The sequence below is a fragment of the Ascidiella aspersa genome, chromosome 5 (assembly GCF_963924565.1).
Source record: "Ascidiella aspersa chromosome 5, kaAscAspe10.2, whole genome shotgun sequence".
NCBI classification, from domain to species: Eukaryota; Metazoa; Chordata; class Ascidiacea; order Phlebobranchia; family Ascidiidae; genus Ascidiella; species Ascidiella aspersa.
In genome coordinates this window covers 7013182-7078670 of record NC_139451.1, presented here as the reverse complement: position 1 = coordinate 7078670, position 65489 = coordinate 7013182, and the positions used below count along the sequence as shown (strand labels likewise).

Genomic DNA, 65489 nt, shown 5'->3' with positions numbered 1-65489 from the left:
ACGGGATTTCATACCTTAAAATGTCATTTTTGTTCGTCACTAACTGGACCAAGGTTTCTGAAAAGAAGTTCAAGTAAGATAGCTGAAAACGCGCTTTGAGATAACCCTTCAACACCCATCCCATCAAATAAATGCAATCCAAGCGCGTAACTCTACCTTTTTACTATGTGCATCATTTGGAATTCTACTAATATTTTGGTTCATCAACATATCTATTTTGCCTAGCTTAGCAGTGAAAACTTTTGTAGCTAAATGCTAAACATTGAACTCCACTTTTCTATTCCTCGAACAAGAAAATTTTATAAAGTTTGTGATATCAGCCACTTAGTTCACTTATAGGCTTATATTCTCTACTAGAGTAATGCAAAAACGAAAACGATAACTAACAATATTACTGATTAAATTCTGCCATTGAACATTTATCCATTTTAATTTTTCCCCTGTAGTGTTACAGAGTATTTATTAACACAATTTTGCACTCAGCTTTGACATCTTTGACATAGAAATTAACTATTTAATTGCAAAAAACGTTGATAAAATATATTTCCCATACTATTTTCTAGAGATGTCAATAAACCGTAAAGAATATTAGTGCGTGAATCACAACGAAGTTAGATTATGTCACAGTGCGCAAAGCGCCTATATTAATATTACAGCAATACATTGAAAAAATGAACTGCGAATGTTTCAAAAACCAGATGAAAATGAGGGCATTTTTAGAATCAGCGCCAAAAACACTGAAAGCCATTCTGTCGCATATTCGTTTAAAATTTGTCTTTGACCAGTGATTGCCTGCTTAACAGTGAATGACATCTAACGCTCGTAATACCAAGCATGACGAAAACAAAGAAAGAAAAAAATAAAAACGTGAGCAACAATACAATCGAAATAACAAAGTCAAAAAATTAGACAGATTATCTGTGGCCCATATGTCATTTATCATTGGCTTATCTCAGGTAGGGCCCTGTGTTGATAAAACCATCATATGCCATACATTGCAAGTTGGGCCCTTGTATGGCCATTCCTTTATATTAGAAATGTAATCTTGTCCTCCATACCACCTAGTTAACATGTAGAAAAAAAAGTTTTTTCACAAAATATTCTTGAAATTTTCAAATATAATGTTCTATGTTTAAGAAATGACCGAGGAGTGCACTGGAGCATCGATCGACAGTTCAACTTTAAAATGATAAAAAAAAAATTATTTAGTATATATAATTTTTCTAGTGTGTTTAATAATCATACCACAGTTTCATGACTTTTATATTTTTTGTGTTTAAATTTATCGTAGCCGTTTTTATATTCGAAATGTTTAATAATTACTCATGCGTAACCACGTGGTCGTTTGATTTTTGAAGTGCGGTGAAAAAAAATTCCGGATCCTAGACGAAACCTGTCGTAAAATTCAGAACTTTTTTGACATTGAATAAACGTAGTTGCTTTATTTAATTTGTGTATATTCAAATGCCAAGACGAGAATATAAGCCATATTCCAAACTCTCGAGACAACAAAAATGGAGGAGAAGGAGAAAGCATAAAATATTAGTTGAAAATTTGCAAATGACTAACACTTTGCAATCGTCAAACCATAGTGATTCTGAAGAAGAATTTAATAGTTATGAGTATAATTACGAAAATATGATTTCAAGTATTGCGAGTAATTCCCCACATTTACTGGAATCATTTTCACCTGAGTATGATGAGGATTCCCATTTAGCTTGTTCAAGGCAAGTTATGCAGCATACAGCTAGAAACGCTTTGTATAATTCTTTACAGGCATGGACTCTCTCTGAACACAATGTTCCGAAGAGGGCAATTTCGAATTTACTGAAACGACTCCAAACATTTCATGATGATTTGCTTGTTTCATTTTCCACTTTATTGCCACAACCAAAGTTAAACTTTTATAAAATGAATGAAGGAACTTATGTACACTTCCCTAATTGGTTAGATGGATTAAAAAAAATATTGATCTCAATGGATGACACAGAAGACCATGAGCTTACTTATTACTTGGTTATTAACATTGATGGGCTTCCATTATTTAAATCATCCCCAGACTATAAGCTGTATCCTATTTTAGTCAAGGTGTATTTGACAGAAATGAACTGCCTTTGTGCTGGAATTTATTGCACAGACAAGTCTACTGACAGAGAACTCCCATTGCTCGATATTTATCTTAAGAATTTTCTCAGTGATCTTGACACCCTCTTTCAACATCCGATTGTGAATAATACTACTACTTATAAATTGGGCAATAATGGAATTTATGTATGTGATGCTCCTGCTCGTGCAAGCCTTAAACTGATTAAGTCTCATTCAGGCTATTACAGCTGTGAGAGATGTACAGTGAAAGGGGAATATCATTGCCACCGAGTTTGTTTTCCGAAAATAGATTGTACATCTCGAACCGATGAGGATTTCAAGGCACAAAACGATAAAACACATCACACTGGAGTATCAATTTTAGCAAAAAGAAATGTCTACATGGTGTCCAATTTTGTATTAGATTACATGCATTTGGCTTGCTTAGGGGTAATGAGACGTTTGTTGTTGTGGTGGAAAGGTGTCCGACAACAATTACAGGCAAAATTGTCTCTAAATGCGTTAAAATTTATATCTTTAAAAATATTACATTACCAGAAATATATACCTAAAGAGTTTAACAGAAAATTGCGCCCTCTTAAGGATATTTTACAATGGAAGGCAATGGAATTTCGTTTGCTTATGCTTTATGTTGGACCTGTTGTGCTAAAAAGCAAAACTGCTTTATGTAATACGAAATATTTGCATTTTTTAAAGTTATGCTGTGCATTTAGAATTCTACTTTAAACTAGTTCTTCAACTGCAAAATTGCAAATGTCATCCGATTGTTTGTATAGATTTGTTAGAGACTCTACTTTATTGTATGGAAAAGCTGTTGTAAGTTATAATGTGCACTCGCTTATTCATATTACCTATGATTGTATTAGATATGGTAATTTGGGTAATGTGTCCTGTTTTCCATTTGAAAGTTATCTTGGCATGTTAAAGAATCATATAAAATCAGGGTTTCGACCATTACAGCAGTGTGCATGGTTTGCTTATCACAGAAACATTCATGTTCAAAATTTTGATAGGAATTTTGAAGTGTTGCCTTTAAAAAAAACAAGAGTTGCATGCAGCATAATTGAGCAATTATTTAAAAATCAAACAGTTTCAATTGTAAAAGAAATTTTTTTATCCAATAAGTGTGTCATTAAACCAAATATACTTGTGCCGATTCAACAATTTTTCTGAACAGTGTATTTTACAAAGTTTTTGATATTGTCAAACAAGGAGCTGTTTTGTTTTTCATTGTTCGAAAATTCCTAAAGATGGAACCTTTTTTTGAAGAGCCGATATGCTCTACAGAAGTTGGAATTTGGAAAGTTTCAGTCCTTGATGCTGAATATAGTGTTGTGCATATTGAAAATGATGTTAAAAAGTCTGTTATTTTGCCATATGAAGATGTTTTTATTGTGTGTCTTATGCTTCACTAATGTATATTTATGTGCATTTAGAAATATATAGCTTAATAATAAATTTCAAAGCCAAAAAGGTCGAGTAGATCGACAGCATCTTGATTAAGACGTTTCGATACGAACTTGTATCATCTTCATTACAGATCCGTGCATAGTGTACCCTAGAAATATATAGCTAATTAAGAATGAAGAGGTTTTTGTGTGTTAAATTTCAAGATGGTACAACTGATATTGTACCTCGATCATGGATGCTGAGCCTCGAGAGTTGTAAGTGGCCTCCTTTATCAGCGAACGTGCAACAGCTTGCATTGCAAGAAAGTGACCCAGAAAAAAATTGGACAATTAGTTCATGTACTGTTGTATGCCAATCAAGTAAGTTTTATTTTTATGTGAAGTTAATTTACAGAGCAATTAAGCAAATTAACTTCATTTTTTAAGGTAAATACAAAAAGTGTGAAGATAGAGCATATAAATCATGCCTATTAAGTGATACTTCTGGTGATGAAGATTGGAATCCACCACCACTTGTCAGAACAGATAGTGATAGCATTTACATTCAGAATGTAAAAATTCTCCAAGCCAGAAAAGGTTTGTTTCTTGTAATATATTTTATAGAATAGGTTTCAGACCATTTTTATTATGCAGGAAGAGTTCCAACAGTATAGATTACCGAACAAAAGGGCCAAATCAATCCACAGCAGATCATGAGGTTTTACTTCTTGAAATACGCAAGGGTTATTCATTTATTCGAAAGGAGTTTAGTACACTAAATGAAAAAATGGACAAATTATCAGACCTAAACCAATCCATTAGCACTGGATCCTCAAGTGATCGATGGGAAATCAACAAGCAAACAGTACAGATGAATTAAATGAAAACCTAAAGAATACCATTGTCATTTCGGCGAAATAATTTTTGGTATTTTTTTTTTTTAATTTTTCAATCCGTTTACCACCAAATTGTTTATTGCCAATCTAAGAACTAAAAAAAAACATATTCAAGAAAATTTAATAGCGAGTTTAATAAACGCTTATCAGTAAACCTATACACCGATATTTTTATAAGTATTCGACATAGGAAGATTCACTCATATTTTATTGCAGTTTGTATTTCAAATAAACAAAAAACTAAAATAAAAAGTATACACTGCTTGCAAAGAGCTATATCTCACTTTCTAAACATTTATTGATACAACATCAATGTAACCAATAACCATAAATTTTATTTTTTTCATTAGACAAGAAAGAAGACGTAACAATAGCAACAATCAACAAAGGAAACGAACAACGAGGCAATAGTTTAAAGGTACAGTATTGAACATTCACACAAAGAAAGGTTCTTAAACAAATGTTGTAAATAAACTAAATCAATTCCTGATATATTTTCCTGAAAATTTATTATGTGAATTTGAACATTTTACAGTTTAATTATCATGCGATAATCGAAACTTGACAGGCTATAACTTTTTTCCTTTCCCACGATTTTCCTAAAAATTACAGTTAAACTACCCAATACAACACTTAATAACATAACGTTAGTCACTAACTTTTTCGAAGACCTCCCAACGAAAAAAATGCTATATTCGTCGTGCAAAACCTCAGAGAGGAAGCATTGTTTTAGAACAGGGGTGACGAACACGTGGCCCGCAAAAGCATTTTGTGTGGCCCGCGAAGCATTCGGGTCAGTCTTAAAGTTTCTTTGACCCGCTTCTACTCTTTGCGATGCCATATCAAAAGCTGATAGCCAAATTAAATAACGCGTATATCAGCGGTTCTTAACCGGGGGGCGCGCCCCGCTGGCCAAGCAATTCTTCAGGGTGCGCGAGCTTTACTTGATTATTTAATTTTCTTCCGTGATTTTAATGGTCTCGTTTAGGTTAGGCACCTACAGATGTACAAACTCTGTTTTTTCCCAACTTTACCTTTGAAACTGCCCAAAATTGTCGCGCTACGCGCGTAATTTCAATTATCTAATTTTTTTCTTTTTGAGTACAAATTCTCTTTGAGTACCATTGCATGTTTTCTGTCTATATCATTGAAGAAATAACGGCCCTATTTAATTTCAGTTTTGCTAACTAATAGATAACTGATTAAAGCTCCCTTTCGAACTATTTTTGTTCCATATTTTATATATGATAACGGGCTAGCAACAGGGACTCTTTTTTGCGCAAATCTATAACGTTCTTTGTAATATTGCCGTTGTATTGTGTGTCGTAACATCTTTTAAAAAACGAGAACGTAATGTTTAATTTTTGCGCTAGACTTTTTGCGCTCCACATCACTGACTTACAACTTGTGGAGTCAATTTCCTCACAACACGTTTTTCAAAATCAGCCCGATAAAAATCAATGTGTAGAGCACAGCAATTTGTTGTGTGCCCAATGCTTAAAGCCTCCTAAATTGCAATTTAGCCAATTCAAGGAAATCAAACCCAATTTTTTCGTGCTTCGCGCGACCAGCAATACGCTTAACTATTTTCATATTGTCTCAGTGATATAAAAAATGCCGAATTGCTTTTCGTAGGGGGCATAGAAACAAAAGGAGGACGCGGCTAAAAAAAGGTTAAGAACCACTGGCGTATATCATGCAGGGATCGTAGAGTTGTGTAAATCCATACAGTAACCATCAATTCAGGATTCAACTGTTTATTCATTGTTGTGTCATAAAATATACTAATAATAATGAAATTTAACACCATGAGCCTGTTGCTGCTTCAGTACATTGCAGTAGTAACTAGTTAGGTGTAAGCTTAGCTTGCCATTAAACATTTTTTTATGATTTTAACAGGTTTTATAGCATGAGTTAAAAGCTGTGTGGCCCGCTTACTCAGCGGTAACTGACAAAGTGGCCCGCGACAGCAAATAGGTTCGTCACCCCTGTTTTAGAAGATAAGGCAATTCACAATCATTTCAAGAAAGTGATTTCAATCACCCTTTGGAATGAAACTGATCAAATCCCGGGGATTCAGACTGTGGTTTGCCTCATTGGCCGTCTTTCAACGAAATGAAGTACAATTTGTCGTAAAAAACGCATTTTAGCGAAGTGCGTGTATACTATGTTTAGCGCCTAATAAAAATTTATCCTCACCCAAGAATTTGATGAAAATTAGTGTATGGCAAGCAAACACACATTCTAAATGACATTAAGCCTGGTCACTAATTTGACCCATTCACCATTTTCCAACGAAATGACTTTTACGAAGTACAATTTATCGCAAAAAACGCATTTTAGCGAAGTTTAGCGCCCAATAAAAATTTATCCTCACCCAAGAATTTGATGAAAATTGCTGTATGGCAAGCCACTACATTCTAAATGACATTAAGCTTGGTCACTAATTTGACCCATTCACCGTTTACCAACGAAATGACTTTTGCGAAGTACAATTTATCGTAATAAACGCATTTTAGCGAAGTGCGATTAGCAAAGTTTAGCGCCCAATAAAAATTTATCCTCACCCAAGAATTCGATGAAAATCGCTGTATGGCAAGCCAGTACATTCTAAATCACATTAAGCTTGGTCACTAATTTGACCCATTCACCGTTTTCCAACGAAATGACTTTCACGAAGTACAATTTATCGCAATAAACGCATTTTAGCGAAGTGCGATTAGCAAAGTTTTGCGCCCAATAAAAATTTATCCTCACCCAAGAATTTGATGAAAATTGCTGTATGGCAAGCCACTACATTCTAAATGACATTAAGCTGGGTCACTAATTTGACCCATTCACCGTTTTCCAACGAAATGACTTTTTACCAAGTACAATATATCGTAAAAAACGCATTTTAGCGCAGTGCAATTAGCGAAGTTTAGCGCCCAATGAAAATTTATCCGCACCCAAGAATTTGATGAAAATTGCTGTATGGCAAGCCGGGGCATTCTAAATCACATTAAGCTGGGTCGCTAATTTGACCCATTCACCGTTTTCCAACGAAATGACTTTTTACCAAGTACAATATATCGTAAAAAACGCATTTTAGCGAAGTGCGTGTATCTATGTTTAGCGCCTAATAAAAATTTATCCTCACCCAAGAATTTGATGAAAATTAGTGTATGGCAAGCAAACACACATTCTAAATGACATTTAGCCTGGTCACTAATTTGACCCATTCACCATTTTCCAACGAAATGACTTTTTACGAAGTACAATTTATCGCAAAAAACGCATTTTAGCGAAGTTTAGCGCCCAATAAAAATTTATCCTCACCCAAGAATTTGATGAAAATTGCTGTATGGCAAGCCACTACATTCTAAATGACATTAAGCTTGGTCACTAATTTGACCCATTCACCGTTTACCAACGAAATGACTTTTGCGAAGTACAATTTATCGTAATAAACGCATTTTAGCGAAGTGCGATTAGCAAAGTTTAGCGCCCAATAAAAATTTATCCTCACCCAAGAATTCGATGAAAATCGCTGTATGGCAAGCCAGTACATTCTAAATCACATTAAGCTTGGTCACTAATTTGACCCATTCACCGTTTTCCAACGAAATGACTTTCACGAAGTACAATTTATCGCAATAAACGCATTTTAGCGAAGTGCGATTAGCAAAGTTTTGCGCCCAATAAAAATTTATCCTCACCCAAGAATGACATTAAGCTGGGTCACTAATTTGACCCATTCACCGTTTTCCAACGAAATGACTTTTTACCAAGTACAATATATCGTAAAAAACGCATTTTAGCGCAGTGCAATTAGCAAAGTTTAGCGCCCAATGAAAATTTATCCGCACCCAAGAATTTGATGAAAATTGCTGTATGGCAAGCCGGGGCATTCTAAATCACATTAAGCTGGGTCGCTAATTTGACCCATTCACCGTTTTCCAACGAAATGACTTTTTACCAAGTACAATATATCGTAAAAAACGCATTTTAGCGAAGTGCGTGTATCTATGTTTAGCGCCTAATAAAAATTTATCCTCACCCAAGAATTTGATGAAAATCGCTGTATGGCAAGCCAATACATTCTAAATGACATTAAGCTGGGTAACTAATTTGACCCATTCACCGTTTTCCAACGAAATGACTTTTACCAAGTACAATATATCGTAAAAAACGCATTTTGGCGCAGTGCGATTAGCGAAGTTTAGCGCCCAATGAAAATTTATCCCCACCCAAGAATTTGATGAAAATTGCTTGTATGGCAAGCCAGTACATTCTAAATGACATTAAGCTGGGTCACTAATTTGACCCATTCACCGTTTTCCAACGAAATGACTTTTACGAAGTACAATTTATCGTAAAAAACGCATTTTTATCTATGTTTAGCGCCTAATAAAAATTTATCCTCACCCAAGAATTTGATGAAAATCGCTGAATGGCAAGCCAGTACATACTAAATTACATCAAGCCTGGTCACTAATTTGACCCATTCACCGTTTTCCAACGAAATGACTTTTACGAAGTACAATTTATCGCAATAAACGCATTTTAGCGAAGTGCGATTAGCAAAGTTTAGCGCCCAATAAAAATTTATCCTCACCCAAGAATTTGATGAAAATTAGTGTATGGCAAGCAAACAAATTCTAAATGACATTAAGCCTGGTCACTAATTTGACCCATTCACCATTTTCCAACGAAATGATTTTTACGAAGTACAATTTATTGCAATAAACGCATTTTAGCGCAGTGCGTGTATCAAAGTTTAGCGCCCAATAAAAATTTATCCTCACCCAAGAATTCGATGAAAATCGCTGTATGGCAAGCCGGGGCATTCTAAATCACATTAAGCTTGGTCACTAATTTGACCAATCACCGTTTTCCAACGAAATAACTTTTACGAAGTACAATTTATCGCAATAAACGCATTTTAGCGAAGTGCGAATAGCAAAGTTTAGCGCCCAATAAAAATTTATCCTCACCCAAGAATTCAATGACAATCGCTGTATGGCAAGCCAGTACATTCTAAATGACATTAAGCTTGGTCACTAATTTGACCCATTTACCGTTTTCCAACGAAATGACTTTTACCAAGTACAATATATCGTAAAAAACGCATTTTAGCGCAGTGCGATTAGCAAAGTTTAGAGCCCAATAAAAATTTATCCTCACCCAATAATTTGATGAAAATTAGTGTATGGCAAGCAAACACATTCTAAATGTCATTAAGCTTGGTCATTAATTTGACCCATTTACCGTTTTCCAACGAAATAACTTTTACGAAGTACAATTTATCGCAATAAACGCATTTTAGCGAAGTGCGATTAGCAAAGTTTAGCGCCCAATAAAAATTTATCCTCACCCAAGAATTTGATGAAAATTGCTGTATGGCAAGCCACTACATTCTAAATGACATTAAGCTTGGTCACTAATTTGACCCATTCACCGTTTTCCAACGAAATGACTTTTACGAAGTACAATTTATCGTAAAAAACGCATTTTAGCCAAGTGCGTGTATCTATGTTTAGCGCCTAATAACAATTTATCCTCACCCAAGAATTTGATGAAAATCGCTGTATGGCAAGCCAGTACATTCTAAATCACACTGAGCTTGGTCACTAATTTGACCCATTCACCGTTTTCCAACGAAATAACTTTTACGAAGTACAATTTATCGCAATAAACGCATTTTAGCGAAGTGCGATTAGCAAAGTTTAGCGCCCAATAAAAATTTATCCTCACCCAATAATTTGATGAAAATTAGTGTATGGCAAGCAAACACATTCTAAATGACATTAAGCCTGGTCACTAATTTGACCCATTCACCATTTTCCAACGAAATGACTTTTACGAAGTACAATTTATTGCAATAAACGCATTTTAGCGCCCAATAAAAATTTATCCTCACCCAAGAATTTGATGAAAATCGCTGTATGGCAAGCCAATACATTCTAAATCACATTAAGCTTGGTCACTAATTTGACTCATTCACCGTTTTCCAACGAAATGACTTTTACGAATTACAATTTTTCGTAAAAAACGCATTTTGGCGAAGTGCGTGTATCTATGTTTAGCGCCTAATAAAAATTTATCCTCACCCAACAATTTGATGAAAATTAGTGTATGGCAAGCAAACACATTCTAAATGACATTAAGCCTGGTCACTAATTTGACCCATTCACCGTTTTCCAACGAAATGACTTTTACCAAGTACAATTTATCGCAAAAAACGCATTTTAGCGAAGTTTAGCGCCCAATAAAAATTTATCCTCACCCAAGAATTTGATGAAAACCGCTGTATGGCAAGCCAGTACATCCTTATGTCATTAAGGTTGGTCACTAATTTGACCCATTCATCGAAAACATTCAAACTTTTGTAGATTTAACTATTTGTATTTATATTTGTGATACCTTATTGTAACGTCATAAGATTACAAAGCCTTATGTGACGTCATAGAGGCCCAATGCACTTTGCTTAATTTTAAACGTTTGCCAAGTGATGAGTCAGCCACACCTTCAGTTAGTTATCAACGCATAACAGTGTATTGTGGCATTATGGTGAAAAATAAAGTTTGTGTTATTTAGGCATGTTATTGTACGGTATACCACAATCACGTGTATATTAAGATCATTTTTGGTTGTTTTGCAACAACTTACAAACAAGTCGAAGTAAATTTAAAAAAAAATGCTGATGTTAATACCGTAACAGATTTTGTCATTTGGTTATAAGCCTTGACATAGTGTAAAGAATTGGTATGTTGTGCATTTTTGTTAATACCTGGAATTATGTTTAATGTACACGGCAGCCGCTGAATGCAGTAGACAGTGGTAAACGTAAGCTTTAAGATGCTTTACAACAAATAATAGTTTTTCAGCGTCATTATTAAAAATAAATTTTAAGCAAACACATTGATGTAGACGTGCAGGCTATTAGTGTATTATTTGTGCACAAAGTTTGAGTTATTGATTTTGAAAAGCACGAAACAGCGACAGTACTGTTGGCCCTTTTTCTTGGGTTTTTGTGATATTCGGGTTACTGGTTCTACAAAATTTTAAAAATGTTTGAAGGGCTTGTTTAAGGTAAAACTGCTGATATACCTTTAGGCCTTTGGTAAAATGGAAATAAAGCAAAAATCATCAAACAGGCCCTATGGAAAAGTTTTAATACCGTATATGCAACTAAATACTTTTTGTTTTGTTTTGTTTTAGTCTTGATTCTAAGAATTTAAGCAATTTTGATTGTTTTCATATTTTCTATAAAACCGTTGACGTCGGCGCTTGTAAGCGTGAGTACTTACACGACAGGTCTTTATTTGACAAAGTACAGTAAGTATATCTACAGGGAAAAAGCGTTTGATTATTTTAACTTGATTCCGCTGTTGACTGTGGGACACCTTAGTGTTTAAAAGTTTCTTTAGTGTGTTTTGCAGGTCAGTAGGTGATCTTTAGACGCAAGGAGAGTGTTCGAGGGCATCGGACGAGGACGAAGAAGTACATTCCAGGTGTGAGCGGGAAGCAGACGGCCTACCTTCGCCCTTAGCCGTCCGGGCTGCCTTCGGTGCTTCTGGTGACGGACAGCAATGGCCGGAACATCGTTTATCCGCAGGTGAATGAACCTTATTTATACTTCCGCTGCATCTATTTATGTGTCCTGCGAAACTTTAAGTAGTCGATTTAAATGACCGTAGCATGTTTTTGTATGTGACGGTGTCATTGACATTTTTGACTTTGTATTACGGTATACTATAATTAAAATTACAAATTGCACTGTGCGAATGAATGTTAACCAGTGACCTACAACTAATTTTCAATATATTTTATAAGCATTGACCCACAGGCCACAGGACTGCAATTCAGCAGTTTTTGTTCTTTCTAAACCCTTTTATAAAGTCATATGTCATTTATTTTGGTACTTATTCTTGTAACATAAAATTAAATGATTTATAATAAGACAAATATTAATTTACCACTTGCTTCAGGTGCTTAGGTTGGGTGGCTTTTTATATCTTTTTGACCTTTACACGATTACAATATAGCTGTTTTATTATTATCCAGGTGGTGAAGTGCGCGAGCGAGGTGTGTTCTCTCTGTCTGCGATTTCGATCCCAGGCGGGGAGATCGACCATGGTGCGATCGAGCTGGCTGATGGGACGCGGTTCGAGAACGTGAGCTACATCGTTATTGCACTTGGCACCAACGACTTCAAGGAGGTGGTGGGACAACGACATCGGTGCCATGTGTGAGAACATCATCGATGTATGTCGGGAGTGTTACCCCGGTTCCGAGCTATGCAAAACCTTAAAGCCAGTATATAAAAAAATATTTTTATTAAAGTTTGTTATTGCTCTACATCTACACTTTAACACAATTTATAGTTTCTTTGGTCAAACCAATATTTTTTAGCCCCTTTTCAATCATATTATTTTTTAGATCGTACTCGCCGAGATCCTCCCGCAGATCGGACCTCCTGTTGCTGTCGTCGAAGCGGCCAACAGCGTTCTTTGGAACGTTGCTTGTCGTGAGAAACTTTCGTTTCTTCACTTCGACATCGGCAACGGGGAGAAGATGTGGAGTGATGATGTTCACCTCTCTGATGCTGGTCTACGGAGGTACATGGCCAACATCGAGAAGCACATAGGCGCGCTCATCCAGCCTCGTGTGGTTCAGGAGAGGAAAGCCATTCGCCGCAGCGATGTTGGTATGTTTCGAAGATATTTAGACTGTTGCCAATGGTAAAGCAAAAAATCCATGATTTAAAAATAAACTTCTTCATTGCGTTTTTGTACATAAAGAAAAAATAGTGCAAATATCCCAATTATTAGCTTAAAAGTAACTAAATCCAAATATTTAATTATTGGTAGACATTCCATCAACATCAGCTGCGTGCATCCCCGCGGTGGCACCACGGTCAAGAAGAGGGAAGTCCAAACGAGGGTTCCGGCCCCTCTACTCGCTCGGGAGTGCGCAGACTACGAGGACGACAAGACACCAGGAGCACCACACCACAGCTCGTCCGCTGCCAGGTTCTAGTAATACTTGCCTAGCAGTAGACTACCATCCAACACTTCCTCGTGTATCGTATGCTGCCAAGGTAACTCGTGGGGCCTTTCCGGCATCGGTTGTGGTTGCGGTTGGGCTCAAGGGGGGCTCAGTTGGGGCTAAACCAGGGGCTTTAAAGCCGCCCTATACTTCACCTTCTGTGAAGTCTGTTGGGCCAAAGGGGGGTTCAGATGGGGCTAAACCAGGAGCTTCAAAGCCGCCCAATACTTCACCTTCTGTGAAGTCTGTTGGGCCAAAGGGGGGTGTTCAGTTGGGGCTAAACCAGGGGCTTTAAAGCCTCCCAATACTTCACCTTCTGTGAAGTCGGTTGGGCCAAAGGGGGGTTCAGTTGGGGATAAATCAGGGGCTTCAAAGCCTCCCAATACTTCACCTTCTGTGAAGTCTGTTGGGCCAAAGGCGGGTTCAGATGGGGCTAAACCAGGGGCTTCAAAGCCGCCCAATACTTCACCTTCTGTGAAGTCTGTTGGGCCAAAGGGGGGTTCAGTTGGGGCTAAACCAGGGGCTTCAAAGCCTCCCAATACTTCACCTTCTGTGAAGTCTGTTGGGCCAAAGGGGGGTTCAGTTGGGGCTAAAACAGGGGCTTTAAAGCATCCCAATACTTCACCTTCTGTGAAGTCTGTTGGGCCAAAGGGGGGTTCAGTTGGGGCTAAACCAGGTGCTTTAAAGCCCCCCAATACTTCACCTTCTGTGAAGTCTGTTGGGCCAAAGGGGGGTTCAGATAGTGCTAAACCAGGGGCTTCAAAGCCGCCCAATACTTCACAGAAAGTCGGTTGGGCCAAAGGGGGGTTCAGTTGGGGCTAAACCAGGGGCTTTAAAGCATCCCAATACTTCACCTTCTGTGAAGTCTGTTGGGCCAAAGGGGGGTTCAGATGGGGCTAAACCAGGGGCTTCAAAGCCCCCCAATACTTCAAATGCTGTGAAGTCGGTTGGGTCAAAAACGGGTAGTTATTCAAAAGCTCGCCATTTTTTTATTGGTTCAACAGACAACTTGAAATATGTCTTAATTCGGATCAATATCTTTTTAATTCAATTGAAAAAACGGAGTCCCCTAATAATATATATTATGATCCAATTGTTTGTCAAAAAGTAATTAAAATTATCCTTTGTCGAATTTGTTCAACCTCAAAACTTTTGCTTGGAGATCTGTCACGTCATATTGTTAAAGGCAAATCCAACCAGGATCAAACTAATTGGTATATGACTTACAAAGCAAAATGTAAAATTTTAAAGCAATCAAAGTTTCAAACAATTTTGCAAAATAACTCAACCCAAGGTGTTATCGAAAGTCACTTTGGGGATATGAAGCAAAATTATTTAAGTAAAAAAAGAATGGCTAGAATTGATGATTTTGTTGTTAACTATCATGCTGCTATTAAAATCCAAGAAAAAATGTTTGCTGATTCTGCATTATTTGATTTGAAAAATCTAAAAAGCAAACAGTTGGTTAAATTGCTTGATGAATCTTCTAATTCTACTCCTGTTGTCCAATCTAAATTTAAAAAAGGTAAATCAAATCATAAAGGTTACTATTCATCGGCTAAATGCTCTAGAAAGCTTCATTACAAAAATCCAGAGACTTTTGATGTTGACTGCTCCAAGCAAAACCTAATACTAACTCCTGCCATGAAAAGTTTTACATTTTTACCTGAACAAGATAAAATTCAGAATTTATTTGAACCACTTTGAAATTTCATTTGGCGCCAATGCAACCTAAAAAAATGCATTTGCGATAAAGCTCTGGTAACTAGCAACATGCAATCAATGTCATGGTTTGACTTGTGTACCCTTTGCACAAATCCAATTGGTAAAACATATCGCGCCCTTTTGGCAACTGGATGTCATAAGACTACGTTTGGTTGGTTAACAGATAAAGTGGTGGATTGTTATGTATTAAGAACTGTTAATATGTGTAATTCTTCATTGAATTCTGAAGACTTTGGTTGTTTAGATATCATTATAGTTGGACAAATTTTAATTGGAAAAACATACAAAAATTTAAAAACGCTGTTCAAGCCAATTTTAAAAAAACATACAGAAATTCGCAATCATGTATTTTTCCCAGTATTAGTCCAGAAACATTTCAGAGTATTGTGGTTTAATAAGAATAAATGTACACTGACGTTGTATGATTCTGGTAATTTTAATTTGAAGTCTTTAGAGTCAAATATAAAAGCACATTTGACACCTGTTATTCAACAATTTTTTGAAGGTAATATTTTATTTAACATTGGAAATGGTGTAGTCCAAACCGATTTTAGTAGTTGTGGTGTTTGTGTTTGTTTTGTGGTTGACTCTATTTGCTGTGATTTCATGGACAAAAGTAAAACTAATTTTGATTCAAAAATATTTCGAAGGTGGATGTTATTGCGCTCGTACAAGATTCTGTAAGGTGTGATAAAAGAATATATGATTATATTGATTCTCGTAATAAGGATGCAATTGGAATTGGTCTCCCCAACTTTGCTAATAATTGCTGGCTTAATTCATTTTTACAGGCTGTTAAAAGTATTGTTTCAAAGACACATAATAAAAACCTTGGTAACATTACAACCAGTGAAAAATTTGCCTCATTTATTTGTCTTTTAGCGGATAAAATTTTGGATGTAGTAAAATTGAAAAGTTTGTATGAAGTGATTTGTATTGATTTACAGATAACACCTCATATACACTATGATGTTAGTGAGTTTATGTTTTTGTTTAATTTGTCTTCTATTTTAGAAATGTGTGGTTTAACTAGTTTGTTCAAGTTACAAATAAATGCAAATTGTAAAGATTGTCAACACAGGGTAACTTCAACATCATCTGACTTGTCATTGTATATGCTGCCTATGTATGAAGGTATTGTCGAAAACGCAAAGCTTAGCAGTTATGTTGAATGTGAAAATGTTAATAATTTGATCTGTTGTGATAGAAACAAATACTTGGATATTCAAGTTTTGTTATTAAAAAGTCCAGATGTGATTTGTATTAACCTCTGTAGAAATACAGGTAATGGCTACAATAAATGTTTGAGAAAAGTGATACCTGATAAATGTCTTACATTTAAATTTAACGGGGAATATGTTGGTTTCAAATTGGCGTCTATAATTGTTCACTTGGGAAGTACGGTAAATGTTGGTCATTACTTATACTTTCGATGGTAATATGGTAGTCGAATATAATGATGAAAATGTTATTTTAAGTAGTTGGCCCCAGATCATGGATACTGTTTTAAAAAACAGTATTTATTTTATAAGAAAAGTGTAAATAAAGAAAAAAATATTGCAACTCAAGACAATGACTGTTTGGAGAGGGTCCCTAGCCCTGGATCTCTTAAAACCCATGATAAATGCAATTCTTCATCTGATGAATCTTGTGTTATAAAACAAACAGTTGTTAAGTGAAGGCGACGCATTCATCCGGACCTAATAAATTATAAAACGGAAAAAGTCACTCTGTCTAGGTGTATTGAATATTCTTTGGAAAGAAATGCTTTGGATTGTTTTCAGAGGAAAATAATTTTAGATTTGGAAAAAAATTTTGTTGATGTTTGTAACCGTATTAAAGATATTATTTTAAAACCACAGTCAACTGCAGTAACAATTCCAGAATGTTGTTGACACTTGCTTTTCATAGAAGGCCGCCGTTGCTTATTTTAATTTAACTTTAACATTGGACAATAGCTATTTGAATCCTGACCAAAGAACAGTTCTGTGGAAATTTATTCAAAGCAAACTTTTAAATCATAAATTTCGGGCAACAAAATATCCAGATGGAGAATTGATTAATGAAACATTTGCCGGAATAGAATTTAAGATAGAAAAAAATGAAGAAAAATCTTATTGTGAATGTGTTAAGGCACTCAATAATTTGGATGTTAATGGATATTTTTGGAAGGTCATAAGTCATGAGTCAGTTATATTTTTTGAAATGCTTTCTAGAAACATTACTTATGTAGATGCTTCTAAAAGGTTAGGGTATCAATCAAACACATACTAGTGAAGGCTTTTCAGTGGAACAAGGCATATTATAAAACATATATATATATATATATATTATAACGTTACCTATTTTGAATGGAACAAATACATACAAATAATTGAGTTGTCCTTTACCCTAAAGACTAACCACTAAACACTCTTGTTGTTTTTTTAGATTCATTGACAAATTGTTAGTGTCATAACAATTAAACGCAACTTGTTGAACTTCTTGATGTGAATCTTGTGTTACTAGTTTTCAGTTTGATGTCCACTATTGACCAGCAACTAATTTATATAAGTGGCTAAAAGTTTTTGCAAAAAGATTGATTAAGGGTGGAATTCATAAACTCGGATCATGGATCAGGGGCGGCATTATGAACAGTTCCTCGCTCGCTAAGTTACCGAGCTCGTTTTAGCGAGCGAGAATCTCGCAAACGCATTTGGTATTACGAAAATGTGATTCAGTTTATTTAATTTTTTTATTTATTTTTAATCTTTATTGACTATATAGGTTAATTCATGCAACATATCTGGCATAAACCGTACTGTTGAACAAGTAGAGCACAAGTGGTGGGATTTAAAAAGCAGGGTGTCAACAAAGCTATGCATTATAAAATTGTTGAATTGATTGGCCAACAAGCTGTTTATGGAGTATAAAGGGTGCATCATCACTTGAAAGTGGGCAGAGTTAAGTGATTTTTTTTTGTGAAAGCAATTTTACTTTACATTGCATGACTAATATGTATTGCTATATTTTAGAAGTGCATGAAAGAAGTCCGGATCAAAAACTAGAATAACCAGTCATAATTTCTGAATCCAACTTAGATAATAGTTTGTTTGATATTTTTGAACCACAAAGTTCCTCATCGTTTTGCACAGAAAGTTCATCTTCACAACTTAAAGTAAAGCGACCTAGAAGTAATCAAGAAAATGAAAGTTTATTATTTCACATTGTTCAACAACCAATAAGTCCGGCATCATCTTGTGATGCAACAACACCGCAACAAAAATCCAAACGTCGTCGAATGAGTCAAGAAAACGAAATAGTTGTTGTACAAAAAGAAATTTTATTCCAGGTCACCAACATTGCTGTGATACAACAACAGCAGTTAGACCAAATGGTAATAGCAAACTCTTTGAAGCGTGAGAAATTACACCATAAAATTAAACGTGATGATGTTAAAATAAGTTCTAGTCAACCTTTTACAGTTGAAGACTGACTGATTGTATGTATTCGTTTTGTTTATTGTACCCTTTTTTGTTTACTCTGTATCAGGATTACTTTATTCTTATGCACACATTTTTAGTATTATTTTCTATTTCCTATTTCATTCACTGTTCACGTGATACACCACTGTTCTTTCATTATTTTTTTCAACAAAAAACACAAAATAATATTTCAGATTGTTTTATTTTAATGAAGATAAAACGACTTTAGTGAAATGTAGATATAATTGAGTCTCTAACTGTGGTGCCTTGCAAGTCAGTTTCTGTTCCTGTAGTACTATCCAACAGTGGTTCGATGTCAGCATTAATTGTAAGAGATTGAAGAAGAGGTACATTTTGCAAGCGACATATATTATGAAGAATAAAACAGCACATGGTGATTTTACTAACTTTGAGGGGTGTATAACAGTCTTCCTCCTGTATGGTCAATGATTGTCCACCTTTGTTTTAAAACACCAAAAGCCCTGCACAACAAAGTTTTAATGAAAATGATTGCTTATTACGTTATTGGCTAAATTAATTATAACAACATACTTTTCCACAATTGACCGAGTATGTTTGTGTGCCCTGTTGTACTTTTGCTCTGATGAGGTTCTCGGGTGACCAATTGGGGTCATTAACCAAGGTTTTAAAGGATAACCACTGTCACCCAAAAGAATGTCATTTTGATATTTTCCACTTTCAAAGCGTGTTCATACAAATTTGATTGCCGGAGAATAAATGAATCATGACATGAGCCAGGCCACTTGCATACCACATCCAAAAATACCATGTTTGCATCACAGCCTGTGGAGAGTAGTAAGGGTAAATAACAGTTAATCACCATAACACTTTAGTTTTTTGGTTGCAAATTATACATGCCTGGACATTAATTGAATGAAATCCCTTTCTATTGACATAAAGGTGCTCATCATCACTAGGAGCAATTATGGGAATATGTGTTCCATCAATTGCCCCTAAAACACCAGGAAAGTGAGCCATAGCATAAAATTGCTGTTTTGTTAACCTTGATGATTCATTCCCCTTCTGGCATGTTTATAAAAATATGATGTTTTGAAATTAAACTGTCCTTAAATCGGCTCAGTACAACACTAACAGTGGGTTGTGAAACATTAATATTATCTTTAGTTGAATTTTGAAAGCTGCCAGATGCGAGTAGTTTTAGTGATATTAAAACTTGTTGTTCCACAGTAAGACTTCGTCTAGGAGATGGCATAAGTCCTTTATGACTGCCTTCGGCATGCGGTATTCAGATATCAATTCTAAATCTGTCATCCCATTGGGTCTCGTCGTAATCTTTTACGTCTTTCTAAACGCCTCAAAGCAATAAATGCAGCCATTTTCAATTTCGTTCACAGATGTCACGTTTTCAGAACAGAAATTAGGCGTTACCGAGAGTGGTCTGAGCCGCTCGTTAGTTAGCGAGGAGTTTAGCGAGATTTGGTTAACGAGAAGTGGGTTCGTAATACCAAAAGTCGACTTAACGAGCTCGCTTAACTTAGCGATGTGTTCATAATGCCGCCCCAGTTTACCTTGATCCGGGATCAATATTTCAGTTTTTTGATCCGAGATGCATTTTGATCCATGATTTTGATCCGAGAAAGTAGGTGGTTCAGCCATTTAGAAAAGTCATTTTTAATAAATACCACGCTATACATCATCCACTTTGCATCCTGTGGGGCATGATTACGATTTCGCTAATATTTTTTTAATTAAAATATAATATTATAAAGCCGGATACCATAACTTTCTCCTCGGCGGTTGCGATGAACGCTGTTCTGAGTCATTGTAAAAGTACAGTATATGCTGAAAAGAAAGGTTTCGTTGCCTTCGAATTATTTTGCGTCCATAACTAGCCAACTCATTACCAGTTATAATTGCGACGATCTTTCTTTACAATCTGGCTAAGCCTAAAGATGAAATGCAAGAGAAATCACCACCAGGTCCACCATCCATTAAGGAAGAAATGACAGTCGTTGTTGAAGGAGAGGGCGGGCAGCCGGGCACATTGCTGGAGATCGCTATCGCCAGCAGATTGCGCAAAACTCATTTTCAGAAAACGTTTTTTTTTTAACAGCAAGAGTAGAAAAGACAAAAATGCTATAACTAGTACCGGTATTCAGATAAAGATTTGCGAATCAGTAATATTTTCATTTCATTTCTTTGTCTTTTTATTCGTGTTATTGTCTTTACCACTCGTGCTGTTCTTTTTTCCATTTATGTTGTTGTCTTCTGTCATTTATTTTGTCAACCAATAATTACTTTTTGTTGTGAATTAAAAATATATTATTTACGGTTGTTTTGTTGTTTTATTACACAGCTCCAATAAATATTTCCCAGAAACATTTCTGCTTGTTGGATTATTGAGGCCCCACTTGCCTTCAGGTTCTTCCACAGCTGCCACAAATGCTTGGCATCTCGCTTTTGCCGTGTTGTTATGCAATTATATCATTTTGACAATTCAATCCGAAACCATGCTCAACCGCGTTTTTACGAACGCTAGAGACCGCGTCTGTCTTTTTGTTTTCTATGCTTAATTAGGCCGATTAAACAATTTTTGCCAAAATTATTTGTTTTTATTCATTTTAAAAGCTACTAAATTACTTTATCTTTGTATTGCCGTGTGCAGACGACTTTTAGCTGTCAATATAACCTCGGCAACTACTTTTGAAACCACCCGACCGTGAAATTTAAGTTATAAAGCATCATCGCTGTAGCGAAAATGCATCACGAATCACGAAACTGATCCAGGATCAGTTGATCCGAGTTTGTGGAATAAACCCAGCTCAGGATTGTAAATCTCGGGTTTGATCCGAGTTCATGAATTCGACCCTAAGTCATATCGACAATTAGGTTGAATTTGATTAATAATTTTAAATATTTCAAGTATTAAACTTTTTTTGTAAGTTTACTTCACTTTGTAGATGAAAAACTTTGCTATTTGACTGTTTTTTTTACTTGAAATGAAAAACTTTAAAAGTTGACCAATAAACTTTAATTTCAATGTCTTGACTTGGAATTGACTACTATGGCTTTATGTGAACTAGACCTGATTTTACCGATGACTTGCACTTCGACTTTTTGTTGAAAACGACTTAACTTGGACTTTTTTGTAAATACTTGTTAACGAAACTGCAAATGTTAGTCAACATACTAAACGGTAAACCAATAGAGATTTGAACTTATATTCCTAAATACTACCAGTTATTTTTTCCCATGTTCCGATAATGCCTATGAACATGTGGTTTTTACTCTGGTTAAAAGGAAAAACCTGAACAAAGGGCAACTCCTTGACGTGGAGTTCAGGCTTAATACCAAGTTTGCCCGGCATTGTTGATTCACTTGCAAGTTGCAATATTCATTAAAATATTTCGTTGGAAAACGGTTAATGGTTCAAATTAGTGACCAAGCTTAATGTGATTTAGAATGTACTGGCTTGCCATACAGCAATTTTCATCAAATTCTTGGGTGAGGATAATTTTTTATTAGGCGCTAAACATAGACACGCACTTCGCTAAAATGCGTTTATTGCAATAAATTGTTCTTCATTTCGTTGAAAGACGGCCAATGAGGCAAACCACAGTCTGAATCCCCGCTAATCGCACTTCGCTAAAATGCGTTTATTGCGATAAATTGTACTTCGTAACAGTCATTTCGTTGGAAAATGGTGAATGGGTCAAATTAGTGACCAAGCTTAATGTGATTTAGAATGTATTTGCTTGCCATACTCTAATTTTCACCAAATTCGTGGGTGAGGATAAATTTTTATTGGGCGCTGCTAAACTTTGCTAATCGCACTTCGCTAAAATGCGTTTTTTACGATAAATTGTACTTCATTTCGTTGAAAGTCGGCCAATGAGGCAAACCACAGTCTGAATCCCCGGGATTTGATCAGTTTCATTCCAAAGGGCACTTTCTTGAAATGATTGTGAATTGCCTTATCTTCTAAAACAATGCTTCCTCTCTGAGGTTTTGCACGAAGAATATAGCATTTTTTTCGTTGAGAGGTCTTCGAAAAAGTTACTTTTTCTGCAAAAATCTGAATGGCATAAGTTATTAACTAACGTTATGTTATTAAGTGTTGTATTGGGTAGTTTAACTGTAATTTTTAGGAAAATCGTGGGAAAGGAAAAAAGTCATAGCCTGTCAAGTTTCGATTATCGCATGATAATTAAACTGTAAATGTTCAAATTCACATAATAAATTTTCAGGAAAATTGATTTAGTTTATTTACAACATTTGTTTAAGAACCTTTCTTTGTGTGAATGTTCAATACTGTACCTTTAAACTATTGCCTCGTTGTTCGTTTCCTTTGTTGCTATTGTTACGTCTTTAAAAGCCCCAAGGTATATGTCAACCTTTCTTGTCTAATGAAAAAAATAAAATTTATGGTTATTGGTTAAACTGATGTATCAATAAATGTTGAGAAAGTGAGATATAGCTCTTTGCAAGCAGTATACTTTTTATTTTAGTTTTTTTGTTTATTGGCAATGCAAACTGCAATAAAATATGAGTGAATCTTCCTATGTCGAATACTTATAAAAATGTCGGTGTTAAGGTTTACTGATAAGCGTTTATAAAACTCGCTATTAAATTTTCTTGAATATGTTTTTTTCGTTCTTAGATTGGCAATAAACAATTTGGTGGTAAACGGGTTGAAAAATTAAAAAAAAAATACCAAAAATTATTTCGCCGAAATGACAATGGTTAAAGAATAATTTTGTAAGTCTTGTATATTAGTGGCTCTGTAAGGGACTCCGGCCATAAGATTTTAAACAACATTAATCTCGGATAAAACACAATTTAGTAAAAGACCAAAATAGGTCCAATACCTAATAAGTTTTAGTAGTGTCTAAATCAGAATAATAATAATAATAATACTCAATTTCAACCCAAACACAATCTTCATCCCCACCCATTAACTGTCCCTAATCCCAAACAGAGCCAAAACGCCCCGTTCAAACTAGGGCTATGTTGGAAACCAAAGCGGCCAATGCTAGACAAGTGTCCCCCAATCGTCCTATACCCTCTCCCTACAGTGTTAGGCATTATTGTGTGCATTTAGGCCTTATTCCGATGAATTGGTTTAGGTCTTATTTAGACAATTTTAGATGTTGTTCTGTCTTCAATAAAAATACTAAACCCATAATATTTGATGATTTTAATACTAAGGATTTTGTTAATTTGTAGGTCCTATTGTGTGTTTCCTTTTTAAGTGTAAATGTTGTTTCTTTTCATAGGACCTTAAAGCTCTTGCAAGAAAGGTAGAAGTGCGATGTTTGAGAACTTTTATGACAAAGGATCTAGCAGAAAAATTTTCCTGGTCTGGGCTCGGAAATGGGAGAAAGGCTGTGAAAGTCTCATTTAAACAGCACCAACTCTATTTAATGTTTCATGGTAAGCAATGTCTATAAAATTATTCATTCTACTTAGACAAATAATGCTCTACTGGCGGAATATTTTAATTCAATTTTTACAAAAATTTCTTGACTGATTGTGTATTGTGACAAAGCTTTGCTTTTTAATGGTTAGCAAGGTTTATTAATACACTACTAATCACTTTGGTATTCCTGGCAAAGTTAGTTTTAAAGTGTTACACCTTTAAAAGAACAAATAGTTAAATTGGCTAGTTGTTTTAAAATAATTGTTAAACTACCTATCATACTGTTGCCCGCTAATAGGTGGTTGCTAAGTTAATTGTCCTACGATAACTTCCACGTACAATTATAGTAGTAGTCGGATAGTTAAATAAGAGTAGCTTAACTGTACACACACCCACATGTATACTAGCAACATATGATACCATATAACCAATTGATTTTTCTTGTAGTTCCAATAAATGGTCGTCTGTTTATACACCTTATGTCAAACTCAATTTAACAATTCACCTCTATAAAAGTTAGCTTATAATAAAGTGACTAAAAATAATTTAAAAATTGTTACGTTGCACTAGTATTTTTTTATGCAATAAGTTTTTTAAGTATTACAGACTAAAGTGAAAAAAAAAATTATTACGTTTTACTCTTGCGTTGTTTAGAATTGTTGCAGTTCACTGCCCACATGAGAGTACTAAATATGAAGAGATTTCCCTTGCAATTAAAAGAGTATTCAACGGTGTTAGGAATTGGGATGGTGGCCGACAACTTCGCGCTACTGACCAACATTGAGTGTTTATTGTGTATCAATAAAACCAACTGTGCTAAAGTGATTTTTGTGGCAAAGTGTAGAAGTTTGTGAGATAAGTAGTGTTAGAATATTACAAGAACCACACTTGATCACACAGGAATCAAGTAAGAAGTTTTATGTGTGGCGCATATATGGGCCCATGTAACATTTGAAACATATACGCCCGATATATAAGCAGGAATAACTTAATAATGTGGTACTTGGGCCATATGTTTCTAGTAGATAATCAATCATAAATGAAGTAAGGGCCCAAGATTAATTTTTGACTGGGAAACGGAGAAAACGTTAACTGCAGACTCTAGTCCAATGTTTCTTTTATTACATAAGATCAGTAAGTAGCGTTACAATAGCAATAGCAATGAGTGAATATACACTGTATAGTGACGTCGTAGATGTTAGTCGCAACTGGATAAGTCCGATACTTCATTTTATTCCAGGATTGAAACAAAATACCTCGAAACAATCCGATAAGAAATGACGTCATTACTAAAACAAGAAAAATATATAAAGTTAAAACGTATAGCAGCATTTTTTCCAGGTTATTAGGTTTAAACTTACATTAATATTAAGTTGAGTTACTAAGTATTGGATCGGCACCGATACCAGCCTAGTATCGGAAGCATCGGCCCCAACTCGATATTATCGGACATCCCTAGTCCCAAAGATATTTTCCCCAGATTATCAGACTAACATATTTGCTTTAGCGTAAAACAGTGAATTAACTCAAGTTGTAAATTATTATATAATTATTTTTATAATTAATTATTTTGTAACTTACATTTCAATGTGGAATGTAACCATGGTAACTGTGCTGGTGCATTCGAGCTTTTAAAACTTCCAAGGACGAATTGAGTGTTCAATGTTCGGGCGACGATCTCAGCTTGGGGAACTACCCTTAAGCAACACCACATACTTCAGCATACGTAGTAAGTGTGATGTAATAAACATGTATAGTGTGACGTAATAAACGTACATATCTTAACGTAATAAGCATGTATAGTGTAACGTAATAAACATGTATAGTATGGCGTAAATGTACTTATGGGCACATTTATCGTCAAGAACCTTTATTATTAACAAACGTTATCAATGTAAAACCTGTGAAAAGTGTAATTCGTCATATGAAAAAGTAAAAGTAGCACTAGCTAAATATTCTACAAAACTTTGAATAATTCATACTTGCTTCTATAGTGGTTCCTAACATTATTTTATGCCCTCACAATTATTTTAAGACTGAGCCTATAACCAACTGATGTTTTTCTCCTTTCACTATAGTTTTCGGCCTTGCGCGCGTCTAAGGCGCGACGCATCGCTCAAGCACAATCATTCAATTAGGCCAGTAGTGCGCGCCTTCCACGTTAAGAATGTAGCTTTTATCCTTTGGGGCCAATTTAATTTCTGTATAAAGCTCTTGTTTTTCGGTGCGTGGTGCAGTCGGGTATAGTAGTACATTGCGTAAGTTTATAGTACAGAACCCTTTAGCTTTAAAGCGGTGTTTTCTTAACCCATATTCCTCCAGCTTAGTCCAACTTATTCGTCCAACGTAATCCAATTTATTTATCCAACTTTTACAACTAACCTAATCCAACTTATTCATCCAACTTAAATTTATCCAGACTTCAACTTTAGCTTTCCGAACCCACTCCGAATAATGCGCAAGATGACCAAGATGGAGACTTTATAAATTTGTTTTTTAATTCCGTTAGGGATGATATGTTTTAAAGTTGTATTTCTTGACTTTGGCAATTCCAATTGCATTTTCTTTCATTTAAACTAACAAATAACTACCGTCACCTAGTGGTTATAGAGCCACAATGAGAGCTAACACCAGATGTCGTTATTTATTCGTTGCAGATTCTTGCAGGAAAGTTACTATCCGACACATTCCAGACACTCAAGGAGTGTGCACATCTAAATGGAGAAGGCGAGTATGAGCCAGTAAAACGCGCAGGAACTGCGCTGAAAAGGCCAAACTGTCTAAGTTTTAAAACTGAAAGAATGCTTAAACGAGACGAGTTATGGCAGTTATTGAAGGAGGCTGATTTTCCTATCAGTAAAGTCCTTGGAATTGCAGAAATGAAAGGAACGCAGGTGGATGTGACCTGCACAAGTCGACAAAACGTCTTAGAATTACAAAGTAAGCTGGTTGGAATATCCTACATTAAAAATGTTCGACTTTATGAGAGTGACCTTATCATGAATTGGCTGGGTTCCAATACCGTTTCAAAATGACATAATCGCAGAAACATTGAGTCAACATTATGGAGAAGTTAAAATAATGATACACAAAAAAGACAAGGTTGGATTGCTCTCGGGAATGCGTATAGCCACTATGAACAAGACAGATTTGTCGGAAAACCAAATTCCAAGCTACATAAGAGTTAATAGCTTTGAATTTTACGTAACTTATCATGGACAACAATTTACATGCAAGTATTGTGGTGACGCTGGACACAAGCAAGCGAATTGCCCCAAAAGGAAACATGATTTTCCGGAGTTACAAAGAAATAATGGCGGAAGAGTGGAGAACGAAAGTAGACCAAACCTTATCAGAACCAGTTCACCTGCGGCGCGCCAGAGTATACTGAATGTCGTTTGTTTATTGGCAATAAACATTCTTTCATTGTGCTTAAAACCCACAACTGCTTACAAAACTAATTATTATTAAAAGTATAATATTTATAATTTGTTTGGGAGGCATGGCCCCTGTGATCCCCTGGCTACGCCTTTGACAGCCACCACACATTCACTCCTTTTTTACCAATCGCTTTGAAAGTTGCGTGTTTTTTTTTTTGACCAGTCGTCTAATGCAAACCTTTTAAATCTGGAAAAGGTCTTCCTTTATTTGTGACTTCAACATTAGATTGAAAGTTTATTTTTAACACATCTCATAGCTTAGATACTGAATTTTCCTCCAATTTAGCTAAATTTTATAAAAAAAAAAACAATCCTTTACACTGCAAGCAATCAATGTGCACGTATTATGCGGGCATTCAAGCTGGAACGTCACAAACCTCACGCATAATGCAGTGCATGGAACTTTTTGGACCCGAAGAGAGGCACGGCTTGGCACTGCCTCTCGCATTTGAACTGCGTGAACGCTTGATATGACTAACTTAGGTATAGAAACGTATAATTTGCGGGAAAGGGAGTACAGCAATTCATACAAATTAAAGCACCTAAAAACGTGCAGTGTTTACTAACTTTAGGAAGTAATAAGTAATATATGTTCTGTGATAACCATCTCTTTGATATTTGGCTTTGCCAGATGGTTGGCTTTGCCAGATGTTGTTGGCAGGTGTGGCAGTGAAAAAGGGGACACTTTTCGCGAGTCTGCCAAAGTCGTTTTTCTAATTCCACCCACCGAGGAAATTCAAGATCCATGTCTCCGACCGCCAATGGTTGGTTCTCCCATAATTCCCGGTCAACTTCAGCCCTCGTTAGTCGATGCGACTTTGCAATTCGCTCCGGTCCAAGTTTTAATCGACTCCGGGCCTTCCAACAACTTTGTCAACAAAAGGTTGGCCACCAAGCTTCGTCCGAATACTTTCGGACCCCACTCCTCCATCTCCATGGCCTCCTCTCGTCTCTCTGTCAAAACAAAATGCAGCCGGATCCTCAACTTTTCAGCCTCTGCTCTCGCCAGCCTCGTAACCCAAAGCCCTAAAACGCGTCTAAGTGGATCAAGAACTTTCTCGTCGCGTACAGCCCTTGCTCAATGCAAACCGTTTTCCTGAGACGGCCGTCCGGTCCTTTCGTGATTTAAAACTGAGCTCGAAAGGGTAACTCTTTGAGCTATTCGAGACGACGTTCCCTTCGAGGTGGAAATCGATGCTTCTGACTTCGGTATCGCTGCTGTCTTATCCCAGAATTGGCGCCCTATGGCTTTTATGTCACGTACTCTTAACAAGTGTGAACGGAACTATCCTGCTATTGATAAAAAAAAGAGACCGCCATTGTCGAAGCAGTCCGCAAGTGGCTTCACTTCTTAAAGGGGCGTAGTTTTACTCTCGTCAAAAAAAAATCTGTATCCTATATGTTCGACCACACCAATCGAGGTAAACTTAAAAACGCCAAGATCACTTCGTGGAGACTCGAGTTGGGCCAATATTCTTGCGATATTCGTCAATCTTGAGGAGTTACATACGGCGATGAGACATCCGAGATACGCTCGTATGTATCACTCCATAAAAAGTAGAAACCTACCGTTCACTATCGAAGAAATCGCTAAACTCAACCACGCTTTAACCGAAGTCCTCCTGGGCAGGGACCGAATCCTATCTTCTAGTGTTAGTTGATGAGTATAGTCGATATCCTTTTGTTTTTCCTTGCAGAGACTTGAATTCCCCTCCGTCATCGAGTGCCTCTCCGTCCTCTTCTGTTTATTCGGTTTTCCCGAATATATTCACTGTGATCGTGGGACCTCTTTTCTCAGCAAAGAAACTCGTCAGTTTCTAACTACTCGGGGCATTGCAACCAGTAAATCGACGCCCTCACTGTCAGAACGGTGTTTAAATTTGAACACCAAAACGCTGTAAGCACGTTTAAAATCTAAACCCTTAAACACCTAATTTAAACACCTTCGTGAGACGAAAACAAAAGGATTTTTTCTAGGACAAAGCTGTATCGCCATGAAGCTAATATATTTTTCAAGTTTAAATTCTTTAACATATGACGAATAGTAAGTATTTTTTAGATTTTTTTTTATTTACAGGAATACTAACTGCAAAGTATAAGATGGTAAAATAAAAGACTGGGACAAGTTCAAGCGGAAAACAAAAGAGCTTCTAAAATTGCTACACAAGGTAAACAAACACTGTTCTTCTTTCTTAAGTTTTTTATTTGAATTCTGTGACTAAGTTTGTTTTTATAATTTGATTTCAAAAATTACGTTTTATGTGAAAAAAACAGATGCTAATACTGTCCAATTGAAGATCAGATTGTGCATCATTAGATCTACAAGGGAAGAATATTTATGTTTCTATTGATAACTCTGATTTCTAGGTATTTATGTGCGTTTTCTCCTTTCCTTTGTTGCCCCTCTCCGTAATTATCATTATACTTCCAGCGTCTTGTTGCATTCTTTCCCTTCCTTTATAACTCGTGTAAGTTCACTCTATACTTTGTCAGGTTTGCTGTTTGGGAACTCTTCATATTTGTCATCTATTAATAACGCTCTTTTTTGTTACAGCAACTCTATTTTGTACTTTGTTGATTAAAGCTCTAAGTAAACGTACTTGACGTGGTTTATTGTAAGTTACTACAAATATTATTGATGAATCTCATTGATTTTATACTGTTTTTTTCCTTCTTAGTATATATTTTTTATAATTTTCTGTTGAATAAAATGATTGTTTAATCAGTTGTGCATCAGCTTTCTTTGTGCGTCAGATTCTATTTGAATAAGTCTTTCAATTTCAATAAGTACTTTTACTGAGCTATATATATATAATTATTATACTGGGATGTCTCACATCCAGAGAAACACTCGCAAAGACAGAGCAAACAGATTGATGAAAGCACGACAAAACACTTTATTAGGAAATGGTTAATAAAGCATTCGACACGTGGAACCCAAAAGCCCCCAAAGGTCCGAAGCACCGCTTCTGCGAACTCAAAGAGCGTCGAAGAGGAGGGTGCGTAAACAGAGGTAATACCCGGTTGCAGAGATTGTTACAATGCAACCGGAATGAGGCAGTAAGTCAGGCGATATTTGGCGATTGGAAGTCGGACAAAGGAAATGCTGACGGTTTCCCCAACTCGGTTCCTCAGTTAAGGTTATGGAAAAGCCCGTGAGTACGGCGCGTGAAGCTCGTGACGCTTGGCCACAGTTTTTGACTGCCTTTTGTGACGGAAAAGGTTTTGCGAGGGAGCGGATGATGTGTCCCGTTCCAACATGAATGGGTGAAGGACCGATATGTGAAGCTCTCCGTAGTTAACTTTATTGGGGCTGTGCAGCTGCGCGGGAACCTGGTGTACTCACCAGTGAGAGCGAGCCGTTGGAGGGGGACCAGCGGAGTAATGTGCGAGGTATATGGGGATCGGCCCACATGCTTTCAGGTGTGCCCTAAAACGCACACCCTAAAAATCGCGCGGCATGACAGTGTACTGAAGTTAGTAGTGTAGCGAGAGGCCCGAAACAGCGGCTACAAATCGGTCTGGGCCCCGTCCATACGAACGGGAAGCACGATGTTCAAACCGGACTTAGTGTTAACGAAAGATGGGTGTTGTCGTTCGTGGTGGACGCGACCGTAGTGATTGTGCCGATCTGGAAAAAGAACATAGAGAAAAAGTCCGCAAATACCGGCGTCCCGAAGTGAGCGAATGGGTAAAGGAGAAAGACGAGGAGCGAGCGAGTTCAATACTCGAGCTTAACATTGAATTGGCGGGGATGCTAGTCAGGGCAATCGGCGACATTCGTTGCCGATACCCTGGGACTGAGTAAAAGGATAATACCAATGGTATCGGCAGTAACGGTGGAGAAAGGGTTTCAAACTTGGCTACACTGGCGGCGATCAACATACCGCCGCGGGCGACCGCCTAGAACTTAAGATCAAAGCTGTTGAGGTGTGTTACGAACGAAGGAAATAAAGTGGTTAGAGCGCCACAAATAGAAGGGATCGCATGGAACATTGAAAGGTGCGTGTGAAGACGCTGAAAGACTGCGGACTGAGGTTGCCCTGGATGTGAAACTATGAAGCGTATTGTACATAAGTAATGTAAATAATGTATGGCAGAATTCCCGTCCCGGAAAACGAGCACCCCGCGTTGGAAGGACTCCGACGGGCTGGAAGTTATTATGAGCGTCAGGCGAGTGGCAACAAATGATTGCACTGTTGTGTAAATACGCGGGGCTTGGCTCGGGTAGAACTGCAAACTGCATTCCAAAAAAAAAAGCCGATGTCGCCTAAGGTTCGATGTTAAACTTAGGTTATAGTATTTAAGTAGCGACGTTGATGCCGACATGGCCGCTATAGCCGCCAACCCCGAAACCAGAGAATGGTGGAAAGTACGTTTACTTAGGCATATACGTTCAATTCGGTGTTTCTTTACCATTTTGGTATATAACAGTGACGAAGCATTGACGGCCCAATTCTCTCTACTGAACTCTTTGTGAGCCAACTAAAGTACTTATCATAAAGCAAGTCGATGTTTCTCGACCCTTTTATCGGCGAAGCGAATAAAAAGCCTTGAAGTATAGCCTATATAACACCTTTGTCAACCCAAAACATACGAGTCGAATACTCCAGCTTGACGCTAAATTGGCGGGGATGCTGGTTAGGGCAGTCGGCGACTTTTGTTGAAAGGATTATACCGTTTGTATCGGCGATGACAGTGGAAAATGGTTTCCAGATTTGTCTGCATTGGCGGCGATCGACCCGCCCAGAACTTAAGATAAGCTGTTGTGGTACGATAAGAACGTACCAGTTACACAACAAGCATTGAATTTTCCGCGTGAACAATACCGTCGGTTAAAAACACAAATCGTACTGTTAAACCTTTCGCTTTCCACTTTTATCAATCACGATGACGCCCACTAACACTACACTAAAAATATGCGCATTGAACATAAACGGAATACAAAGCAAACTACGCCAACTAGGAACCTTTATTAAACAAAACAAAATTGACATCTGCACAATACAGGAAACTCACAAAATAAATGAAAACACTTTAAAAACCTGGGCCGAAAAAGAAAAACTATAATACATATTAAACACCGATACAAACGAAAACACTAAACACTTCTGGCAAGGCACAGCAATTCAACGATAAAATAAACACAAACTGGGACATTAAACATAACATCATAATACCAAACCGAACCCACGAAATCGAAATAACACAAAGAAACGCAACAAAACAAAGCACGAATACTAAATATATATCTAAAATCCGGACAAGCCAACATACAAATAAAAGAAAGAAGAGTAGAAACCAAATCCAGCAAATACAACAATACATAAACCACAACGTAAACCACAAAGACGACCTCATATACTAGGTGACTTTAACTTTGTCGAAAGCGAAACAGACACTACCAACGAAAACCCCCACAACACATACAAACATCAAGATATACACACGCATAACTCCAATCGACATAATTTATAACAAAGATAACAACACAAACAAAATTCAACAAACAGGACACACAGACCACACCCAAGCACCCTTTCTAATATTCGGAAAAAATACAAACAAAAAAAAATCAACAGTCACTGGAAACCCAACAACGACATTCTAAATGACGAAAAATACACAAACAACATAATAAAACTTAAAAAAGACGACTACACACACCTGCTGAATTGGTGGGAACACCTTAAAAATAAACTCAAAGAAACAAACCTGAAAATACGCAGCGGCGACACAAAAATCTTAGAGAAATTGAAGGAAATAAAAAATAAAAGAACGATGGGCGCTCAAATCAAAGTAAGGATTAAAAATCTAAACGACGCAGCCAGACCGCTACTTCTATCAAATTGAAAAACAAAATGGCGAGAAACAAAAAATAGACAAAATCAATGACGAAAAAGGCAATATCGTTAAAACCATCAAGGAAATTAATTTTTTTTTTCTTTAAAAAAAGCAATACACAACTTCTATTACAATCTTTGGGTAATAAAGATGAACTAGACCTAAACTGACAAAACCACATACTGGAAGCCGACCAAATCCATACTGAAGAAAAACAGAAGACAAATACATTATCAATGGCCGAATTAACAAAAGCAACTAAAGGACTAAACAAAAAAAGTCGCCCTGGCATCGATGGCCTCACCTAAGAATTCTTTCAAAAATTTTGGCAACATATAAAAGAAGAAATACAAGAGTTGTTCATCAATATATATGTCTACAAGAAAACATATCCTCAGTAAAGCCATTACGAACAAACTAAAAAGGAAACTAAAAGACAAAATAAACATGGACCAGAAATGCGGCATCGAAAACCGAAGGATATAGAACACATTCACTACAACACTACATCAGCCATAGAATACGCGAAAATAAAATCTGAGGAACTTGCAATCATTATAACAGACTTCATTACTCAACTGTAATTGTGTCTCTCAACCACAGCCACGGAAACGGGGGGCTTGGCAGAAATATCAAGTAAAGAACACCCAAGAAGTTATCCTTAAAAATGGAAAAATGCAAAAGGTACAGTTGACTTGTGCCGGTTTCAGATCCAAGTGGAGTGGATTAACAGTTAGAAGTTCTAGAACTGGTTGGTTCCATGCACCAAACAAATAGGGATATACTGTTTGTAAAGCATTCCGACGTGAGTAAACTGGTGTTCTTCTAGTGACCTCTATCCACAAGCACTGGCAAATCGACAGTGTATAAAAGTTTGTTACTCAATTGAACTAATTATTAAAATAAAAATAACGAAACATAAAATAAATATTAGCAGAAATGTAATGTAAACTGTGCTAAAAAAATGTGGCATTAAAATTTAGCTTTCGTCTAAAACAAATTATCTTGACTTATGCAAGCTAAAAAAAAGTACCCGGCAATATTTTTTATATATTATCCAACGTTTAAGCTACCCATGCAGGATGCCTTTATCAGGGAATGCAACAACACTTCGTGTTTGAAAAAGTTCATAGCTCATAATGACAGCCAAACAGTTTGGTTGATCGAAATACATGGTTGCCCGTTTTTACTTTTAATATAATTTAAAATTTAATCGCTAGCAACCAGAAGGATGCCCATTTTGCTTGTTTGGGTTTTGATACAAAGCTGCCGTGTTACGAGCAATTTACATTCTCAGTATATTAAAACTATTTGTCGCAAATGTTTTATATATTTTAAATTTTGGCCGCTAACTTTTAGTTAGACATGGCAAGACCAAAACCTGTTTCAAAATACACTGAATGCCTTCAGAAAGGTTGTTTCAAAATATTAAAATATTTTATTAAATTGGTATAAAGAACAAAACAATATAGGCATCTGATTGGCAGTGTCCACGCAAGATGAAAGAAAATTTTAGGGGTCCGCGGACAAAGGCATTATACTTTTTATGAAACAGTTAAGAGAAAATTATTAGTTTTTTTAGGAGTTAACAATAACTCTCAGAAATATTCACCTGGATCCGGAAACAAACACAATTATCGATTTGCTTCGTTTCTATCGATTCCCGCCAGATGTTGCAAGTTGATTTTATTGAAAAATACCGAAAAATTGGGGTTTTTAGCCCTATTAACGACTGTGTTGATATTTTATTGTAAATTTATAGCTATTTGTCTCAATTTTAAACTATCGTAGTAAGAATATGACAGCCCATACAGAAGTAGGGAACTTTCCTTCGTAAGGAAGTTAGACGAATATCAAATAAGACTTACTGCAAAATGTAGTATATATTTAAACTGTAGCAAAAATCATGAAATGATGTGAAAAAAATTAAACCACAAAGAGCTAGTTTATTTAAAATGAAAATAAAATAACCTTAAAACACAAGTCTCTAGTGACCTCTATTCTATCGACACAGGTTGTCCGTTTTAGTTATTTTGTTTAAACACTTAATGATGTTAATCGGCTTCCTTGTAGAGCCTGTTCGAACAAGAATCATTACTACCGAAATACAGAACAACAATGCAGTAAGTGTGTTCAATACATAATTATTGTTTTAGGCATTCAACTAGGATAACAAGATCAGCTTTGTTTGAATTTATCGCTCGGATTTCAACAAAGGTGAAGCTAAATGGGTAACTTTAATAAATGTGTTATAAAGATTCGCGACAGAAAAATATAATCACACATAGTTAAATACACAAGCAAAACAGCAGAGGCGCTCAACTAAACAAAACTATATTTCTACCTCAAACGGTAAAACAAACAAATCTGAAACAGCATCAGTCTTAACAGCTAAGCGTGAAAAAGTTTATCAAGGTAATAACATATTATTAAAACAGCTTAACTTTGGATTTAAGGCTCACAATAATAGTATGGCAATAAAAGATTGGCAACACACCGATATTTTAAGTACGTTTATTTTTACATTTTTATTGAATTATGATTCTGCATAGCCACCCATCTACTATAGCTTCAATTTTTTATGTTAACCATTTTGTGCCTTCAGTGGAATGATTGGAGTAAGTTGTAATTAAGTAAATATAGCACATGTTTTAGGTGTCACATTTTTTCTACTAATGTTTGGTAAACTATCTTACTGTTGTTATTTCGTCGCCAAAAGAGGTTAAAAGAAAATGAAACTTCAGCGCGGGAAGTCCTCCACCTAGTGGTTACCTTGGTAATTTGATTTTACTGCATTTATAAGGCCTCTAAAAAGCACAAAGACTTGCATCCCCAATCAATCATTCACGTTTTATATGCATCTGAAAATCAAAGAACTTGTAATTCAGCTACAAAAATTGTCAAGACACTTACTTTATGAAAGCGTTTTAAAAAAAAGTAAATAAGCAATATCTGCAAGTTTACGAAGAGATATGACAAAACTGTGTTCAGTATTGTGTCAAATTCAAAGAACTGTAATTCAAAATATAAAACATAAAAACCCAATTTATATCGCTGAGTAAAAAGATGAATAATTAATTAATTGATCAAATAATAATTTTCAGTTACAACTGAAAGTACTATTAAAAACGATGTTCTTGATTTTAAAACTTTATATAAATTATTTTTTTCTTATTAAATTATTCGCATGCGAAGCTTTTATATCCCATTGTGAACTCCTCTATTGGCATTTTTTTAATCTTATCTGACCCAAACTTACTCGTATCATAATATCAATTTGTGATATGTTTTGCTTTTAAGGTGCTTCAACCTCAAGTCTGAATTTGTCTAGTTACCAGAGCATTGAGTCAATCACTGGCAGTAGTATTAAAACATCTTCAATTCTTCCTGGGACAGAAAGAAGGGAAACGGTCCGACGCCTTGTTACAGATATTAAACAGAAAGCAATTGACAAATCAATTAGAGAACAGAGTAGAAAATGTTAGAAAAAACAGTGGAGTGAAACGAAAGAAAACATTGCACAACAAAGTTTTATTAAAAATGCTTGCATATTTTATTCTTAGCTAAGTTAAATAAAACAACATACTTTTCAACAATTGACCGAGTTTGTGTGCCACGTTCTGATGGGGTTCAATTGGAGTCATTAACCAAGGTTTTAAAGGATAACCACTGTCACCCAAAATAATGTCATTTTGATATTTTCCACTTTCAAAGTGTTCATACAAATTTGATTGTCGGAGAATAAATGAATCATGACATGAGCCAGGCCACTTGCATACCACATCCAAAAATACCATGTCTGCATGACAAACAGCAGGGGTAAATAACAGTTAATCATCATAACACTTTGATTTTTTGGTTGCAAATTGTACTTGCCTGGACATTAATTGAATGAAATCCCTTTCTGTTAACATAAAGGTGCTCATCTTCACTTGGAGTAATTATGGGAATATGTGTTCCATCAATTGCCCCTATAACACCAGGAAAATGAGCCATAGAATAAAATTGCTGTTTCGTTAACCTTGAAGATTCCCTTTCTGGCATGTTTATAAAAATATGATGTTTTGAAATTAAACTGTCCATAAATCGGCTCAGTACAACACTAAGTTGTGAAACATTAATATTATCTTTAGTTGAATTTGAAAGCTGCCAGATGCGAGTAGTTTTAGTGATATTAAAACTTGTTGTTCCACAGTAAGACATCGTCTACTCGTTTTTGTTGGATTTAAGTCTTCGTATAGGAGATGGCATAAGTCCTTTATTACTGCTTTCGGCATGCGGTATTCAGATATTAATTCTAAATCTGTCATCTCCATTGGGTCTCGTCGTAATCTTTGACGTCTTTCTAGACGCCTCAAAGCAATAAAAATGCAGCCATTTTTAATTTCGTTTACAGATCTCAAGTTTTCAGAACACAACTTAGGCGTCTGAGCCGCTCGTTAGTTAGCGAGGAGTTTAGCGAGAAGTGGGTTCGTAATACCAAAAGTCGACTTAACGAGCTCGCTCAACTTAGCGAGGTGTGTTCATAATGCCGCCCCAGGCCAAAATTTCCATCAAGGCAAACCACACATGTTGAGTCCTACAGGATTCAGGTTGCTAGTTAATTGCTGGCTATGGCAAAACAACATAAAACTAAATTATATAACATACTCCTTTACACAGGGCACATGGTACCATCATCTATTTCCAGCTTTGATCCTGATGGTAGGGTAAACATTAACTGATAAACATGATGTCTGTATGATAACAAATTTTTTGCGAGGTCCTTGACCTTAAAAACAAATATATTCATTGTTTATCATTGTTGTATTTCCAAATTGATCCAAATGAAAATCTTACATAAATTTCAGTAGTAGGTATGAACTCAAACCGAAGTCTTAAGGCATTGCAAAATCCTTCAGTTGATACTTGCTTCTCTAAGCTTAGTATACGGCTCCACTCCATTAACTGAATGCTGACACCAACTCTGGGAAATGTGGGGGAACATGCCCATATATTTAGCCGATACAATCTTACCGCTTCTTTTTCACATAAGCATAACATGACATTCACTTTATGATGATATCCTACAAAATATACTAACTGTTATTTGGGAACTTAAACATGGCTCATTCTGTATACATCAGGGGTGTCCAACACACGGCATGCATGCCAAATGTGAAACATGACATAATAGAAATACTTAATTGTTATTTAGCCAATTGACATTGTTTATTAATAAAATAAAACAATCGCAGCAATTGCTGTAAATAACAATTACTGCTAATATTATAACATTATACTGTTTTCATTTTTTTGAAAAAAGCGTTTTGGCACGGAAAGATGATATAAGATAAAAATTGGCACGCCGACACGTTTGTGTTGGACACCCCTAGTACCCGTATAAAATCCAAGTGACAGGGTCATAAAATACCAAATTTATGTTTATAAAACGCTAACCCTGAAAACAATTTAAATCAGTGGTTTTTAGGTGCAAAAAAGTGGAAACCACTCCTTATGAATCATAAACATAAGTGCTCTATTTATCAAACCTTTGTTATCAATAAAGTCATGGCATTTTAACAAACCCATTAAACACATCTACGTTTTATGTTGGTTTAGAACTGAAAATCACGTTTTCGGGTTGAATTTGACGTCTTTAAAAATGCAGAAAATTTGAAATATTTCTTGGTCTCAAGATGTCTTCAAGTTGTATAATATTCGTTTATCTACAGAACTTTTTTATAAAACCGGTAAAAAACGAATAAATGAAACCTAAATAAAGAGGTTTCCCATATTGCATCGAAAAAAGGTTTATCAAACGTTAAAAAAACAACGCCTCAAAATCGTTTTGTTTTAAGAGGGTTTTCGCTTTGCCTTTCTAAAACGTTATTTAAACGTATAAATTTAAACGACTACAAACGTGGTTTGGAAACCATAAGTATCCTGGTCTATATGCACAGCCACAAAAATTGATTGTTTTAACGGCTGTGTTTTTTATAAGTGATTGATCGAGACTAGTAAAAACAGTTTAATACTAATTAAAATGTATGAGTGACCGATTGTGGGCGGTATTCGGGTTACAGGGGTATCCTGCAGGTAGCGTTATGTGAGTAACGTAGGCGCTTTACTATATATTAGAAAACCGGTATTAAAGACTAGTAAGCAACCATCTTGTATAGGCTAGATTTCGCCTAATCTTTTAACAAAATAAACAGGGAAAGCTATAATACATGCAGACAGTGACCCTATATGCTACAACCCTCAGTGCCGAATTTAATACACTTTATCATGACTAAAAACATAGCTGACAGAAAATGTTACCTGATCAGGCAAATTTTTAAAGTTGTGCGGACAGAAAAAACAAGTTTTAATGCCAAGTTCTAGTTTTTCTAGCGTTTCCGCTAGATATGGGAGTCCCCTTTTTCGAGAGTATAAATTTTATATAAGGAATTAATTAAAAATTTTACACTTTTGTAAACTAAGGATATTTTTTGCTATTTTTATTCGTTATAATTTTAGTAATTCATCTTTTCATAATTCTCAGGTGAAATCGTTACCTTAGTGCAATAAAAAACAAAATTGCCTTTCTAGCCGTTTGTCAGTATATCACATTCACGAAGATTCGTGAGTGTTATGAGCGAGTGGAATAAGCTATCCGCAGTAAGCGGTACACTGAGCCGCGCTAGTGGATCAGTGGACATCCAAGCGACCGAAACGAGTCGGATCGGGTGGCTTTGGCGACTAAATTGGTTTGGCTTGTAAGCGAACAAAAATAGGCACAATAATTTTAAGACATTGCTTTAGTGGCTTTTTTGACTCATTTCCATTTTTGAACTGCTGGCATTCAGTCAAATAATGTTCCACTTTTTGACTGAAACTTCCTGACAATTATTTTTTTCCTGTGATCAGCCATATGAAAAAGATATACATGAAAAGTGGCTTTTTTGACAACAAGCAGAAAGACAAACATCTTTTCTGTGTGTGTTCGATGCAATTAACAACTCCGGTTTTGCCACAGTTAGCTTCAGCAACGTCGTCAGTCAGTTTCGTGTAGTGTATTTTTTTCAGAAGACTATTTAGTACTGAAGGGTATTCGAAATCGTTTGTGCTCTATTATAGTAACGGAATGCTGCTTTTGTAATTTGTAAGAAAAAGTGTACCGTTGAGCCTACTGCAAAAACATACTGTCTGTAGACTGCAAAGATTAACATTTTTTTTGCCAGGTTTTGCGGCTTTTACAAGATGTTAAAGAGTGACGAGGAACCATTGTGTGACTGATTCAAGTGATGAAGATACTGAGAGGTATAGTGATGCCGTTATTGATTCTGATGAAAACCATGGGGTAGTTCAAGAATTCATATGGAAGGATGGATGGATCTTGGCAGAAGTTATCTATCTGTCAAACGCAGGGGCGCTTGGAACAACAAAACATTGTCAACGTCAGGCCTGGTCCAACTGTGTTTTCAACAACCCGGGTAATTGAAGATAGTCCATCTTCTTCTTTCCGAGTCATATTTAGTGAAGCAATGCTTCGAAATATTCAGAAATATACTATATCTGAATCTAAGTGTTACGTCACCCGCCAAGTTTTGCTTGCTTAAAATTTGCTAATTATCTTACAACAGTAACGCCTATTACGAACGTCACACGGTGTTGTTTACTGCTGCTAATGCTACAGTTAGTATTTTTCATTTGTGAACTACTTGTGTTGCTGGCTGGTTGGTAATTGTAACTCGTTTATTTAAAAATATGACTGTTGAAAATGTTAACGCCGATAATTAAGCGACTGTTCCTATAGTTCGGTAAGTTAATTGTTAGATTGTTGACCGTGGCGTACTGTCTTATTGGTTACTGATTTCGTTTGCATTTAGAAACCGCATTTGTTGGACGAATTAAAGAACGACTTCTTGTCTCAAAGGCGAGTTGTACTACTTAGGACAGTAAACAGGCTACTACGTATTACGAACGGCGCCTTAACACTAAGCGTGTTACAGGGAATAATGACAAGTGAAGTGTAACGCTACAGGAACTTGAAGTATATTGGCCTTATTCTTGCCTTGCTCTAGTCTGTGGAATACATCTTGGGGATGCCCTTTTGTTCAGCCGGACCCTTTCCAGGAACAGGTTTATGGAAATCATGAACTACTTTCTACGATTTGACATAAAGAGTGAAAGAAGACGTCGACTGGTTGAAGATAAATTTTACCTTGCCTCGTGCTTATGGAACTGCTTCACTGCTTCCCCATATTTAGGCAAAGATGAGACCCGAGACCCTTCCATAAGTGTGCACTAGTGTTGTAATGAAACTGGTGCAACAACCCTCTTCAAGTACGGCTACAATGTTACTACTACCTGCGATAATTTTTTTGCTGTTAGCCAAGGAAAAATGCAGTCTAGTCTAGTTGGCACTATTCGCCAAAATCGTAGGGAACTTCCCCAGGCTGCGAAGTCAAAACAACAGTTGCATGAAACCACACTTTTTAAAACTACCACCTCGTCCACAAGTGTAACTTTGAGTTATCCACCAGTGCAAAAAAACGAAATATGTTATCATGCTGAGCACATTTCACCCGGACGTAACTGTTTCGTCTGAAAACAATACTAAAAAAAGCCAGAAACAGTTTTATTTTATAACAAAATTAATGCAGGAGTGTATGTTATGTATTCTGTTAGGGCAGCAAGTCGAAGATGGCCCGTGCATGCTTTTTACAATGTGATTGATCTGGCAATTATCAATAGAAAGAAATATGCAGATCGAGGATTAGTCGACGTGAGTACATTCAAAGCTTAGCTGAAGCGGATCTGGAACCTCCCACAAAAAAGCGTAGGACGTGCTCAACTTCCAAATGCCGCAACAGAACGACACTGATATGTTGCACCTGTAAAGAGGCGATCTGCGGAAAGTGTTGCACAAAACTATTTCTAAAATGTGTCAAATAAAATTGATGGAAATAACAACTAAATACTGACATTATCTGCAGACATTATCAATCCGGATTGAAAAGTAATCCGTTCCAGCGTCGTAATTACATGGCGCGAAATTCAAGCCAGCTTACAAACTGCACCGATATGCATATTACGTAATATTCCAGTAAACCTCTCTGACGCACAACCGATTTTTCGGCTTAGGCTACTACTCCTTGCGGTAGCAATCTATTGCTGCTTGTTCGTTTTTATAAACCTAAAATTGAGAAAAAGTGATGGGATGTACCAAACATGACTAATGAAAACTGTATTTGGCGCTGGCCTAAAATCCTACCACAGCGTTGTGATAATTATTAAAGCAATGTACAATATTTGGGTGAGGGTGGGCCAGTATTACTGTTTAAACCTACCCAAACACTGTTCGACTTTGTGGATTCTAGACCAGCCGTATCTAACGAGTGTATATTCTTTCCTTATGCGCTAAGCTTGTGTTTTGTTTACGACTAGCCGTTCTTGTTACGTCATAATGCCCCAAAAGTAGGTGATGTTTAATTAAACGATTTCGGCCGTCCGCGAAACGAACAGATTAAACGGCGAACGGATTGAAAACCACTCCTTTTGACCGATTAAGAAACGAGAGAGAATGAATTAACGAAACAGATTCGAATCCGGCCTACGTGCATATATAAACGGCTAACTGTTTTTTTATGTTAGTTGCTGCTGGCTGCTGGATAAGACTGTAAGTCCATCCTTAGTTGAGTTGTTTCCTAAGATGACTTTGCAGAGTTTAGGAATAACACCAATTTAAAGACAAGAAAATAGCTCTGCCTAGTCAAAAAAATTTAAAAAAGCATACGTCAATACTTTGTGTTCCTCCTCAATTTGTTTGAATAGTTTTGCAAACTTTATTTATACCATATTTGCTAAAAAAAACCATGCTATAAAATAGCATACCAAACTTAAATTGTGTGTCTAAAACTGCCACAAAACACTATTTGGTATATTGTATTTCCTCATTTCTGTTTGATTTTTAATTTGTTAAGCATGCTTATTAGCTGTTTGCATTTAATTAATGGCGGCCGTCAGCCGCGTCCATTTTAGCATCCCGAACCCATTTCCTGCGAGTAGCAAACCCAGGCTGTTAGTGAAGTATTTTTTTCCACGCGCTTTTTTACTCGTTTCGCTTCTCTCGATCCTCCCACTTCCTTTTTCTCTTTATTGTAAATCATTGAGCATTTCTCGTTCCTGATTTCCTTCTACTAGTGTTTATTGCCGTTAAACTCAGCGCCAATCTCCCACTCTTACCATTTTCTGAGTCTCAAGTTAGACGTGTTACGTACGTTATAACTGTTATATCGGAGATCTTGTTGGAGCGAAGTTCTGTCCATCAAAGTGAGTACTGTACATCATAACGCTATTATATTGCATGAAATAAATCTGATTGGTCTAAATGAGCTTATTAACACCTCAGGTCTTTAAATTTAATTCTTAAAAATATATGGCAACCCTGTTTTAATTTTCTGATTGCACTTCTGACCCTAAGGCTTTCTTTGAATGATTTAATACAAAACTGTTTTTTATAAAGTTTATCTTTACTTTTGAAAGTCTTGTTTATTGTATAATGAATGAATATGACACATGCTGGGCCACTACACCACGGTATTGTAATACCTCAAGTGGAAAACAGTTATTCTTAGAAAAATACTATTTAATGCAAAATATATATGCATGAATATAATCAATTGATGAAAATTACCTCTTTGTTATAAAAAATGTTTATATTTTTTGCATTAGTTGATTTTTAGTACTGAATATGTGTTTAATAAATCCTTTAGTTGGTTGTAGCATAGACACCGACAGTTTTTTTTGACAGGGGACAGGGGTGCTTAAGATTTTGTGCTAAATATGACGTCACAAAATGTCCACTGAAATATAAGTTTACATGCAGAGTGGTGAAAGAGTTAAACGTATGTAAAATAGTACGCCATCAACAAAAATATAAAGAAATAGGCATAACGATCAAGTGGTTTTCACTAGGAATGCACCCCAAACTTGGCCTCCATGGTGTGTTGGTAGGAGATTGCCTAAATCCATTTTTGTGAGACAAATTGATTATGAATTATTGTTAGGACATCTATTAGGTATCGGTATAAACGTTTTTTATTTTATTGGCAGCAGGCGGGATTTGGTTAACGAGAAGTGGGTGCGTAATACCAAAAGTCGACTCTCGTGCGTCGTTAGCGACGTGTGTTCATAATGCCGCCCCAGATATGCCTTTTAATATAAGCGAAATTTCATTAGATTTGAAACCCCACCAAAACGTCAAGAGCCAAGCTGGGTTGGACCGATAAATTCGTTTAAAACGTTCGCATTTTGATGACGAATCCGTTTGTCCGCGACGCACTTGGCAGCTTTTCACAGCATAACGGTAAGAAGTACTGCTGATTTGGTTAAAAAACACCTGTACTTGCTGCAGGGGACAAACTGGTTGTGGTTCAGGTTTCCTAACAGTCAGATCTGATGAGTAAAAAGCTGTTTGCTTTTGCAAAATAATCATACGCTAATGAGCAAATATTTTCTCGAGGAACCAAAAAATCTAGATTGTAAGACTTTGTCATGTTTCACCAACTGAACTTCATCTTCTGTTTTTTAGTGCAGTTCTAAAACGACCTAACTTTACATACCCAGGTTTGACTGCCGTCTTGTTCGTATGTCGTCTAAGAGTGGGGGCTAGCGATTTAAGTTTTGCATCTCGTCATAATGTAAGAACATTAAATTACAGTGGCCTTCCAACAACGCATTGGGCATATATTCAAAAGGGGAAAAAGAAAGGAGATCGGCCTATTTTAATTGATGAATTCTTTCAGCATGCAATTTTGGGAACATAACCAACCCTATTGTTATAAAATTACCAAATATAGCAGCTAATGAGAGCACTTTTCATTTAAAACGTTGTCAAAATTATATTTTGGTCAGTCTCCTCTCCGTCGTATTCATCCGAACGACGACAGATATTGATGTCATTACACTTGTACTGCGGCGCTTGGCTCCGTTTAGCCAGCCACCTGTAAGCGATTTCTCTTCTATCCGCGCTAAGGGCTTCGATTCACATGGACTTAACCCGCATACAAGCGGGTTACAGATGTATGCTATTTAACTGTTTCCACAATATTATTACTCAATTATAACGGTTGTTTATATGTTATATGAACTGGCGTCATTTTATTCTGCTGTACAAGTACCTTATTAGAGTTATTTTTTTATTAATGTATTTTAAAAAGAGGGCAAGTGACAGAAGACTAATGTTGGCAATAAGAATGATATCTCACCAAAGAAGAACTACGAGAACAGTTTGGATGAAAGAGAGGTATTATGTATTTGATGTTTTTTATACGCTTTTTTTAAAGGTCAAGACTTTTCTGGGAAAAAAAAACATGTTAAGTTTCACAGACGGGGACTGGATTGCTCATTATCACGCACTACTTGAGATCTAAAACCACTTTTTTAAAGTACTGTAAAAGTTTTATGGTTACTTTACTATATATATATATCTCAGCCACTTCATCTATTGTAACAAAATAACTTTAATCATTGATTAAGGAATTTTTTTAAATATTTTTTGTTACACATAATTAGTTGCAACAATATTGTAGTTATATTCAGCCCTATTTTTTTAGTAGATATAATATTTGCTTTTAAATATTTTTAAGATGACTGTGCTGTGAGAGAGCCAATAGACACCAGAAAAAGAGTTGCAATTGGTATCTACAAGTTGGCATCTTCTGCGGAATACAGAACTGTTGGTGAATTGTTTGGTGTAAAGCTGGATGCACACCGCGAAACGATACGATAACGACAGGGGAATTAATTCCCAGCCGTCGTCCGACCGCCGTCCGATGCTCTGAACCGACGCCGGCGGTTGCTACCGACGTTTAATGCACATTGCTAACGATCGTCGGTTACAATCTGAATGCTAGATTACATAAAATTGGTTTAATTTGATACATTCTGACACTAAGCGAAACAATTTTTGCTGACATACTAAATGTTCTAACCATTAAATTATCTTTACACTTCCATATTTTCTTTAAATACGGTACAACAAAAGTGAAAAATACTGCTTTTTTATTTACAGTTTCTTAAAATAGGTAATCAATCACAAATGTATAGATAAACAGTGGCAAAAAGAAGTAGAAACACTGAAAGGAATGTGTAGTAGAAAATAGGACAATACAAAAAATAAAAAACATGAATTACAAAACAGTGCTCAGAAATGTCAAGTTTAAGAAAAAAAACTTGAAAGGCAGTGAAATAAAAAAAAATACATAGGACAAAACATAAACAGCATCATCTTGCAGTGAAATCACAGAATACAGTATGCTTGTAATTTGTTGTACATATAATCCAACAACGTTTGGTGGTTTCGCTCTCAGCTCTGTTGATGGCTGATCTAAGGTTTTTAATCTTTCACTGGATTTCTCCATGACATTTAACATTTGTCTCTGCAATAAAGGGATTTTGTTACATAAAAGTATTAAAATAATTTCAGTGTAATTGTTGTATTTACCTGAATTTCCACACTGCTGGCAAAAGATTTTTTGGTCCGTTTAGAAGGAGGTTCAGTTGCACTTGAACATACCGATTCGGGACTTCCTGGATCAAATTCAAGTGGAGAGTTTGCTTCATTTTCTGTTGTGGTACTGGAGGTTTCAGTTGAAGGAATTATACGAGAGCCACAAGGTTCTTCAAAAAAGTTGTCTTTTGTACTGTAAAATAAAGTTTTATAAAAAGAAGCAAAGTACCAAATTGCAGGATAATACCTTCGATGTTTTATATAACTGTCCAAAAATTTCAATTGATCAAAATAAGGCCACGTTTCTGGTGATTGAAAACCGGACCCACTGGGGACTTCTGTACTTTTTTTATGTTTTCGAGCATAGGTAGTACTTCTCAGGTTACTCCATTTCATTTGGCAATGTTTAAATTAACTAAAAACAGTTAAAATAAGAATTAATAGTTGTACAAAGTGTGCGTAAAAAAAAACTACTAAACACCTGTGGAGTTTGTTTTTGTGGCCACACGCACTTTCAGTTTTATGCTTGTTTTTCTTATCCGGGTGATACTGGTTTTAAAAGCCTGTTCCAATTTTCGTCTTCCATTTTTCCTAAAATATCTGAAAAAGCATTAACATGTACAATAAAAATGAAAAAATCATAATAAGTTGTAAATGTTCAGTCGAATACATATAACAAAACATATGTCAGTGTTGACCAATTGTCCATTGCCAGGAAACAGCACCAGACGTATTGAAATATTTACACAGTTCATCTCTAATATATCTAGCGTCATTGCCATAAAAATTTGATCCCATATCCCCAATTCTATGAAAGTTGACAGAGTTTGGAATGGATTGCCTCCCAAGAACCAGGGACACAGTCGCCAGAATTAAGGCTTACATCCCCATAATTGGGTGTTACAACGGTTGAACTCTGTAAATATTTATGCAATACAACACTTGCTTGAATAATCTTTTCAGCGAGTTCAGGACTGCAATTAATCGTGTTATAATAAATTTGCCAACGTACTGCCAAAATGCCAAAAGCATTTTCAACTACCCTACGAGCCCGGCTCAGTCTATAGTTAAAGATGTTTTTTGTTGTGGGCAAAAACTTTCCAGGATATGGTTTCATAACATCATCTCCAACTATAATTTGATAACTTTCTTGGCAAAGGAAGGCCAAGCATGTTTTTATAAAAAAATACACCTCCATCACTGTGACGTCCAGAATTACCAATATCAACTAAGATAAATGTGTAATGGGCATCACACAAAGCCAAAAGTACTAGTGAAAAATATCCTTTGTAGTTGTAAAATTCAGAGCCACTGTTTGGAGGGCACTTTATCCTTATGTGTTTGCCATCCAAAGAACCAAGACAATTTGGAAAGTTCCAAACTTTTTCAAAGTCCTCGGCAATATTAAACCAATCTTCTGTACTTGGAGGTTTGAGGTATTTGGGACCAAGGACAGTCCAAAGTGTTGAACAGGTTTCTTGCAAAATTACTCCCAACAGTTGTATGTCCAACACGGAATGAATATGAAAGTTGTTTTTGCGATCAACCAGTTGCCAAAAACCTTAAAATAAACCAAAAACATTTCTATGATTGGTATACCAGGCAGTCAGGCAAATAATAAAACCATACCTGAGTGTCAAAATTAATCTTTGCTTTGGACTGCTGATAGGCTTCCGAAAATTGGTGTTCTGTTTTTGTATAAAAGGGATTACTTGCTGCAGAACATCATTATAACTTGGTTTAAATTCGGCAAAAAAATGTGTTTACCTTGTGTTCATTTGTTGCATCCATGATAGAACCATCATCAACTCGGCAATTTTACCAAACAAAGAGCTTCCCGACGCGCTAACGACGCCCGACGAAGTAGGATTGAATCCTACTTGATCGGGCCGTCCATTATCGCGTCGGGAGAGCTGCAAAAAATCGCTTCTCTCCGTATGCTCTGACGCGGTGTGCATTTGGCATACGTAAGCGCTCGTCGGCGTCGCGTCGGAATGCGCTTACGACGCGATAACGACGCCGGTGTGCATAACTGCTTGTTACGGTCAGTTTAAATATTTAGTAAAATAGAGTAGTATGTTTTGATATAACTATAACTAAACATTTTAAAAAATTAATTACAGATTGTGCAAATCATTGGTATCCACCTGAATACATTTCAAAGCCAAATTCCACTGAAGCACAAGAAATAGCATCACGCTTTAAAAAGGAGTACCACTTTCCTCAGGTAACTCGACGTTTACTTAACTTACAGTTTTCAAAATTTTAAAAACTTAGATTAATTTGGTATAGTTGCAATTAATTGTGAGAAACACATATGAACATTGTATGTATATGTAATAATTATAAAATAGTTTGGTTAGTTCAGGTAAACTGTTGTTTAGGTACTGGGTTGCATTGATGGAAGAAGCCACATTCCCATAACAGCACCATCTTTTGGCAAAAATGATTATACCAATAGGAAAGGTTGTGGGATTCATTGGTATTACAGGCCGTGGTTGATGACAAATACTGGTGGGTCATTGCAATGTATATATAGGTATTATTAGAAGTAAACCAACTCTAAATAATAATTTAAACTCTAGTTTCAGAAATGTAAGCATTAAAATGCCAGGAAGTTGCCATGATGCAACGGTGTTTAAAAATTCCTGCTTGTTCAAGAAAATGCATGATTTGCCAAAGGCAATATTAATTTATAAATTTGGTTAAAAATTGAGCAGCTGATAACTATAAAACAATTATTCTGTTTTCAGGTACCTGTTCTTTAATAGAGGGAGTAGAAGTTCCCTTGCTTTTACTGGGGGATCCAGCATATCCTTTACCTTATATTGGAACCACCAGCATTTCACCAGCTAAAGAGTCATTTAACTGCTATCATAGTAGTGCACGCATTGTTGTGGAGAAATTCTTTTGGGAAAATTAAAAGCAAGGTGGAGGGAGAATCTTAAAAAAGATTGAGGCTAATGTTGGATTTGCACCAACAGTTATCGCTTCGTGTTGCCATAATCATGGAGGGAAGGCATACAAGTCACCACCAGGAACGTCCAACAAATAGACCCTGTCTTGCTGTTAGTCAGGAAGGGTCTTTTTTAATCAGAGAAGCCCTTCTTAAATTTTAAGATCTTGTGGTGTAATATAATAGTTTAGTTCATCTTCCATTGTCTGTAATCAATTTCAAGTTACGTTCAAACGAAATATTAGAATCAAAACATAATTCAAATCTTACTTTAGCATTCGGTCTTTCTCCAAAAAGAACATCCATTTTGTCGAAAAATTCCCATTGCTTACCTTCACTAGACTGACGACCACTAGTGTTTCTTCCACTAATCTCTAATTTGTTGCCTTAAACAAAAAAAACAAATAATATTATATAGGTTTGAGTTTTACATATTTACTGGGTATCTTTTTGTAACTGGCTATTTACCATTTCTAACGTAACATTAACAGTTGAAGCTGTAAATACATCAAAGTTTTTATTTATGTTACTACAACAACACATAAAGGTGTAGCTCAATTGCTCCCACTATTACTGAAGTATTTTCAATTTAAACGTAGTCTCTTACCAACTGGCATTATTTCTTACTATACAATTTTTGGAACTTGTCTAGTTGTAGTATAAACTTAGCATGTTTTTTAAATTATCTAAACTTTAGAAGAAGAATAAAACAGCTCAAAGTTAAAACTTTTGTTCCTTTTAGTTAGCAGCCTAATGACTGACATTTGCCTACTATACCCTAGCTTCGCTTATACTAACTATAGGATACTAACCATGAATGTCGAATATTGCATTTTTCCAACTCCTTTTTAAATATTTCCTGTGTATAAAATGAACATGCATACAAAATCTGCACTTTTCCTAATTGACCAAAACCAAATATACACTTGCATTAATTATTTGTTTAACTTCTCACAACATAGATTATTTTAGGGCGCTGGTCTAGAATCCTCCTACCACAGTAAAAATATCAACGCACAAAATTTATGTTAGGGTTCAAGTTAGCGTTTGGGTGTGGCTTGGGTCAAGTATATATTCTAGACCAGCCCCTCCTATTTTTTTTTTGCATGGCGCTCTATTTATTATTGGTCGATTCTGAAAATAAATTAATGGAAACAAAAATTATTCAAGTGATATGTGAACAGTGTGGTCGACAAGTTAGGACCTAGCATATGTAGAGACACTGACCACATTTCACTCCGGTCGTTTCTGGTCAATCATTCTTCCTATTAACGATGACCATACCGCTCTTACCACATCAACACTCTAAAAAAATGACTCTTTCCGACTCTAAAAGATCGTGGTTGGATTGACACGGATACGAAAAAACGAATCACCAAAGAGTATCGTTAACACTCTATCTAAGAATTAATTTGGTAAATGATTCCTAAATTATTTACCAAAATATCTGCATTGCTAACGCACGTACAGTCTTTGTTTGAATTTTAAAAAGGGAAAAAAAGCGACTCACAGTAAAACATCGTAGCATCAATTTATTACTAAACAATGCTTTTAAACAAACATTACTGGAACAATACTAAAAATGGTAAAATTGGCAGAGTGGCTTATTGTCTCACTGAACATTTGGGTTTAACATCCATGATCAAATATTCAAAATAGTTAATAAAAGAACATTGAAAACCCAGGAAGAACAAGGGGCGATAAAATGCAGCAACAAAATCAGATCCAACATCTAAGGCTTGCTGATCCAAGATCAGAAAGTAGTTCGCCCCAACAGATACGGAAGGGCTGCTTTAAGTCGATCGGTTTTTCCAAGGCATATTTCGCTGGATCGTCATCAATCTACACAAAGTTTAAATTAAACTGCTCTGTTTGATTGAAAGTTAACAAACTAATAAGAAAACAACTGTAATATTTTTATTGTTAAAAATCTGTACGAGCGTAGGGATTGCATGGCACGGGTTCTGTTTTTTCTTCAGGTTTAAGGGAGGTAGTAACTTCATCAAAATGTATGGCTTGAAGAAAAACTAAAAATTCCAGCATATTAAAAAAATGACAATAACTTACCGTCAACATTATCTCTATTTTCTTCAATTTTTACATTAATTTGACCCATTTTGATTATAGTTTTTGCCAAATTTTTCTTGTAGCTCTTGCAAAATACTTCTTCCTTGTGGTGGAGACTCAAATTGTAATTACTTTACCTCTGATATCAGTAACTGATGCTTGGTAAATGACATAAAATTAAACCAATAACTACTACTTTCAAATCTGATCATAAAAAATGAAAGTTACTATTTTTTTGGTCTAAATATCTTTTGTGAACCTGATTCTTTAGTCTAAAATCTGGGTAAAAAAAACTTTCTTACATGTGTAAAAGAGCAAACTATATCAAAGTGTAACAATCACTTTTGATTGTACTTTAAATATATATGCAATACACGTTAATTAACTATACTATTTTATATATGACCTGCCTTTTAACCTTTGTTCCAACTTATCATCAATTGAAGTAACTCTACACTAAAATTATTTATATTCATGATTATTTGTTGCTTCTGCAAAACAAGTAACACAGATGTCATTAAAACCTGTAGAATTGATAATTTCACACCTGTTCACATTTATTAACTTTCCCTTACGAAAAAATTCTATAGGATGCTACTATCCTCCTATAGATATATATTCTTGAAGTTGTATATGTCTATAGAAATATGGTATATGTTGATCATATAGAAAACGTTATCTTATATGTAGTCTATATAGATCAGGGGTTCTTAAACTGGGGTCCGTGAACTGATATTAGGGGGTCCATGAAGGCCTAATTAAAGAACTAGTGTATACTTAAAGTAATTAATTTTTTCCCTATACTATATATACATATACAGATACATTTCTACAGGACATATGGTTTTATCAAAGAGTATAACAGAAAAATGCTCGGTCGTTATGGGATAAATTAAAGTCAACAGTGAATAGTAACATCAATTTTATATTCATAATATGTCATACACAATCCCAGTAAAAACGAACTGGTAATGGACAAACAAAATCAGTACCATCAACATTCATGTAAATGCATTTCTGAATAATATCTCTAGGATATATACACACATACTTATATATAAACTCAGTTACTAGAAATATAAAATCTGATGAACAGTCCAATCCAATATCAGTATGAAGTGAGCGCGAAGTAATTGCAAATGGTTTAATTAACAACACAATTGCCAGTTCACATTGGCATGTACCAGTTATTATTTCATGTGAAAAGACGTACAGTGCGAGTATATTCAAAACCTGAAAACAGTTGATGTTCATACAAAAACCTTTTATGTGACATAACTGCACGGTTAACATCGACTCCCACTAATGCTTGAACAGCACGCAATCTTGGGTAACAATAATATTTGCCTTTCTTTACCTAGCCTTGTAGGTTGTTTGCAAGAAATACATATTTTGCTTTCACGTATCCTGAAGTCAATGACTTATAAAGAGTATGAACCTCAGGATGAGTATTTACATCAATACATTCTCCCCTGCCAAGACAGACATTTTTTTTAACATTAAAAACGTTTCAGCTATTTGTAATGGAACCTTCTGAGTTCCCTGAAACAACTTCTTAATTGTTCTATTATACCCTTCAAACAAGAAAGTGGATGTTGCCCATAATGGGCCAGATTTAAAGACTATCCCTGCAAAGTGTATTAATGAGTGAACATTAAATGTACAATGTCTAGGTCCATACAGCTGATTAGTCAGAATTACAAACTTTTTTAAACAGGCGTTTGCTTTATAAACAGTTTCACTCATCAAATTGAACAGTGCAAACACAAATAAAAACCAATGGTTTAAATACACTGTAGGTAGAATACCTCTAAAAACAGGAAGAGAATAAAAAATCAATGCTCTATACTTAGAGGCCTTCCAGTGTTTTCTGGTTGAAAAAGGTCTAGGACACCTGCTTATCTCTTTTGGTGGCCGTATTCTTTGAATTCGTTCATCTAATTCTATTTCCTACATAAAAGTCATGGTCCCTATTACTAGTATCAAGCCATATGTGTTGACAAACTGCCTAGTTACACCTAAACATGCCGTATGTTGTAATTCTGAACATATACCTTTGACGCAATCATAATTTGAAAGACGCATTAATACAGAAGGTCCTTTCACTCCATACTCGGCTACACTTGTGTCTTGATTCTGCACAGCCAGTCTCCTCTGCTCAGTATCTGTTCTTAATGGAACATTGCCTATGCATGGGTATGTCCGAAAAGGTGGCCCATTACCATAATTAACTGTGGTCCCTTTAAGCACCAATCGCATCCATATGTACCATTAAATTGCTTGCAATTTCTAACTATAGCTCTTGCTGGAGCATCTGCAAACAATGCAAGTACAAATAATTTTCTAAGTCCAATGTTGGTTTGGAATCCTGCTGTTCCAAGTTGAACAAGTTTATCTGTAAATGGTTTCAGGAATTTCTCGGCTTGGAGGATCCAAACCATAAACCACACTCATAATCATGTGTTTTCGGCGAAGGTGCGGTGGTAGTTCATTTATTTGGCTAATATTGGCCAAACAGAATAGTTGGATGACTTGAATATACAAACACCATCAGTGTTGAGTAGTTAATGAGATATCATTTTGTCCTAGAATGCGCTGTTGGATAAGATGTTTATATTGACGTCCATGTGATATATATCCTTTAAGTCTGTTTCATTTACGATATTGTCCAAGTTTCTGTTGTTCAAAAAGTCACTTATTCCATGGTTATATCTAAACTGCTGCGAAGTTGTTCTTGAACAGAAATACCAATAAAGAAGTTGCCTACCCTGTAGCTAACATTGGAATTGAACTGGGTGTCACATTTTGTGCAGTGTTTATCTGTACGATCTGTAACAAGGTATGACATGCAGTCCACACAATAAAAGTGAACCTAAAAATAAAAAATAAATATATTTTTAGTTGTTTGTAAATATAATATAAAATCAAAGTGTGAAAGTGTACATATGTCATATTACTTGCATTCCACATAATCTCTAAGGCAGCGATAACCAAACTTTTCTAAAAATTTTGCCTGGTGGACCTGTTGCAATTATTTTGATAATTCGCGGCCCCCATAAAAATTCAAGAGTCAGTTGACCCATGTTTTTTGTAGTACACTAGTGCTTTCTAATAATGCAAACGATTTGCTGATAGCAGGTAGTAGGCTAGTCAGACACAAGACACACATCATAAAACATGCATGAGTTCGAATAATTAAGCCTAACAAACATTTGCTAAAGCCTAATGTTGAAAAACTTTATGACTAACTCTACTTGCGGACCCTATGAAACTGCTGTATAGACCCCAGTTTGGGAACCGCTGCTCTAAGGTGAAATTTTAATACAAATGATATGATAAGTAGCCAAGCTATATTTAATATGAATCCTGCTTATTTTTTGTGAAAGAATCCATACACGTTAGTGATGATGGGAGTAGAGCTTTATGATGAGTATTAGCGAGTCATAATAATATTAATTTTGATGACTGATTTATTATGATTAATGCAGTTCGCACACTATTAAAAAAATACACAAGATATAACTAGATGAGTTGAGTCTGACCTTAAGCGAGTCAATAGTGTGCAAGACTTGTACACGAATGCTTTGAACTAGGAACACTATTTGGACAATCAGTTTTAGAATATCATCCATAATGCTTCATCCGACAGTATATGCCGCAAAACATATGACATTATTAGCAGTAAACTCTGGGACCGTGTGATTGATTGGTGCATCTTGGTAAATGGGTTCGTTTCCTCCCTCATTATGACAGCCCTGAATATTAATAAAATAATCTTTTATTTGCAGAATGAGTACATGAATAGGTAGAACACAATAATCAAGTGAAATATATGGATATTTACATATATATACAAATACATATATATACAAATGTACTTGCCAAATACAAAGCCACCATATAATGTGTTATGTATTTCAGCAGTAAATGTTTGGGTAACAAGGCTTTTATGTGCTATTGCAATATTATTATTTGTATGAATTTCTGTTAATGAATTGCTATTGTATAATAGGTAATGCGCTATCGAATCGAATATTATTGTTTGATGCACAATAATTGTTGTGTGATTATTTTTATCTTCCAAAAGTATATGGTAATGATATTTCTTTTCTTTCAGGACCAAAGAAAAAAGAAGTCATTCTCAAAAAAAAATTGATGATGATGACGACAGTGAAGAGGATGATGGAGTTGAATCATGGGTTTGTATTTACTAGTGTAAACCATTCCTTGAATTACTCTCGAGATATAGCCTGTGCCAGATTTGTTTTGCTAAATCATCCATAAAATGTTATTAAAGAGTGCCTGTGCAATTGATTTATTTAGGGTGTATTACTACTATCACTGCTATAAAATTATACACTAGTGTTTGTTTTACACAGAATCAGATTACATATTTAAAACGGAAGGTAAAATCGCTAGAGAAGGAGAACATGCAGTTAAAAACAAAAAACAAAAGTCTGCATTTGACTCTGGAAAATCAAAAGAGTAAGTTGTATACTATATACATTGTGGTTTGATGCACATGAGTAGTATCTGAGGCAGTACAGTAATATGAATACTTATAACCTTATGTCGTAAGGTCTTACCAGCCAACAAATATTACTTTTAATGTAGTAGGGCCTGTGTCTACCTAGACTAGAGTAATATTTTTGGTAAAAACAATTAAGCTTCTTTTACTTTTCAGATATACCTAATTTACTAGACCTTCGTAAAACGTTTGAAAATAGAACAAAAAACTTCTACCAGCCTCCTCAAGTCGAGGAACAGAATGGTGAGAAGAGTTTATCTTCGTCATCTTTATCTTCCCCACCAGTATCCCAGGTTTTAGGGATTTATGTAATACATGTTGTACATTGTACAAGTAAAGGTTTCACGTTTTTAGAAATAGTACAGTTTGATGATTACTACTTGCTTGCTTTTAATAGGTAACTTTGTGGCCTGGAGTTGATGTAGATGAGTCTAGCAAAAGAATGCTGGAACAGCAAGAGATGTAATACTGCTGAATATACAATGCCTTGTTACGCCTGATACACCAACTGAGCAATGCATTTGCAAAGAGGTCCCAAAGAATAAGTTGAAAGGGGTTGACGACACCATAGGTTTGTTTATTTAGTTTTTTGGGGGTTATCGGATGTTTATTGGTTTGGCTATGTAACATATATTCAAAGTCCCCTTTACAGCCGCATATAGTAAGTAGGCATATACATAGTGCATACAATAAGATTCATATAATATATTTTAAAATCTTATTTGTATTTTTAATTATTTTTCCAGCCTTTGTAGTCAAGGAGACACGTGCCAGTAAGCCCGTTTAAGCCGGATTCGAATCTGATTCGTTAATTCATTCTCTCTCGTTTTGGCGCTGGAATGAATTAAGTTCTCTCGTTTCCTAATCTGACAAAAGGAGTGGTTTTCAATCCGTTCTCCGCTTATCTGTTCGTTTCGCTGACGGCCGGAATTGTTTGATGTTGAATGACCTGCTTTAACGCAGTAAAACATCACGCCACTTTTGGGGCATTATGACGTAACACGAACGGCGGCTAGTCGTAAACAAAACAAGTTTAGCGCATAAGGAAAGAACATTACATACACTCGTTGGAATCAGATACTAATTTGTGACATAGGCGCTGGTCTAGAATCCACAACATATAATATTATTTGTGTTAGGATGCGGGTTTGGGTAGGTTTAAATACTTTGCTTTAATAATTGTCTCAACGCTGTGGTAGGATTCTAGGCCAGCGCCAACTACACATTTTTTCACCTTCTTTTGTCCACTTTGCCTTGTATATAGCGTTGGCCAGCACAAACAAGCTTAACTTTCCTGCACTTTTTACATTCTGTGTGCCAGGTAAACAATGAACTATACAGACAGTCAAAAACGTACTTAATCGGCAAACCTAACTCAAGTAATTCTTGGGTTTTTTTCAATGTTAGGTTAATAAAAACGAACAAGCAGCAATAAATTGCTACCGCAAGGAGTAGCCTAAGCCGAAAAATTGATTGTGCGTTAGAGGTTTACTGGAATATCAGTGCAGTTTGTACACTCAAGCTGGCTTGAACCTTAATCTAATCTGCCTGAGAAAGGTGCATATAAACAGGCTTAGTGATGCCAAAGTAAAAGCATGCATCACACAGCTACTAAACACTGAAGGGAAACGATTGGATAGACACTGTCATCAAACAGCACACAAAATGCAGAAATATGATAATATCACAATTTGCAAGTGACAGTCTTGTTTATGTCGTACTTATTACATGGTGGTTGACACATAGTGATATTTATTGGTGCTTCAATTTGGTGCAGAAATCTAGTGTTTATAAAATAAAAGCCTATGCAAATTATGGTGTTTTTTACATATAATCAGTATAATGCTTATAGACTCTTGGTATAATCAAAGATATATTTAGATGATAGGGAGGTTTACAAAACTTCCAGGTACGTGTAGAATAACGATTTATTATGAAGGTATTGTTTCTATTCACAAGAAACTCATAATATATATAACCCTGTAAGATCCTATAGGCTCTATCTTGTATAGAAGTGCGTATGCGCGATTCATCGTCTTTTGCTACAGGTCCACCTATAATATCCTATAGACAAGTCAATAGAGCCTACAGGCGAGTATGTAAGATACTATTGGTGAGTCTATACGATCCTATAGGCGAGTATATAGGATGTTATAGGCGAGTCAATGGATTCTTTCCTATAGGCGAGTCCATAAGATTCTATAGGTGAGTATTGTATCCTATAGACGAGTCTATAGGGGTACCCATACGATCCTTATAGGCTGGGTGTGTTCCAATTTCCTACAGGAAACCTATAGCTTTACCTATAGGTAATCATATAGAATATTTTCGTAAGGGTTAAGGTAAAACACCGGGCTAAAATTTATAGAAAACAATGCCCAGCAGTAATATAAAATGTATCACTGGTACATCCAAATGGGGATTTGACATTAAATGCTTTGTAGTGAGCAAGATTGAAAGAATTTATCTAGATGGCTGTGAAATTTTCAATTTTTTTAACACAATAACTGTAAAAGGTGTTTATCAAAATGCATTGTTCTATAAGGTTCAACAATGAAATACAATTCGTTGCTTTTAGTGACTGCTATGATGAGAATTTTAGAAAACCGCGGAAGATTATCGTCATATTTTAAACCAATATCATATATCACAAAAAACTTTGACGAAATATTACACCATTTACAATAACCTGATTTGCTCAATAAATTGTATCACAATAAGTAATATCCTGCAAAACACATGAAATAAAACTAGGAATATTTTTAATACTTCCGATTGTTGTGGTATCTTTAAAAGAAACTTTGGCTGAAAATAGCAAACATTGTTGAAGTTGATGTTTAAAAGCCATTGATTTGGCAATATTTTAAAAATTGCAAATATTATGAGCATGTCGCTTAAAGACATTATGTTTGGCTTCGTAGCGCATGCAGCTCATGTGTACAGTTGGTCCAAACATTCTAATGCATGTGGGATAATGTACAAGGTGGTGATGTTTGTTTATCATTCTTACTTCAGGCCGTTTAATAATCACTGAGCAGGTTTAATTGGCCTGATAGAGCTGGCGCGAAAGCGACTCTTCTCGCAGTCGACAGCGGAGAGAAGCGACACGAAAAAGGCGATCGACTCTGTAAAGAGTTAATTTTTGAGTGAAGATCGTGAGAAGCGTTTTCCATTTTTAGATTTATAAAACAAATGAATTACCGATTTAAAAAGGGTACTCTATTTGAATCCGCTATCAAAAGTAAAACATAAAAATAAACTTGCATTTTTTTCTATCGCCATTTTAATTTTGGCATTTCTCAGAATAGCGTTATTTTTGCAGCTTAAATTCCTACGAATTGCTTTTCTAAGTTAGTTATTATATGAAGGTCTTCTTCGACTCTGTATAGCAGGGATGGCGAACCTCGTGACCCACCACACATTTTTGTTAGTTGAAAACTTTTGAACTAAAACAAAATGTTAGCTTTTTAAAAAGATGTAATGGAAAGTCCATTTTTTGTCACAATAACTCAAGTAGGTTGCAACAACTAGTTTCTCACTTGGAAACGGCCTGTCCCATCTTACGCACCCCACATCACCATATGCAGAAGATATACTGGCTGTTTATAGGTGGTACAAGATAATATGAAAACCTTACCTGTATAAGAAGTAAGCCTGTTAAATTACCCATATATTAGTAAAAAATGAATTTTATACAACTTCAACAAATACGAAATAACTCCGATATAAAAACAATGAAACCAGGAAAAAACACCCCTATTTTCTTTAGATTGATATGTTTCAAAAACGCCGTCAGCCTACTGAAATGTTTTTGTGTTAAAATGATGGCTACCACTGGGTGCTTCAAAAAATATTTAAGAATTGGCGCGCCTAATGGCACGTCGATGTAATAGCCAAGTCCCGACTCAGGCAACGTCCCTTCTAGGGCAACCTTCCCCTACGTTTGCGAGTGGCAAGATTGGGGGATAAAGGTCTGTTGTCCATTACTGTGTTGCTCTATATGAAGCCATGTGTCAGCGTTTTTTCGGGCAGCCAATTACTTGACGATAACCTTGGCCTAATCTTTAAGTTTTCGTCAAATGCTGTTGGGCAAGCAACTAACTTGTAATGCCTGGTGTAGAGATTTCCCAATTTCCTCAATGAGTTTGCAAAAGAACATTCCATCGTGAAACGCGCAAGGTAGGTCCATATCAAATAGGCCTATTTTTTTACTTTTTGACTATTTCGCGCACGTCCGGTTTGTTTACGTTTTGATGCTGTCTTTTCAAGTAGATCTGCGCTTAAAAATAGGTTAACAAACGCTGAATAGATTAACTATTAAGGTTATTGCCTTTCCTGAAAACACTTTACTTCCTCCGTAAACGTAATTAAACACATCTTTAGGTACAAAAAAGATCCGAGACCCGCCTGATTTACAATTGTTCTAACATTTTAATAACACAATTCTTAGTTAACATTTTGTGCGGCCCGCGACTAGTGCCCCTGAGCTAGCTTATGCACAGCGTATTTGCCAAGCAATAGTAACGCATTATTAAAATAAAAATCTAGGTATCATCTCGGCGAATGTAGTGAAAAAACATTAGTCGAATACTAAAAAACCTCGCCGGAGTCCAAAAACAAGCCTGGCTATGACTAACTAAGTTAGTTTAATTGATTTGTTAAATAATTAGAAAGTAGGTGTACTTATTCAACTTTTCTCTTCTTACATATTGAGTTAAATGCTGTGGTGTGTTGAAGGGTAGATTAAACTTCACGTTACGACCTCAAAATCCTATTTTACGAGGTAAATAAAAAAACCTGCAGATGGAAAAACGTCAAAAGTGACCCACTGGTCCCACAGCTCCCCTACAATGAGTCTATGACCCTTAATTACATTTATTATATGTTTTTATATTATGTTTGTGTTGTTTTGCAGTACCCTAAATACTAGGCTCTTCCCTGGTAAATAGCCTTAATCCGGCCCTGATTCTGGTGACAGACTGAGTACAACAACCTACAGGAAACCGACGTTTAGCGGACTTTACACCAAGTGGTCCAGCTTCGTACCACGCCACCAAAAAGTTGTGCGCACACTTATATCACGCGCATACAAGATTCCAGCTCGTATATGCCACAAGATGCACAACGAGTTCCGGAATATCACGAATATCCTATTGAAGAATGGCATCAACTCGGTCCTTCCTCCATCGTTTACACTGTGACAGGACAATGCTATGCGATATATTGCCATAAAACTTAAAATCTAGGCAATATCCAACCACCACATCAAGAAAGAATTGTCGCGGTTCATGCGGCCATTCTTACATCGGTCAGACACGACGTAACCTTCGAACCCGTATGCATGAACACCAGCGTTCCGCGTCCTCCGAAGTCTGCAAAATTGCAGAATAATCCTAACCACCGAGTGAATTCACTACCGCCTCATTCTGTTCGCTGCTTATACAGCAGCACAAGCCCGTTCTCAATGTTGACACGGTCTCAGTCCCCTTGTTTTTGATTAATACATAAATGGTGTGTATATATATTTGCGCATTTCTATCGTAGAGTTCTTATTTTATTTTATTACTAATTCCCTCTTACGTGTATCTGTTGCTTCTCATTGACCTCATAGTTTTATCTTTGCCCTACCTTCGCCTTGCGGGTGTACACTTTTTCGTTGCAGTTCTTATCACCGTTACTTCGCGACTTCCTTTTTTCTGTTTATATAGCGTTCTAAAACGCCCGAGCTTCTAATGATTCTTTTTTCACTTGGCAAAAGCACTTGCCGAAACATTTGCTAATAAAAGAATGAATCTTTTATCTATTATTTGGGCCACTCTCTTTCTACTGAAGATTAATAACGTATAAATCAGAAAGGAATAAGACCTAAATAGCTAGAATAAGGGCCTTTGCAATATTTTACATGACCTTAAACTCCACCCCCAAATTCCATTACTAGCTTGACCAACTTCCAACCATAACTTAATTTCTAACCCTTACCCAACAATAACACCAAATAATCCGGTGCCAGAACGATGGCCCCCGGTCGTCCCATACACCCTCCAGTTCAAGCGTTATTTTTGTCCATTTATAGGCCGTATTCCCATGAAGGACCTATTCGACTGATTATAATTATTGAAGAGTATATCCTTAAAAACGCAAGTGACACACCTCCGGGAAGGCTGCGGCATACCGGTTGCGGAGCACTGGTGTAGAGGACCAGGTACGACAAGAAAATTAACTTTGGGTAAGTGTTTATTGCACATTCTTTGTAGTCGTTCCTTTTCACTATTTGTTTGTTTTTCTTGAGTTAACCTGTTGTGCCCTGGTTTTGAAGGGCATTAATTTTCGGGACCTGTCGTTTGTTTTCCAAACAACTGCCTCTTCCATACTGCTCCTACGATCAATTCGTATATAATATATGATGGCGGGCGACATGCAAGGTAAAAAACGACTTTTTTGGTGATCAACCCTTCCCAATCCCGACGAGGGGCACCACCACGTTTCCAGCCAATCACTGTAAATTGAAATCCAAGCCTTGGGGTGGTCCACTCGAACATGGAAAATTCCATCCCACCATGGTAATAAGCAACCCCATGGATGGGAATTCCAGGCATGGATTACCGATGTGATGTTTATTGAAAGAAAAAGTTTAAAGAGTAAAGTACGAAAAACTTACAACAATTTCAGGTAACAATAAATAGCTACTTATCAGGCAGAGGTGAATAGTAAAAGGCAAACGGCCAAACATGAAATAGAGACATGTATTTATATACGATATGTTTTTTACAGACATATCTTCAACTCCGGCAAAGGAAACTGATGCACAACAACAAGTAAGCATTATACAAGGATAGCATTATAACCTTGGTTGTGCAATGTGCAGAGCCAACATCTTGGCTTGTAAACTCAAGAACTATGGGTGTGGACAGTGGTGTACTCTGAAAAACATTTAAACACAATTTATTAAAATAGTGAACAAAAGGAATCTTAGTCTACTAATTTACATTAATATATATAGTTGGTTGTTGTTAACCAGCTAAAAAAACTCGATTTTAAAATGCACCACAGGTCAAACTTTACAGTTTTGTTTATGGATATAATCTGAGAATGGTTACAAAATACAACACAGCCTTGAAACTACTAAACAAAAATTAAAACTCATGATTCAATACCAGTGGTCCCAAAAGTGCCAGTGGTCGTATATACTAGGATAATTTGCAGTAGTTTAAGATGTTTAAAAAACTGTGACTGCACTTCTCTTTTAAAACAGTTGATAAGGTAAAAATGAAAATTACATGTCTTTAAATTGTTTTACAATGGTTCCAGGGTTAAATTAGGTTACAAGTTTTACGATCTCCAGTATATCATATTGGGAATTGACCTGCATTGCAAACTTATCTGAAACTTAAATTAGCAAATTCACAAAAACTTTAGCCCTTGCCTACAGTTTTTTTGATATTTATAGCCGTGCAAATTAAATTACAACAGCATATTTTAAAGCTGCTTAATTACCAAAGTTTTTGATCGGGTATAGGCATTTTAAAATAATTTTATACGGTAAATTTAGTTATAGTTAAACAAATTGACACAGAATAAATAAAGGTTTAAAAACATACACTGGAGGCTTTTTTGGAAGTCAAAGTTGCAGAGGCAAAACTGGTGCTTGATGAAACTAAAAAACATTCCACTCTTAAATTGTGACTAAATGTATTTAGAGTTATTTCCAACCTTTTGGTTCTTGCAACCCCCCCTTTTCGTTTGTTTAAAACTTTAGTGTTCGTGACTACTATTAATTAGTAGTCAAACAAAGTGCCATACAAGAAAGCTAAATTTTAATTATTTAAGCAGAAAAAAGCATGTTTTCTTGTTACCATCAGATATCCTACTATTAATTAGAAGTAAAACAAAATGCCATACCAGCCAGACACTTATATTTCTCAAAAGCACAGAAATTGCTTTAAAAGTCATGGGTGGGTTGTTCACCTGTCATAAAATGCAGACTTGCCAAAAATATTTTAATGGGTTTGATGGAAATGGGATGATACTAAATGGTTAGCTTTTAAAGCTGCAAAAATTCCAACATAAGGTCAAAGATGCACCTAAAGATGTGAAACAGCTCAAATATCCATGCGTCTTAAAACAAGAGGTTAAACATTCTTATAACAAACAACTTGATGGTAAGTTTCTAGTGGTGGGATTTAAATTTTTTGTCAGTCGGTTCTATCACAAAAGTCGTATTTTCCACAAATAAACTGATTAATTATTTTTATATATACTGCAGAACTTCGTCTTACGCCGACTGATCCCATCAAAGCTAACAGCCACTCTAAACGCAGCAGTCGTCCCATGGCTTAATTGTACCCATTTTCAGACAAACTATTTCCAAATCAAAATTACTATATTTACACAATTACTGAAAGTGCAAATTTGATCAATGCACATTTAAAAAAAGCACGTTAGCTACTTGGATCTCAAAAATCGGTGTATAAGATAAGATGCAAAAATCCATTGACAGTAACCAGTATTGCTAACCGGTTTAGAGATCTCATAAAATTTTGTGAGACGGTACTATAGAACCGGTGCGAATCGGCTGAATCCCACCACTGGGTATAAAAGCAAAACAATAAATAAAAATTATGTACTTTGTATAGTGTGCTATTTAACCAACTTAATACTATTTACCTGCAAATTTTGAGCAGCCATCCTAATTAAAAAATCTTTGACATCTAAGCTTCAAACCCAACCAGGTCAGTTCGCATTTATTGGCACTTTTCTCCGATATCTTCAGTGTTTTTTTCAGATTTCCAGGTGTGCAATTAGGATTTTATGCTCATATTGTATGAATATTTTAGATGTGCCCTAAGACTTGCCCGCAAATGCTTGTTTCCTAGGTGAAAGTAATTTTATTCAATAAATTTAATTTTTTATTCTTAGATAAACCTATAAATATAACTACAAATACAGCTTATAGCTCATTATCCTAAACATATATTTGATAGCAAGCCTAATCTTTAGCACGACGAGAAACTCCAGCGCTAAGCTGCCTGACTTACTTTAAACTTCTGATGCTAAACGTTTCAACTTGATTGTAATGTCATCCGCATATCGGCCAATCGGGCGTTTGGAGTTTAAAAATTAGCGCGCCGTTCGAAAATGAAAAAATCGCAATATAATAAATT

At 35.9% G+C, this 65489-nt stretch overlaps 3 protein-coding genes and 1 pseudogene across 3 annotated transcripts; 3 read left to right on the top strand and 1 right to left on the bottom strand.

The window, feature by feature from the left end:
- The first annotated feature begins 16720 nt into the window (after window positions 1–16720).
- Window positions 16721–18787, top strand: LOC146141664 (uncharacterized). The gene is made up of 4 exons (XM_083390450.1): window positions 16721–16726; window positions 17915–17987; window positions 18229–18245; window positions 18354–18787. The coding sequence occupies exons 1-4, from the start codon at window positions 16721–16723 to the stop codon at window positions 18621–18623; spliced, it is 366 nt and encodes a 121-aa protein (XP_083246576.1). The 3' UTR covers window positions 18624–18787.
- Window positions 18788–23174: 4387 nt separating this feature from the next.
- Window positions 23175–24797, top strand: LOC146141663 (uncharacterized). The gene is made up of 3 exons (XM_083390449.1): window positions 23175–23180; window positions 23871–24027; window positions 24679–24797. The coding sequence occupies exons 1-3, from the start codon at window positions 23175–23177 to the stop codon at window positions 24795–24797; spliced, it is 282 nt and encodes a 93-aa protein (XP_083246575.1).
- An 818-nt stretch (window positions 24798–25615) lies between these two features.
- LOC146141662 (uncharacterized) lies at window positions 25616–28553 on the top strand (annotated as a pseudogene).
- A 13506-nt stretch (window positions 28554–42059) lies between these two features.
- LOC146141661 (uncharacterized) lies at window positions 42060–47173 on the bottom strand. The gene is made up of 4 exons (XM_083390448.1): window positions 47025–47173; window positions 46772–46970; window positions 46530–46706; window positions 42060–42173 (listed from the first exon to the last, which is right to left on the bottom strand). The coding sequence occupies exons 1-4, from the start codon at window positions 47171–47173 to the stop codon at window positions 42060–42062; spliced, it is 639 nt and encodes a 212-aa protein (XP_083246574.1).
- Window positions 47174–65489: the final 18316 nt, after the last annotated feature.

Bases quoted from the DNA above. Each gene is read 5' to 3' on its own strand.
- LOC146141663 (XM_083390449.1), top strand. The intron at 24,028-24,678 runs GTAAGCAATGTC...GAATTGTTGCAG, and splicing joins ACTCTATTTAATGTTTCATG to TTCACTGCCCACATGAGAGT.
- LOC146141661 (XM_083390448.1), bottom strand. From the start codon at position 47,173: ATGAAATGGAGTAACCTGAGAAGTACTACCTATGCTCGAAAACATAAA. The intron at 46,971-47,024 runs GTATTATCCTGC...TTTATTTTACAG, and splicing joins AGTTATATAAAACATCGAAG to TACAAAAGACAACTTTTTTG. The intron at 42,174-46,529 runs GTATTTTTTTTT...CACTTTCCGCAG, and splicing joins CTGTTTATGTTTTGTCCTAT to ATCGCCTCTTTACAGGTGCA.